At 37.9% G+C, this 72,089-nt stretch overlaps 1 protein-coding gene and 1 pseudogene across 1 annotated transcript; both read left to right on the top strand.

Moving 5' to 3' along the window:
* Positions 1-15,465: 15,465 nt before the first annotated feature.
* Positions 15,466-38,350, top strand: LOC149166417 (phosphatidylinositol 4-kinase beta 1-like). Its single transcript, XM_089430159.1, has 4 exons — positions 15,466-15,681; positions 15,824-15,895; positions 16,011-16,068; positions 37,422-38,350. The coding sequence occupies exons 1-4, from the start codon at positions 15,466-15,468 to the stop codon at positions 38,348-38,350; spliced, it is 1,275 nt and encodes a 424-aa protein (XP_089286285.1).
* Positions 38,351-38,548: 198 nt separating this feature from the next.
* LOC149166416 (diacylglycerol kinase 1 pseudogene) lies at positions 38,549-40,451 on the top strand (annotated as a pseudogene).
* Positions 40,452-72,089: the final 31,638 nt, after the last annotated feature.

The following is a 72,089-nucleotide window of genomic DNA, read 5'->3' as shown; positions in this document are numbered from 1 at the left end:
GGGACAATAGTATTGTTGTTCCTATTGTGGGTTAATTAAAGCCAATTAGGGCTCAGCCTTTGATTTTCTTGCTATAACTGAGTTATTTGTTCTTATAGGAACTCAGACTCTAAGTCTGATCAGTTTTTTCAGACCCTTTTTTTGCTTTTTCTTGTGAACTGTTATATACGCAGTTTTGCCAGGTTACAAAAGCATATGTACGCAAGTTTCCCCATATGAACCCACATATACGCAGGTTTCTTTGGGTTGAATCGCATATACACGCAGCTATGCATTGACACAGTCACGTATACCCTAATTTTCCAAGATTTTTGCAAACCTTTCTTGTTCAGTAAATTTGTTTGCTGGTTTGAGTGTTTCCTGAGCAGTCAAGTTTGGTTTTCAGTCTCTATTTTTACAGCAAGTTTCCGGTTTCGAATTCTCTTCGTTTGTGGAAAGTTTTGGTATTGTTTTGTTTTGTTGCAAGTGTCATCATTTGTGTTCGAGCACACAAGATTTCTCTCTGAGAATCTTGGTTGTTCTGGTCTTCCAGGGCAGAAAGATTGGTTTCAATCTTTGTGGCGAACTTTATATTTGTGACCTTCTTGCTTTGTGTCAAAACTGCATCTTGTGACCATTTGCTTTTCTTGCTTTTGAAAGTTGTTGTGTGACGATTTTGAGAGTTGTCTTTCTTGATCTTTTGATCATTGTCACCAAGCTTTCTTTGCTGCTTTTTGGTCATTGAGAGCATCTTGAAACACCTATTTTGTTGGGTTTTCGCCCATTTTGGGTTGATAACTTGCAAAATGTTTTTGTTGCCTATTCTTCGGTCTCAAAGTTTTCTATAGTATTTGGAGTGCTTTTGAAAAGTCTTTTTGTTTTTGCTTTTGAAGAAAACTTCTTGAAAACTTGGTTTTTGTTTTCTTTGGCCTTTGTTTTGATTTAGTTTCTTTTTGTGAGTGAAAGTGCATTTTTGTTTGTCTTGAGATTTTCTTTTAGTGTTTGGATGAAAATGAGCATTAGCAACTTATATTCTATCTAAACATCTTAAGTGGTTAATTAGAAGTGATAAGCAAGTTACTTTCATTATTTGATTTAGAGTAGTCTTAAGTTTTTGCAATAGCATACACTCATTGCATTAGGATAGTTTGTGCATCTTTTTAGGGCATCCATAGTTTTGTTAATTTTTGTGAGTGTGAAGCTTATTAAAAGAAAAGAAGAAAAATCTATTGCTTTCTTAGAAGTTCCTTAGAACTTAGTAGAAATTTCTTTCATCGAAGAATGAAACGATTGCATTTGCATATAGTTTGGTTTTTATTAATTTCTTTTGCATCGAAAAACACAAGTTTCATTCTTGCTTAACCCTTGACTTAAGAACATCCCATTAAAAATAAGCACTAATTAAAATATACTAGAACTTTTTTATACTGTCAATTTAGACACACCAACAAGTTTTAGGATATTTTAGGGCCTTGGATTAGGTGTGTGGAGAGAAAACTCTCCAAGGCCATTTCAAACTGTCAAACATAGAAGTCTGAATAGTGAGTGAAAATCCAATAGTGTTAGGGAGACCAAGAAAGCTCTGGATCTGGGAGTTCAACACGAGGGTTTTTGAAGATCAGGAAGAGAGATACCCCTTCTCCTACTTGTTAGATCTTACCTCAAGACTATTCCGCCTGGGTTCTGACACGAGTTAGTAACCTTAGTTGGTTCTCCTAGGGATCTACATAGGTGGCTGCGGAGGGGAATCCCGTGGCACTTGAGGTCGACGTTGTATCACTCTTAATGGTACTTCTGAAGGGCACCCTTGCGAAGCTTGGCCACCGACACAAGTTGTTGTTAGGGGGTTAGCGTAACTTCCTCTGTTACCTTCGCTGGTAGAACTGGGCCGTCATTATCCCAAACTATCTTCGGAAGGTCCCTTACTTCACTTTCTTGTATTTTGGTGTCTGGTCCTCATCACTTGGAGTGGAAATACTTGAAAGTTGTTTGACTAGATGACATCTTTTATGGATTTTTTAGTGTGTGCTTTGTGCTCTTAGTTGGCCTAGCTTTCATTTTTTCTTGAGTCTTTAATTAGATATTAATAAAAAATTCAATGTAGCTGATTGATCGCCTAGACGTTCTTGAAGACTTTGTGGTCTTTCACCACCAAGTTTAGAGCCTTCTCCTAGAAGGCATAGAGGTAATACTTCCAGTGGATTTCATCCCATGGCAGCCGACGCATTGGGGATTGGTCCTCCCCCCGGGGGCATTAGTGTTGAAGGTAGGCCTCGTACTTCTGCAGAACTAGAGAGGAACACCCCAGTTCTTTCTCGAGTTCTCTTTCAATCAAAAGATAACATTGAGGTAGAAGAACTCCTAGAGTCGTTAGCGGCTCCAAATTCTCCTCTACCTTCTAGTCATCCAGATGTATTACAATATGTTGGGACTCCGACGCATAGACCGTCAAGTCCAGGTCATATTACGTGCTTACCTTCGATGACCACCACTGGAAGCATGGCTTCTACCACAAGTGCTACAACCATGCAGACTCCAACATCAGTACAAGGGGGAGGAACTATTTCCATCCCCTCTACATCTTTATTTGGGTATTTTGCTAGCACATCCTTAGTTGGGTCTACCTCCATTCCTTCTATGAGTGGAAATTCCCAAGCCAATGCATCTAGTTCTGGATTTTTCCCATTTGGCACCCATTCATAGGGTATTTCGTCAGTTCCATTTAGTGCCTCCACATCCATGATGGGTGGGTCGGCTTCATTTCAAGGTTTTCCTTTTGGAAGTGGTCATATACCACATTCCAACCCAATGATAGGATCTATGCCTTTTTCTTCTATAGGACAAGGCAACAATCCCTTTCAAGGTTGGACTAACCCTGCGATTAGTGGCATAGGAACTGGGAATCCATTTTTCGGCCAATAAGGGAATAGGTCGTACTCCACAGTTAGTTTGTTTCGAAGTATTCCTCCCTTAGCTTCTACTTGGAATCCTTATCAGGGGTTATCGACTCCTTATAATCCTTTAGGATGGAGCTTCGTCGATTATGGAGGTTTTTCGGCCGGATTTGGTCAAACTATGAGTTTTGTTGGATCACAAGGTTCACCTTTTGGTTCAGCTGGTTCTACTAGTTACTTTGGGCAACTTGGTGCCTTAAAAAATACCGGCCAATCTTTTCAGAACTTTGGGAACTCTACCCAATCTGGGTGGATTCCCCAAGGTCCTCCTAGGCTTCCTTCTCTAGCAATGTTGAATTTGCTAGATCTTACGAAATTGACAAATGATCCAATCAAATACAATCCGGCTTGGCCTCCAGTCCCAACCAAACTCCCATCGGACATTCCAAAGTTTGAGGGGAAGGGTGGTGAAGACCCAGGCGACCATGTAACCACATTCCATTTGTGGTGCTCATCAAACTCCCTCATCAATGATTCGGTTAGGTTGAGACTCTTTCAACGCACCTTAACTGACAATGCGGCCAAGTGGTATATAGAGTTGCCAGGGGGTAGCTTTACATCTTTCGTCGATTTGGCTAACATTTTCCTAAATCATTTCTATTTGCCCGTCCGTTATGATGCCAGAACTGAACTTCTAGCCAATTTTCGTCAGGATACGGCAACTCACATTTCTGATCATATTCAGGAATGGAGACGAAGAAAGAGGCTCATTAAAGCTGAAATTCCTTCGGAATACTGTCTCGAATGGTTTTTGAAATCCTTACAACCTGAGATCTCTAAGGATGTCTCTCTGTCCGGAGTCTATTCTAAAGAGCAAGCTATTTTTAGGGCCCAGCAGTTAGAATTAATTTACTCTCAGTTTGGGATTCTACAAAAAATCTTGTCTGATGCTCCAGGGACTAAGGTTGATATAGCCAAGTCGAAGCCAGGTCCCCATTTGAATGATATCGTTGGATCCATAGACACAAATGCAGTGGACCTGTTAAGCCAATTACAACGGTTGTCTTTACAGACTGCTCCTACCAATCAGGTCACATCATCTAACCCTTCGTCTTCTCAACCCTCTTCTGTTAATGTCATCCAGTCTTCTAACCCCAAAGGAAATCAAAATTCCAATGGGAAAAAGAAAGGACTAGGTAAGAAAAATAGTCAAGATGGGAAAGCTGATGCAAATAAACCTGGTAATAATGTTGGTGGTGGTGGAAATGAGTCTAGAAAGAAAGTCAAGTTTCCATGCAAGCTATGCAGTGGGGACCATTTAACTCATCTCTGCCCAAAAATTTAAGACACTCAGTGCTTGTTAGGGCAACAAGGGACTTCTAGCTCTCAAGCTGTGTTAACCAACCCTTTTCCCCAAGGGTAGCAGATGCCTGCTAGCACGAATTTAAATCCTGGTACCTCTGCAGGGGGCAACCAGTAAGGGGATAAATCGTCAAATGTTTTCATGATGGGTTCTAACATTAACGTGGCCACACGGTCGCGTGATTATGGTGAAGGTGAAACATCCAAGGATAAATCAGTTCCCGAAACTACCAACCCACTTCATATTGAGCGTCCCTCTGTAGAGACTATACCTCGGATACCGAAAGGTTCCACTAAACACGCAACTATCAACCCTAATGTTAGGGCAGCCCAGAATTACTCCATTGCTGAGGATCTGGCTCAGATTCCATGTGCTATGTCCGTTTTAGAGGTGCTCCAGTCATGTCCTACTCAAAGAAGTGCCTTGCTTTCGGCAATGGGGGCAGTAGATCCAAATACTTCTTTAGCTCTCACTTTTGATATGCATAATGTCAAAAATATACTTCCTCATCATATGGCTTTCCAAATAAAGTATACTTACCAGAAAACTAATATTTTTCAGATGGTTATAGATGAGGGAGCTTCCATGTGTGTCATGTCTATGTCATATTGGAAGGCCATTGGATCGCCCTCGGTTTTTCCTTCACCTACCCTCTTGACAGCATTTGATGGTCATTCTCGTAGGCCATACGGGAGTATCCCGGCCTTTCCCATATGTCTTGGAGGAAAGGTCGTTAATATTGAAGTAGAAGTCATCGATGCTAACGTAGATTACAATCTCCTCTTAGGAAGAAACTAGATATACGAAATGGATGCCGTTGCTTTGACTCTGTTTCGTGTCATTTTCTTTCCTCATGAGGGGAAAATTGTTAAGGTTGATCAATTGGATTATTCTCCAGTCAATCCTCGAGCAACTTCAGACTCTACTGTTCCCTTAGTGGATAACCCCCGTCTGCCTACTGAGAATCTAGGAGTCGAGATGTACTCTTCATTGATGGGTACTTTTGATCTTCCCCCTCCTATAGCTATAATAGATACAATTTCATCCTCTAAGGAGCCTTTACGGAAAGAGTTTGTTCAAACTCACTATTTTTCATATCTTGGGACCTTACCTTCTTCCACAACCACATCAGATGAAGGGAAGGTGGGTGGAATAGAATCTCCTATGTCTGTAGCAGAGCTTAGATATGAATTTATCAATAACTCTACAGACGACCATCTCGCTCCTTCTTCAGAAAAAGAGTTAGATGGTGATGTGGCTCATACTCGGACCCTTGATTCCACTTCTGTGTTGGATTGCTTGGATATTGTTTTTCCATCTGATGAAGCGATATTCAAAGCAATGATGGTTGTAGATCGACCTTTGGAAGATTTACATCATCGTTTATATTTTCGTCCTCCTTTGCATGAAGTCAAGTCTAGGTCCTCCAATTTGCCTACTAGCGATGTTTGTGCGGTTCCTTTAGCTCCAACACAATTTTTTGCTGAAGGTAATATATTGATTGGTTCGATGACTGTACCTATAAATATCTCTGGGAGCAAGTCGGCGGAGCCCCCTGACGGAATCTACCTTAAGAAGTACTTTGCTTAGCAGTTAGGCAATGGATTCTTTGTACATTTTATATTTTTGTACATATCTCATCGAGAGTTTTTTGATATCAACACTTTTTGGTCTACTATGGCAGGGATTGATGGATGACTTGGTATATTTTGGATTCGCCGATGGTGCTAGTCAACACACTCGGAACCTTGCTTCCGTAGCTTGGGTAATCTACTATCCAACTAGTCAGTTGATGGTGTCAAGGGGAGTATGCATTAGTCCCGCTTCAAATAATTTGGTTGAGTATACTGCCATTATTAATTTACTATCCGAAGCAATTTCTTATGGAATTGATTCATTGGTAGTCTATCTTGATTCACAACTGATAGTGTCACAATTGAATAACATTTATTGGGTAATGGATCCATGTTTATATCGCCAGTATTTAAGGGTGAGGTTGTTGCAAAGATCATTTACTTACATTAATTATTTGCACATTCCAAGATCTCATAATTGGTTAGCTGATTCTATCGCTAATCAAGCATTAGATTGGCACATGATTCATTCATCACAATAAAATCAAGCATCAAAAAGTCAGAACTGTACATAAGTGTGTCCAAAATAATATACAAAAATTGGGACTCAAATTCCAATAATCATGTCCAGTACATCTAATGCCCCAGCTCAGGATGAGTGGCTAAGTATGCGACTACTGCTTTGGCCACACGCCTAAGAGTTTGAACCCAGTCTGTGGCATCCCAACCACATGACGCTGCATATCTATAGGGAGATCCTCTACAGCCTCCATTGGCACTCGGTGAGTTAATCTCACCAAGTGTCACTGAACTATGTGTAGGAGTCGCTCTATATCGGTAGCCGCCTCTTCGGCACCTCGGTCGCGACGTCCATGCCGTGGGAATCCATCTGGTCGTACTGGCCCAATATCTAGAACATGATCATCATATTAGTCATTTGAATCCTATCAAAAATATTTTTCAAAGTTCATTTTTATATTTGAAAAATCATAAAAATCATAAAAATCGTAAAATCATAAAATCAAAAACATTTGTTACCTATGTTGCCCCATGCCGCAACTAGTGGTAAAGCTAGATCAGGATCTCCTCGGAAGTCCAAGCCGGCATAGGGGTAACCATCCACTGAGAAGAATTCATCATCGAAAGCAATCTGTGGAACGTCCCCACCTCCTAGTTGTTTCATCAAGTCAGCCCACCTGCCCATCCGTGGATCTCGTGGGGTGTTGATCGAAACTGATACTCTAGGGCGAAGTGTTGGGACCCTCTTCAAGAAGAAAGAGCACAAAATAGTACCATACCTGAAGTTTTTGGTCTAGCCATTTTTGATAGATGTAAGATGGCTCTTCAAGTTGGCAAGAAGAGGAGTACACCAATCAAATACTGTGGTGAGATAGTCTACCGCCATGCTCATGGCAAGCTGTGAAGCCTTGTGTAAGGAAGTTGATCCGTTCACTAAGACTATAGTGAACAAGATGATCCTCAATCATAAACTCTCCACATGCTTGATTGGAATTTGGCTTCCAACCTTTTCTGGATGACCCGGGCAATATATATGCACTAGTCCTCGATAGAGAGACTACCTCGTGATCTGCCTATGGAATGTACTACCTCTCCCCTCCGGGAAGGGCCTGTGATGATATAAATATCCTCAATCTCTATCTTGAGTGGAATTTGATCAATCAGGAATGAGTCATCATCGATGCTCCAGTAGTGAATGAGAAAAGCAAGCGAGTGTTTTCTTTCATGTTTGGCATTTTGAATAAATTTAGAAAACCTCATCCTCTTAAGGTATCCAGGGCCTAAGGGTCGTTCATAACCTCATCATCCACTATGGAATCCTCTCTTTCACTCCATGTGACTGGCATCCTGAGGAAAAAACAAGTTTCAACCGTTAGTTTTTTGTTTTGAAGTTTTCACGGTGCCATTTCATACACAATTGCGTCTAGGGCCTGCATATACACCGTGACAAATTTTTTGACATAAATTCAATGGTGAAACTTGAATTAAAATTTTTAAAACCAATCACAAATGAATGCAAGATGGGTTTAAGGGTTACCTGGTGATTTTGGGAAGATTTGAATGGTCGAATTTGGTGAATGGAAAAGCTTGCTTCTTTTTCTTCACTCCTTGTGCTATCAACTCAAACGGTAATAATGGTGAGTCAAAAAACTATTTTATAAGCTTTGAAAATATCAAATTTTTTCAAAACTTGATTTTGTTTTGTCTCATGTAACTTTTAACTTGGGAGCTTGGAATGTCGAGAATGGTTTGATTTTCAGGACATTTTGGACACTTTTTCGACAGTTTCGAGGCGGTTCCATGACTATTGACCCATCATGGCAGGTATCGTTTTCTTACTGGCATATAAGTTAGGGAAGCCATTTTTCCGTTGCATTATGCATACTAGCCTCCATTTGTCGATACACTCGCCATAGGGTCAATCCCATCGTGTTATGGTTCGTAAACCATCTTCACTCGTCGATTTTTAAATCATGACGCGATGGTAGAGCCATCCTTTTCATGGGCATCATAGTTAGCACCTCACTGACATTTTTTGCCCATGTTGCTTCGATTTGAGTAGGCTCGGGAGTCCTCTGTAGTCACGCCATGACTTATGCGATGAAGACTCATTCCTCTTTACTTCTTCGCTTCGTTCTGGCCTTATACCTTAGAGGCTCCTTTGTGTTGAGTTGTACTACTGCATTGCATTTTGACCATTTGCACCTTTTGGCCTTGAGCCGGCTTCACTTGGACTCGTGTTTAAGCCAACTTTTGACCATGACATCTGCAAAATCAAACTTGCATCCCCTTGACTTCTGCAACTTGACACACCCTAACTCATGGAAGGAACACACCTTTGAGTGTCTTTGACCAGTTTTCGCCTCCCTGCATTGAGCATAGGATTGTTCCAATCCCAGAAACTAGATCATCTGTTTCACCAACACTTGTTCTTTCCACTATACTATAGCATTATTTTATTCTTTTTCTAGCTTAAAGAAAAAGACAAAAAAAATTATATATTCCAAAAAAGGGTGGGAACGGGACAACATTTCCACTTATCGTTGGCAGCTAGAGTCAGTCGTGTCGCCCTTGAACAAAGCACTCAAAACAAAGTCTCCTCCATTTGGGCGGGATTTAGCTTGACTTAGGTACGCCTTAACCTTGTTATTGAGTCGATTCTCCCCCGATTGGTTATCTATTCCAATCATATGGAGGGTTCGTTCATGCCTCCTGCATGACAAACTTATACAGAGTCATCATATGATGCCACATAGTCACATTGAGTCGTGCTTTTGTTCAAGGGAAGTTAGCCTGAGTTGGCCTCTCTGCGGTGTCTCTTGACTCATTTTTAATCGGCCATCCCTCGTTGTCAGTGTCTTGTCTATCATCACATCAGTTATATTGGTCCTTTACTTGTTTCGGTTTGAGAAGGTTTCCATTGACTTCTTGTTGGTGGGTCTTGTCCTTATCGACGACGACATCTTACTCTGAGGACAGGCCTAGAGCCGCACCCTGGCCCTATTTTCATTATTCATAGGTCACCTTGTGCTCAACATTGATCAGTATCATGGGTCATTGACTGAGTGGTTTCCCTTATGTTCGACATCAGCTTACACTATCATACATTGGGATTCGTGCAGTACCTTGGTTTCTATTTGAGCCTATTGGTGGATACCTCGCCTCTGTGTCAACTTTCATTATTGCTTGGTTCAAAGGGTTTCTGTCGTGCGCTAGCCACATCTTGTGTACGTTGGAAACGTGCTTCAATTGGGTTACTACATATTTTCCGTCTGATTCCTTCCACATTATTGGCCTACGGGTTACACTCATGCTAGATTGATGAAGGATGCCTTAATGCCTTTCTTCTAGTGGATATTTCCCTATCGACTATGACTCATTGCTCTGGGGCAAAGGTGTAGAGTCCATTTAGTAGTACCTTTGGGTTTGGAGTCATTAGTGGCAAATCCTTCATTATCGACAATGGGAAACCATCATTGTCTCCTGATTGATAAATTCTTATAGGTGTTCGACTCCGGCTCATCTATTCACACTTGTTAGATTGTATTGGGTACCTTGACGCTCATTATCATTATTGGTGAGTGGTCTTGCATTTGTTAACAGTATACATCAATGACTGGTAATCAAACAATTTCTCATGTGGTCAACTTTAGATCATTTATTCCCATGGTGTAGAAATGTACCACAGCGGTCGATGAAGACCTTGGGTTACATCATCATTCATTGGTTCACTTGACAGTTGCTCCTGTTGCTGCTAGTTGATACCACTCCATCTTATATATTGCAGTCATTCATGGCGACATTCTATATGCTGACACCTGAGTTTGCGATGTAGTACCATCTTACTCCATCATATTCATTTGGTACTTTTGAGATCAGTCCTTGATATCAGTGATCAGCTTCATCCTTCAGCATCATTGACATTCTTATATGTGATATTCAGACATCTACCTGTTCGATCGTGATCAGATGATCCATTATTTATTTTCCAGTCTTCTATACTTGTATACTTAGTGGATATGCTTGTACTTGACATGCGGACATGCTTTACTTTCTTTGAGCATGGGTATGCCCGCCTCAGATAGTGTTTCTTTTTGATCTCCTATTGTGTCTTGGTAGGTTTAACTCTGGTGAAGTCCTTCTCCGTTTTTGACAGGTTCCTTTCCATGTACTTACTTAATACATTTCAGCCATCATGTACCCCTTCTGACCTCATATATTAGGGGGCATCTGTTATAGCTCCAAATCTCACTCTTGATGTTTGTGATGTTGCACTCATGGCCTAGGGCAACCCCTCCTTCTAGACCTAGTCCAAATACTTAAAAAACAGTGTTTTACTCCCTATACGCGACATTGCCCTCAGCTAAATGCATGTGTACATGGGTTTGTGTATACCCAACCCGCGTATATGTCTTAAAACTCTTAAAAAAATTGAATCTCCTTAATTTCGGGCGGAGATCATAGGTTTTACATGTTGATTACCTATTATTGCCCGTGGCCCAACTGTTCCCAACGAATTCCCAACTAAAAAAATACTTTGGGAGAAGTATAAAAAGGCTTTAATGGGAAGGCCTAATGGAGGAGAGAATAGAGAGAAAAATCACTCTGCTGAGATTATCCCTGATCAGGTCTAAAGATCCTTGTGCTTCTAGCACTTCCCCCATTACAGGAAACCCTTGTTTCTTTGAGTTATGATGTCTTTTCATTAGTTGAGATATCCTTGTGTGAGTCATGGAAGGAGATTTTTGAAGACTTGGGATTAGACGAATCCGGAGGACGGTTCTGCTTGGAGCCCGCGAGAAGAAGATTCAGGTGATATCATTCCTTGTTTTACTTTAGTTATTTTCAATAAAGAAACATTTGTCTTGTTCTCGAAATCAATCTTCTTCATGCTTATGATGTTGTTATTATGGTTTGCATATGAACAGTTGTTTCAATTATATAACTAACTACCTTTCAATATGCTATGAAGTTGATTTTGGTATGATGCTTGGTCCATATACTGCTATGCTCCTTTGAATTGGTTATTTTGCAGGCTAAAGGATCGAAAGGAACTCCAAGAGGGTTTGGACTCTGGCTGGATCTACCCGAACGAAGGACCCCCAGGTGGACCTCTCTTCGCGTAGTTTGCTTATATTAGTATCATGGCTGTGTGGAATGCTTGTTTTCAATTGTAGATAACCCCTGCTCTGCTAGGGTATTGACCCAAAACTCTAGGAGACTTTGTCCCTCAACAGAGGATTAATAGGATCCTTGAGGATCTATTGAGGATGTATGTCACACATTAGCAGAGGAAGTGGGAGGAGTATTTTCCACTAGTGGAGTTTTCTTATAACAATGGGTATCAGGAATCCCTGAAAATGAATCCATTTGAGGCTCTCTACGGGAGGAGTTATAATACTCCTATCAGCTGGAGTGGTCCAGTGAACATGGTATTAATTAGACCAGATATGTTGGTAGAAATGGAGCATGAGATGCAGGATATCAAAAGGAACTCAAAGGCAGCATAGGATAGGGAGAAGAGACATGCAGATCAACATAGATTATTCAAGGAGTTTCAGGTTGGGGAGCATTTGTGTTAATCCCAAGATGAGATCCTTGAGAATTGGGTCATGTGCCAAGTTGGCACATCGTTATTGCATGTCTTTTGAGATCCTTGAGAGGATTGGACCAGTGTCATATAGACTTGCATTGCCACCAACAATGAAATTCGATGATGTTCTCCATGTTTCATTGCTTAATATATATGTATAGAATATTGATCATGTGATTGATTGGTTTGTATTTCAGGTGTAGCTAGAGGGAGAGTTCCATCTAGAGCCACAATGCATATTGCAATGGAAACAACCAATGCTCTGAAACCGAGCAATAAAGCAGGTTAAAGTGCAATGAAAGCACTTTGGACCTGATGAAGCTACATGAGAGATGGTTGATTAGATGTGAGAATTATATCCTTCTTTGTTGGTTAAATAAAATGAGTTTTTAATATATATATATATATATATATATATATATATATATACTGCATCGAGTTGTATTTATAAAGCTTCAATAAGAAGTATGTTTTCCATGTTTTTAATAGTTGGTCATTGTAAATACTGCATCGATTTGTGTTATAAATCACCATAAGCAGCATGTTTTTTCGATCATAAGTGTCATAGAACACCGAGGACGGTGTTCTCCCAAGGAGAAGGGGTTTGTAACAACCCTGGGTTGGTTTTCCATGTAAATAAATTAAACCAAGGTCATGGGATACATATTCCAAGATGAATGGAGGGGAAAACACTATAGTGGGCATCATTTTTTGTTTATTATTGGCTATGGAAATTGGCATTGGCATTGAAAAAGGCAATAAATGGCAATTTAATATGAAAAATAAAGTAAAATAGGAGATAAGGGAGATGAAGAGACACAAATATGCTTGCAAGGGAAAATGAAGGAAACATAAAAGGAAAAGGAGACAAAAGGAGAAGGAAAACATTATATGCCTCTCTTAGTCACTTTTACACTCTTATGCACTTAGAGTGTTCTTGGAGCATTCTATAATTTACTTGAACATAGAGGCATTCTCACTTGGAATTGGAGAGAGAAAGCACTTGGACAGAAGCAAGAAAGCAAAGGAATTTGTGGGTAGTGAAAGAGAAGGTTGGAAAAGCAGCTACAACAGGAGACCATTGCAGGTAAAAGGTTTCATGTGTGATTTCATTGTTGAGATTTGGATGTATGGTACATGAATTTGGTTATTGGGTTGCTTTATTGTCATTGGCATGGGATTTGCCTAGATTGACAGTGGTTTCAACCTTGCCTTGCCATTTCCTGGATAACTATGGTGTAGTGGGTTTTATGTTATGATTAAGCTTTGGATGGCCAGTAGACTTTGGATCCTAGTGAGGTGGTCTCAGAAAAATTCCCAAGGGTCAAGGGTGGAAACGGGCTTTCTTCTGAAACTCTTGATGAATGGGTGGAGAAAGGAAAATTCCTCTAGGGTATGGTGAAGATATTCGAACACATCCATGCTTGTTTGGTGTTAATGATTTCTAGACTGATTTAGGTGAAATCATTAAGGTTGAGGGTTGAGGTGGTTTGGCCTCTAGAAGCCCTAGTTGGTTCTAATTTGGTTTAACCTATTGTATCTTTGAAGACAGTTCTAGGCTTAGGAACTATGCCAAAGCATCTAAGTGAGGGAATTAATTTAAATCGATGACCAATGATTCAAACCATTTACACTTGTACATTCCAAAACTTCTGGAACTCTTGATGAATGGGTGGAGAAAGGAAATTTCCTCTAGGTATGGTGAATATATTCGAAGACATCCATTCTTGTTTGGTGTTAATGATTTCTAGACTGATTTAGGTGAAATCACTGTGGTTTAGGGTTGAGGTGGTTTGGCCTCTAGAAGCCCTGGTTTGTTCTATTTTGGTTTAACCTGTTGTATCTTTGAAGACAGTTCTAGGCTTGGGAACTATGCCAAAAAATTTAAGTGAGGGATTTAATTTAAATCGATGACCAATGATTCAAATCATTACACTTGTACATTCCAAGACTTCTGAGATTTTCAAAGTGTTAATTTTCACTACTAAGAATATTTAATCCTTCAATTGATTTTGATAGAGGAAAGAAGAATTAATATGATAATTAAACATTCATCCTGAATAATTAATTTATCAAATATAGTAGAAGCGTGTAGAGAAATTTCTACTTCCAACACATATACATTCAAGATATGACAAAAGAAAAAAATTAAATGATGAAGATTTGTTAATTTAACCAATCTGCCTAATTAGCTATTCTTTTTTATGATTATAATTTTACAGTGGGCTATTAGGGAAGTTGATACTTAACTTATCCTTACCCTAACTCCTATGTTACCTTGAACATATGATGAAAAAATAAAAGAATATACTATAACAACTCACATGGACACAATTGATGCTAAAACTAAAGTTAGAATCCTTTGATTTATCTTCAAAAACTTTCATAAAGTACAATGATGTTGCTTGGATCTACTCAAAGGTTCAACCATATTTACTTCGAATTATAAAGTATATATAGAGTGAAATTCAAAAATATCTAATTTAATACAATCCTTTACAAAAATAAATTTTTATCCAAATTGATTTGGATATATCTAATTAATTCAATTCAAAATATGGAATTATGAAATTGATTATGTAGAAACATCACATTATTTGAGGATGTCATTTGCACCTATTGCCTTGAAATTTGTTTCTTATCTTTGTTCTCCTATATTTGTTGCACTAACACTTGGAAAACTGCATTTTTTTGTGCTACTAACTTAAATTTTGCATTTAGTTTAGTCAAGAAGTTCGAGGAATTTATCCCATTTTTCATAATCTCGACATGAAAATGTAATTATCTTCTTGTCATGGCAATAAATAAATCATAGACCTCATGCAATATGAATAAATCATTCACCCGAATGCGGGTGTTACTGCTGCGCATTTATGAGGAGTTATTCCTCGCAAGCAGTTGTCCCTGCACCTGGGTCGCGGACGAGGATTGCACATTTCCATGGCATGCGATATCAATTGGACAGAGTATAGAATTATGGTCGTACAGTTTGTCTTCAATGCGCGCTTGGTTCGAGAGACTATGCTCGATGTTTTATCCATGGCCTGGTGTCTGGTTTATGCCATTTCCCTCGGCTCTTTCCACCTCCGCCTGATTTTCTTCCCGCACCCCTGTTTCGTTCAGGCAGTTTGGAAGCTCGCTTGGATTCTAAGTCTTTCCTGGTTCGTCTGCGCTCAGTCCTTCCCCTTTCGGCTCTACCATTTTCCCTTACCTGGTTTCTCTGATAATTCGAAGATGCCTTGCCGTCGTGGAGTCTCTCGCTGTGGAGGCAATGCTAGTAATCGAGGCATGGCTTCTCATTCTGCTCCTCAGAACATTGTCCCTGTTGCTTCTGCCTCCCCGTCCTCTCCGCCCTCTGGCCATGCTAGACCTCTCCCGCACAACTCCTTTCAAACAACCCACTTCACCTTCCATATCAGGCTCAATAGGCCAGTGTTGTTAGCCAACATCACTGTAATTCTTGCTAAGGAGGAGGATAAGCCCAACAGTTTGGCCCACACCACCACCTCTCAGTCTTAGGATGACAGTGTCCTTCAGGGGGAGATGGCTGGGGTTGTGTTCAATGACGACAACATGCAAGAAGGCAGTGTTGTTCCTGAGGCTCCTCAGCCTCCGGCAGAATCCAGTCAGCGCGAGGTGCTTGCTTGTGAGCCGGTTCATCATCCAGGTAGCATCCTGAATCTGGGAATTCCTCCAGATGGTGGTATCGAGGGGAATGCAGATAATGAATTCATCACATGGATTGCCTCTTCCAGCCAGGTGGAAAAGGATGCGCCCGACTCTCCGCAACATGTCTAATGATTCTGGTCCAATGCCTACGGGTGGCACTCTTGCCTTTGCTCTGTTTTATTTTATGTTATGCGTCTATGTTTTGGGTCTCTGGTTACTGTTCTTGTCTCAGTTCTTGTTTTTGTATCGGTGCAAGCCAATATTATCTGATGAGCAGCAACAAATCATGGCTCAGCAAGCCTTGGTTTTGCTTTAGTTTTGTTTATGGCGGGAATGACAGAATGATTATTAGCAAAGCCATAGTAGGCGATAGTACTGTTGTGCTAGACACAGAACTGGATTATTTTCTTGTATGTCAGGGTCTTACAAATCATGTTTCGAAGTCTCTCAATCCTGAAAGGGCGGATAGAAGGATCTGTATGTCTCAGAATCTCTGGTTGAGGGCTGGCTTCTGCCCCCTCTGAGGTCTCAACCTCCTTGTACACATTTTTTCTCTTTTTTAATAGAAATAGTCTTTACATAGAATATATATATATATATATATATATATATATATATATATAGATATATATATATATATATATATATATATATATATATATATATATATATATATATATATATATATATATATATATATATATATATATATATATATATATATGAATAAATCATTCTCTAAACCTTCCAAAAAAGCTTTATCGCTAATTTTACCTTAGCAAATTTTGACTTATCTGTTGCTATGTCATGTAATTTGTATTGGTAATTTTCTAGTGGAATCAATTGGCCACCAGAATCTCTTAAGGAAGAAAGTCCATTTTGTTGGAGAATAGAAAACATTCTATGGAACTTCTTGATTTGAGCTTCTATGTTTTGATATTTATTTTCTAGCTACAACATTAAGTTTCTTTTTATTAATACCTTCCTAACTTCTAGGATTGTTTCTGTGCTATCTTCAATTCCCAAATCTTCAAGCTCATCTTTGGCTTTTGAGTTCAACACTTTGATGATCCTTCTTGCTTCTCCTGGTTCATGGTCTAGTTCTTCTTTGATTTATGTTTTGATTTCTTTTTCTCTATGTACCAGTTGTTCTTGTTCAAAAATTATTTCAATAGATGTCCACAACTCTGAAATGGTTGAATTGATATCAATCCAGATTTTTTCTTTTGCTTCAGATAATGTTTGTGCACTGGTTGATTCATCTATGTACTTTTCAAGTTGTTTAGTTAGCTTGAAATTCTTCTGTATTTCTAAGATATATGTGTTATTTGCCTTGCGTTTATTTTCTTCCATCCTTTTTAGTGATGCCTTTAATTTCTCTATTTCAACATTTTGTAAGGACAGATCTCCCATAGGCTTTGATAACTTGTAAGTGGCTTCTTCACTGGTTGACTCTATTTGCACTGAAGAAATTCCTGCACTCATTTGTTGTTCCTTCTCTTTTAAGAGTATTTCCATCTTTGCTTCCATTTTTGGAATGTGAATATTTTGTTCATGAATCATCCGCAACACATTTTCCTTTTCCTTTTCCAATTTCCCCACCTCCTGAGTTTGAGAATGTTTTGTTGTTGGTAATTTTAGCTGCTTTCTTAATGCTTGAATATTTGCATTCCTGCTCTTAATGATTTATTTAGCATCATTAACATCATTAGGATCTAATTCTAATTTAATTATGATATCTTCTAATCCTTTTATCTTTTTATCTTTAGCTAATGAGGACAAATCTTCTAGCTTAAGATGAGAATGGATATTTTTTAGAGAAGCTTGCAACTTTGAAGTTGTCATGGAAGAGCTTGTCAAAGAGGAATAAATCATCTCACCTGCCTATTTATGTAGACCAATTTGTTCTATTAGATGAATCTTCTATGAATAAAAAAAAATTACAGAATTCTTGTAATATTCTGCACTCTTCGGAACTGGAACCTTTCACTCAAGAAATACCAATTGAAATTTCCCACTGTCATGGCCTAATGCAAACAACAGCCTTGTTTGAGTGGTAGAAGGCTGTTGCCAAAATTCAGAATAAGTATAAGTCTTCAGTGCTTCATTATTTTTCTCCATTTCTCTGAATCTTGCAAAAATACTTTGCTATCCTAAAGGAGAAGCAGGGGATTCAGGAATTGTTTCTTCAGGTTGTTGTAGAGAATACATTGGCTCGCTTGATAGTACAATTATAGTAGATTCTTTTGGATCTCTTACCTTTGATTATTATTCTTCTAGATTCATTGTTTTTCTCATTTTAAAAACTTTGAATTTCATTGGTTTGAAACCTAAACCTGTAGGAGACATGCTCTTAGCTAGTCTTTTCAATTATTTTTCCTTTAACCTTGGAGTCTCTAGAGTTGTTTGGCTAGAAATTTGCTACTTAACTTCTTGCAATGTGTTTTCGTCCCACACCTCTTGATTTTCATATTGCTCAATTTATTGTTTTGATATATGAGTATAGGGAGTTGACATCTGTTTAGTTCTCATGAATAAAAATACTCCCAGAGGATCATAAGGTCAGCTGAAACTTAGCTTGAATTTCATTTGTCTCAATAAATAACCAACTTCCTTTTCTGTTGCTCTAGTTTTAACTATAAATTGGAAATTTATATGGGGGCAATTCACAACCATAAACTTTGATTTTTGTAAAATTTTGATAAATATACCAAACCCCTACTTTTGTTTGCTCACTAAGATGCAAGATTCTTTTAATTTCTGTGGATATCCTTGGAACTACATCACTGCTAAGGAGAAACAATGACATATATAAAAATTGATTCACAAAATCACTGAAAGAATATTCCTCTAAATTTTTCCCGATCAAAGAAGTCCAGTGGATAATAGACTATGGTCTTTTGTGTGAATCCATCTTTTTTTGTGGGATTTTGAATCCTTTTTATTGGTGATACAAGAATAGATATACCAATATTAATTGATGTTTAAAAGACCCTTCAACACTAAATTTTAGAAACTTTTCATGGATAACATCTGACAAAAACTGACTAAAATTAAAATGGGTTGAAGGTTTTTTTCCAAATGAAAACACTGACTAGACTCCTAAGATTACTTCATAAACCCACTGATATTTTTGGTAACCTAACATACAAGAAGCCATGGAAACAAATATCTGGACATGTATGGAAATATAACAGAGGAATATGGCAGATTAGTTCGAGGTAATTATGAATTTTCAGATAGAAAAGACTCCAAAATATGAGATCGCTGCTAAAAGTTAAGTTTTTGATAAATTTCCATCAATGAGTCAACTAAAAATGGATGAAAAGAACTTTGAGGGTTTATCTGCAAATCTTGGCAAATTGACTCTAAGGTTATGGAAAACAAAATCTCATTATTTTGGGAAACTATGCATCTTTGGCTTGGAAGGTAGTGACTTTCACACCAGGTAACGAACTCGGGAAAATGATGAGTTTGGGGGAAAATAAATTGGGGTAATAGAGGCTCCCAGAAACATAATTCATCACTAGCATCCTCGAATTTCTGAAATGTGCAATTATGCATCTCATAGAAATCAAATTCACACTGGATTTCTATGATTTTAAATTGGGTATTGACCAGAGGGAATTCGTCCAAATTGGGTACAGGAGGTAGAATTGGGCTTTCAATGGTTAACTTAGATTTACCCTTTTCACTAACCATTTGAAAGATAAAAAGAACAAAGAATTCTTGAAAGAGAATACCCGTTGTACTAGCGATTGATAGCACTAGTTATTTGCTGCAATTCGATGATTGGGTGTCACTGAGTACTATGGAAAACAATGGCATAATACAAAATAATGTGCTTGATAGAAGTCAACTTGGATTTACAAATGAGTTTTAAATGAATGTAGTTTGAATAGTCATTATTGGCATGTCCATAAATGATAATCGGGACATTGGCAGGAAATAATTAATAACTTAACAGTCAAATTGTTAAATTATTGAGCAATGTAATGGAGGTCATTTTGGGAGAAATGGTGGCAGTGTGCGAAAATGGCGGAGGGCAGAGGCAGTTTGTGGGGGCGGGGGCCGCAGGGGGGGTGGGGGGGAAGGGTAGCATTGATAAGCGGTTTATGGAGGTGGGGGGGGGGTGGTGGCAGGCTCATAATCGCTGAAAGGTTGACATGTACAGTAAAAGCAAGACCATTTTGCAGAACCCCCTCCCTTCACCCCACACCCCTCCCCTTCATTAACTATTGGGAGTGCGAGGGGTCCCACAATCGTTCATTGACCTTTAATGTGAGCAGAGGTGATATGGAGCATCCAAAGCTGCTCGTGCGATAATTTCTTAAGTGGCATTTTATTTTTAAATGAAGAAAAATAAATATTTAAATAAAACATTCACACCAAAATCACTCTAAAGTGACATTTAACATAATTCGCTTTTATTACAAAGTGTATGAACGAATTAACTTATTTTTTTGAAAACTATACAATTTAAAAGGATTGCATAGGTAAAATTAAGTTACAACATCTACTCCATTTGGGGATTGCTTCCCCCTACGGGATTTAGAAAATGTGCAAATCCATGTGCCTTCTCCTTGGGCTATGGAATCACTGTCATAGAAAAACCATACTTGTATGGAAAATATAAATGAAACCGGATATATACAATGTTTATGAGAGAAACACACTGAGTACTAGATATAGTGCTTTAAATATTGTTCACTGAATGGCAATGGGAAATATTCTCCCTCCATGTAACATGCCTAGGAAAAAATCCATGTAAAAAAAGATAAGACCAAGGTCATGGGACAATTATTTTAAGCTAAATTGTCGGAAAAACATTTTAATGGGTGTTCATTTTAGTTATCAAAATGGAAATTTTGGCAATTTATTTATGAAAATAATGGAAATTATGAGAAAAGGAAGGTGAAAGGTCACAGGTTGCATGTGAGGAGGAAAATGAAAGAAAAATAATGGAAATTGAAGAAATTAGAGGTCTCACTGATAAAAATATTTCTAAGAAGTAGTTGGCAAAATTTTATGAGCGGAACCTTTGGTCAGTTCAGTTTTGGAGCTCTCATTTTCTACTCTCTCATACTTTTGGAAACTTTAGAGTTTTCTTGGAGCACTCTTGGAGGAATCTGGCATACTTGAGATTTGGAGAAAGAAGGAAAATGAAAGCAAGAAAGCGCAAGAGGACATCGAGATCAACAACTACAACAGGTTTGCTTGAAGGCACTGAGTTTCATGTATGATTTCTTTGCTAGTTTTGGCATGCATGGTATATGCATGTGGTTTATTGGTTATGATTTGTCATTGGGATGGAGGAATGCCTTGATTGACAATAGTTTTTCCTAACCTTACCATTTCCTGTATAGCCATGGCGTTGTGGGTTTCATCTCTGTTTTCTAGTTGGTTCTCATGTCCCTTTAGTTGTGGGTTGAGTTATTAGTTCCTTGAGCCTTAGTTGGAAAAACACTTTGGAAGCCCTATAACAACTTGGATTGAGTTACTCGTCTTGGAGCCTTGGTAGGAAAAACACTCTGGAGCCCTAGTGGGTTATGTTACTAGTCCTGGAGCCTTGGTTAGACAAATGCTCAAGAGCTCCATAGTAGTTGTGGGTTGAGTTACTAGTCCTGGAAGCCTTGGTTGGAACAACTACTCTAGAGCCTTGGACAACTGGGGTATAGACCGATATGGTGATGGTTAGTGATGTCCAACCATGAAGTGGAATCACTGGTTGAGGGTTGAGGTGGTTTGGCCTATGGAAGCCCTAGTTTTGTTTTATTTGGATTGCTCCATGAGATCCCACATTCATGGTTGGAATATGGCATGAGGATGACTGGATGAAAGAGAGATTTGGTTCAGCCTAGTCTATGGTCAGGTGGTTCATGGAAGTCACAAACTTGGTTTCATTTTGCATATGTTAATAAGAGCTCCTTCTCCTTAGTATTTTATGTGTAAATGTATTGGTCCATATGTGGTTTTTATAGATGTCATATCCTTGTTATTTATGTTGGCTATATGTTGGTTATGAGTATGTAACAATGTAAACTTTGAAACGGGAATTGATACGATTACCCGTTTCATGGATGTAGAAAAGAATGACCCGATTTTGAAAAGTGGAAATGCAGAATATACTTCTTCTTTTTTTCAGAGCATATTTTTGACACTTTAAATTTTTTTAATGTATCAAGTGTGGATATTTTTTTAAATGTTACATTTTTTTATATTTTAAATTTTTTATGTCAATTTTATTTGACATTAAAAAAGTAAATATAAAAATATATATAGAAAAGGACAAAAAAAGATTAAAAAAATGTAAAAAGAAAATAAAAATAAAAATTATCTCATAAACCATAAAAAAAACTTGGAAAAAAAAGATAAAAATACTATAAAATTAAGTAACTAAAAATTAAAAAATTAAAAAATTAAAAAAAAACATTAACAACAAGCTAAAAATAAATAAAAACAAACTAAATTAAAAAAAATAGAAAATTAAAAGGAAAAACAAAAAAAAATTAAAAACTATTAACATTAATATTAAAAAAAAAACCAAAATATACTCAAATTAAAAAAAAAAAAAACACACCAAAAATCAATTAAAATTAAAAAAATATATTTTTGAAAAAAAAATTCGAAAAACATTTTATCTATCTATCTATCTATCTATCTATCTATCTATCTATCTATCTATCTATCTATCTATCTATCTATATATATATATATATATATATATATATATATATATATATATATATATATATATATATATATATATATAGATAGATATTGGATTTAAAGGAAAAAAGCCATTTGAAAAAAAACATACATTTTTATTGTTAAAAAAAAAAAATTAAGATTTTAAAAATATTTATGTTATCGATTTAAAAAAAAAAAAAAAAAATTTAAAATGCATTTTAAAATAAAAGAAAAACATATATTTTTTTGATTTAAACCAAAAAAAACATTTAAAATTAAAAAAACGAAATATACTTTTGATTAAAAAAAAAAACATTTAAAATATTTTAAAATTTAAAAGATTTAAAATATATATATATATATATATATATATAATTAATTAATTAATTAAAAAAAACATTTAACATTTAGTTTTTTCGTTTTTAAAAAATACATTTAACATTTATAAGAAGAAATTTTGGCGTAAATCACATTCAGAAAATCATTGTCGACGCGTTTCGAACCAACTAGTGTGGTTCATCGTCAGGACAAGTTGAAGAAACAGATCCAGCTTTGCATGTTAAATAGTCTGAGCAGAGCCTCCAACAGCTAACTTGACCAACGGCTAATTTTGACTTAAGGATCAAAGCCATAAAATTAATTTTATAATTTAAAGGAAGTTAGCTAGTTCAGTGACCATACCTTTAAAAAAACAATATATATATATATATATATATATATATATATATATATATATATATATATATATATATATATATATATATATATATATATATAATTTTAATCAATGTTTAAGTTAATAGTTAGCTAAAAAGGTATCTTTTAATAATTAAAAAATTATAGGTTATTTGTAACTTAAATGGGATTTAGTTATATGTAAGTAATTTAAGATAATAGTTAGTTAGAATACATATATAATAGAACGAGAAAATTAATAATAATAATAATAATCTATATATATATATAATAAATAAATTTAACTAAGAGCATAGCTGGTAAAGGTTAAAGTTAGTTGAAAAAAATAATAAAAAATAAATAAATAAATAAAAATAAAAAATAAAAAATCAAACATAAAAATAAAAATAAAATAAAATAAAATAAAATAAATAATGATAATAATACAAATATATATATAAGAATACCTGAAAAAAAGGCGGGGTTATTTAATAAAAAGAATATTAGTTAAGATTTTATTTATTAATATCTATCAGGAAAAATAAATAGAAAGAGCGACACAAAATAAAAAGAAGGAGAAGGATAGGAAAAAGACCATTAGAAAACCACAGAGCAAGAAGGATAAACCCTACAAGGAAGGAAAAGACAAGGCACTAGGGGGGACAATGAAAGCTCGAAAGGAAAAAAAAAAAAAAAAAAGAAGGGAGGTGGGGGGAAGGAAAAGAAAGACTAGGAAGAAAGGGCATGGATCCAACAACTACTGATCTTTCAACCGTCATTTCTATTGAGATTGTTAGGCCTTCTTTCAATCTCAATAGCCTCCCTAAATTTATGATGATGGAAATGAACAACTTTGGCAATAACCTTGGCCTTCTCTATACAAACCAGATGCTTGGTCTTTTCCGCATGCTCCGCTAACGCGGAAGACTTGGTTCTCCCATGTCTTAGGTCAGCTGCATGTTCGCTGATCCTCTAATGGATGGAGTGCCCTGTTTCCCCGATATAGGGGGTCCCACAAGAACAAGGGATCAAGTAGACACCCTTCATGTCCTTAGGGTCAACAGGATCTTTCACCAGTCGGAGGGATTTATGAATGGTGTTGAGGGAATATCATACGTCCTAAGGATCCAAGCAATCTTGTCCGTGGTTCCTTGGACATAGGGAAGATGGACACCTAGTCGGTTCTCCTTCGGTTCTTTTTTAATTAATGCATTTTTAGAGGCCTTAAGGAAAGCCTTCTGACCTAGGCCCCTACTATAGCCATTCTCCATAAAGACATTAAGGAGATGGGATCTTTCCTTGTCAAAGCTCTCATTATCAGAAATCCTAAGGGCACGAGTAGCGAGGGTGTTAAGAACACCCATCTTTTGAGCAGGGAAATGATGGGAATCAGCATGAAGATACTGCTCAGTATGCGTTTTCTTCCAGAATACTGAGTGGGAGAGAGAGTCGTCCTTATTCTTAGATATAAGAATATCCAGGAAAGGGAGGTAAACATTGACCTCTTTTTCCATGGTGAACTTAATGGAAGAGGACTGACAGTTGAGGTGATTGAAGAAGAGATCCAGTTCCTATTGGCCATGGGACCAGATGACATTAGTGTCATCTACATACCTTTTCCACAGCTTGGGAAGGATACGAGTCGAGGCTAAAGCTTTGGCTTCGAAATCTTCCATAAAAAGATTCGCAACAATAGGGGAAAGGGGGGAGCCCATGGCAACACCGCAGGTCTGTTCAAACAACTCACCCTCGAAACAGAAGAAAGTGGAAGTGAGAAAAATCTCAACCAGATGCGCGGTATCGGGATCTGTTAGGCGATAGATCACTTCCAAGGCCTCCTTTATAGGGATGCAAGTATAAAGGGAGACCACATCAAAGCTGACGAGAATGTCATCGGAGCCAAGCTTAATGTCCTTAAGCTCTTTAATGAAGGATGTAGAGTCTTTCACGAAGGACTCCGTACAACCAACCAGGGGCTTAAGCTTAAGGGCAAGGAACTTAGCAAGAAGGTAGGTCGAACCACCAATGGTGTTGACGATAGGCCTTAGAAGGATTCCTTCTTTGTGAATCTTCGGCAACCCATAGATCCTAGGAGTAATGGGACTACTCTCAATGATTTTATGGCAAAGGGAACTCACCGAGCTATCGACATTAAGCTTGGCTCCGATGACATTCTCGTCAGCTTCGATGTGGTCTCCCTTTATACTTGCATCCCTATAAAGGAGGCCTTCGAAGTGATCTATCGCCTAACAGATTCCGATACCGCGTATCTGGTTGAGATTTGTCTCACTTTCACTTTCTTCTGTTTCGAGGGTGAGTTCTTTCAACAGACCTGCGGTGTTGCCATGGGCTCCCCCCTTTCCCCTATTGTTGCGAATCTTTTTATGGAAGATTTCGAAGGCAAAGATTTAGCCTCGGCTCATCTCCTTCCCAAGCTGTGGAAAAGGTATGTAGATGACACTAATGTCATCTGGTCCCATGGCCAAGAGGAACTGGATCTCTTCTTCAATCACCTCAACTGTCAGTCCTCTGCCATTAAGTTCACCATGGAAAAAGAGGTCAATGGTTGCCTCCCTTTCCTAGATATTCTTATATCTAAGAATAAGGATGGCTCTCTCTCCCACTCGGTGTTCCGGAAGAAAATGCATACTAAGCAGTATCTTCATGCCGATTCCCATCATTTCCCTGCTCAAAAGATGGGTGTTCTTAACACCCTCGCTACTCGTGCCCTTAGGATTTCTGATAATGAGAGCTTTGATAAGGAAAGATCCCATCTCCTTAATGTCTTTATGGAGAATGGCTATAGTAGGCGCCTAGGTCAGAAGGCTTTCCTTAAAGCCTCTAAAAATGCGTTAATTAAAAAAGAACCGAAGGAGCGCCGACTAGGTGTCCATCTTCCCTATGTCCAAGGAACCACGGACAAGATTGCTTGGATCCTTAGGAGGTATGATATTCCCTCAACACCATTCGTAAATCCCTCTGATCGGTGAAAGATCCCGTTGACCCTAAGGACATGAAGGGTGTCTACTTGATCCCTTGTTCTTGTGGGACCCCCTATATCGGGGAAACATGGTGCTCCATCCATCAGAGGATCAGCGAACATGCAGCTGACCTAAGACATGGGAGAACCAAGTCTTCTGCGTTAGCGGAGTATGCGGAAAAGACCAAGCATCTGGTTTGTATAGAGGAGGCCAAGGTTATTGCCAAAGTTTCTCATTTCCATCATCATAAATTCAAGGAAGCTATTGAGATTAAAAGAAGGTCTAACAATCTCAATAGAGATGACGGCTGGAAGATCAGTAGTTGTTTGATCCTTGCCCTTTCTTCCTAGTCTTTCTTTTCCTCCCCCCCCCCCTTTTTTTGTCCTTTCGAGCTTTCGTTGTTCCCCCTGGTGCCCTGTCTTTTCCTTCCTTCTAGGGTTTATCCTTCTTGCTCTCTGGTTTTCTAATGGTCTTTTTCTTGTCCTTCTCCTTCTTTTTATTTTGTGTCGCTCTTTCTATTTATTTTTCTTGATAGATATTAATAAATAAAATCTTAACTCATATTCTTTTGATTAAATAACCCCCTGCCTTTTTTTCAGGTATTCTTATATATATATTTGTATTATTATCATTATTTATTTTATTTTTATTTTTTAATTTATTTATTATTTTCTCGTTCTATTATATATGTATTCTAACTAACTATTAACTTAAACACCAATTAAAATTATTATATATATATATATATATATATATATATATATATATATATATATATATTTTAAAGGTATGGTCACCGAATTAACTAACTTCCTTTAAATTATAAAAATGATTTTATGACTTTGATCCCTAAGTCAAAATTAGCCGTTGGTCAAGTTAGCCGTTGGAGGCTCTGCGCAGACTATTTAACATGCAAAGCTGGATCTGTTTCTTCAACTTGTCCTGACGATGAACCACACTGGTTGGTTCGAAATGTGTCGACAATGATTTTTTGAATGTGATTTACGCCGAAATGTCTTCTTATAATTGTTATGGATCACAGAAGCCTCAATTCATTACATTTAACATGTTTTAAAAAATATATATATTTTTTTAATTTAAAAAAAATAAAATAAAAAAAAAAATTGGCCGTCGTCCATCCACCTGTGGGGCTCGCAGCCCTAGACATGCAGCTCCGCCGCCCAAGGCCACGCCCCCACGAGAAGTCGAGCAGCTGTCAACCCCACCCTAGAAGATCAAAAGTATCTCTCTGTTTTAACTAGCTCAAAGAAGAAAATTAATATAGCCAAGATTAGAACGAACTCTCATGAGCTCCATAGTGAAATAGGTCGTTGGGCAGTTCCTAAAACACCATGGATAGAAAGGTTCTGCCATCTCTGGGAGAATACAAACATCGAGGATGAAAATCACTTCCTCTTAGAGTGCCCCGTGTACAAACACATTAGATCTTAGTTTCAAAATCTTTGTTGCAACACTGACCTTCCTAGCCTTTTACATTGTCAAAATTACAGTGAGCTCAGGAGGCTTCTCTCCAAGTTTTTTGAGCATAGGAATAAAATCTTAAATCAAACTAAATAATTTCCATTTCTTTAGGTCCGATAGACCAAAGTTTGGTCTCAGACGTTAACCATAATCATCATCAAATAAAATATATTTTTAAATTTTAAATGTGTTTTTTTTTTGTAAATCGAAATTTTAAATTTTAAATTTTTTAATATAAAATTTTAAATGTTTTATTTTTTATTTTTAATAAATAATATAATATTTTTTTTTTGTTAATTTAAAATGTTTTTTAACTATAGAGTTAGGTAAAGTGTGTTTCTTTACCATTGTACATTTTGTAACTTACAATCCGACGGTCACAATATGTAGTGATCCGACGATTCATTCTCTCCTCGGTATTACCGACACTTGATCCGTGGCTTGACACCCGATTGGTCCATGATTTCTATTTAAATCGCATGGAGGGTCATTTGTAGGGTAATCTGTGCATGAGAGAAACATATGTAAATTTTCATTCTTTTATTAATAAATTGCCTGAAGTGGCCGCGTTGGCTCAGGCCGTGGACTGTTTCCCTCTTTGAGGGTTTTAACCACGTCAAAATACTAGCGTATTGATCTATGATCTGGTTGTGAGCGGTGTCCTTTGGTGTTCTGTCTGAGGAACTTACCCTGTAAATTCCTACATGGTATCAGAGCTATTTGAGGGCCATGTTCGTTGGTGATCCAAATCTGAAGCCGGTAGAACTGCATCCGACTGCCGTTTCCTAGATCTGCTTTTTTTTACTGCTTTCGGGCCAAGAGGACTGCTCCGTTGTGTTGGGAGCATCTATTCTAGTGAGGAACCCCTTTCGTTTCACGCGAAAAGGTTTCCGGTAGCCCTAGCTGTGTCTTTTTTAAGATCTGGAGGTATACAGTGTTTACTTGCAGTTTACAGTTATTTTCTCTCTGTTTATTTCGATTTCGGTTTATTTAGCTTTTTTATTACCGGATCTATACCTTTCATTTCTGCGTATGCTCTTTGCTCTACGACTCTGTGCGATCTGGGCAAATCAGAAACAGAAAGGAAGGATTTTTCTCATGTGTATGCTCTTTTCCTTGCGCCTTAGGGTGATCTCGGAAAATCAGAAACATTGAGGAAAATATTTATTTTTTCGGCTAAAGCTAACTTCGAGCTGTAAGGTTCGTTTTCTTTACATGTCCGTGTTGGGTTTTGTGTTTTTTGTTTTGTAGGGAAAAATAGTTTTCTCAAAGCAAGCACGCAACCCAAAGCCCCCCCCCCCCCCCCCCCTCTCTCTCTCTCTCAAATTTTTTGTATAGATCAATTGGCTCAAAGCTATTTTAAGAGAGTAGAGTTCTTGGGTTCAAGTCTCCATTTTGTGGGGGTGGACTTTTTCATTTCCGCACATTCCCACACTTCGTCGGCAACTTCAACAACTTTTTTTCAAAAAGCCATAACTTCTTCATCCGGAAGCCGTTTTCAGAGCCGTTTTTTTTAAACCAGCCTAATTTTTCGAGACCTATCCATTGGAACACTTATTTTCAACATCTTTAGCTTCAGTTTCCATTGAAATGGAAATTCAATACCAAGTTACCCTTGACAGCACCAACTACTTCCAATGGTTGTCCTACATTGAGGATTTACTTAGAAGTAAAGGTCTCTACAGAATATCCTCAGGCCAAGAAAAGAAACCGAATGATGAAGATAAGGCTGCTAAATGGGAAAATAGGCAAGATCAAGCACGTAGATTGATAGGGATGTCTATTTCTCCAGATCTTAGATTCCATATTGCAGAACTTGATACTCTTGATGAAGCCATGAAACAAATCAATAAAGTTTTTGGGATTAAAAATGAACTTAGAGCCCATCAACTTGAAAATGAGTTGCTTACATTGAACCCTAATAATTTTTCTTGTATTAAAGATTTCTTGTCCAAGTTCAAGACCCTTAGATATCTCTTGGAAGGTGTTAAGGTTAAGAAAGAAGATAGTAACCTTATCTATTCCATTCTTACTAAGTTGGGACCAGCCTACTCTGTGTTTGTTTCCACCTTCCATTCTACAAGAGAAGCCTTCATTTCTCAAGGAACAGACTACAAGTCCCCTTCCTTTGACTCTTTTTGTGATTCTTTAATAAGAGAACAAGAAAAAATCTTACACCTTGGTCTTCCTAATCTTGGAAACTCTTCCAAGAAAGCGTTAGCCGCCCAGCAGCAACCAAATTCAAAGAATCCTAAGAAGTCATATCCTAAAGAATGGTCCTAAACCAAACAAGGGTCCTAAGAAATTTCAGCCCCAAAATGAAAAATCATTTCAACAAAATGATAAGACAAATAAAAACAAAAGGAAGAAGACTGATAGACATTGCAATTTTTGTAATCGAGATGGCCACTTAGAATCAAAATGCTTTAAGAAGATGGAAACCTTGGAAGCAGCAATGAAGAAGCATAACATCCATTTGGGGCAATCTTCAACTTCAACTTCATCTTCAGGAATGGAACTTTCTGCATGTGGTTGTCAAGCATCTCGGTCTGGCTGTGCATTAAATGTATCTTCTTCTTCTCATTCTCATGAGTGGCTCATTGATTCTGGAGCTTCTTATCACATGGCCAAAAACAAAGCCATGTTTTCTTCTTTAAATGATTGTAACACCAAAAATATATATGTTGGTGATGATATATCTCTTAGTGTTGTAGGGACTGGAACTGTTCATCTAGACAATGGTCAGTTTAATGATATATTATGTGTTCCAACCTTATCCTGCAACCTTCTATCTGTATATCAGATAACTCATTCAGGTGAAGGTAAAATCATTGAATTTTCACCTCATGATGTTGTAATCAAGGACTTAAAAGATCCTAAACAGGTTTTGGCTACTGGCATTGTTGATGATTCTACAAGGTTGTATAAGTTTCACAACTTTGGGTCATCAAATCTTCCCTCAGTATTTGTTGCTCATAACGATGAAGTGAGCAAACTTTGGCATGAGCGATTTGGTCACTTAAACTATTGCTCCCTTCAGCATCTATGTAAAGAAAATATGGTGACAGATCTTCCTACTGTATCTTGCAGAGATGGTGTTTGTTCCGGATGTGTACTCGGAAAACATCATCGAGACAGTTTTGAAAAACATGCCTCTTGGCACGCCTCAGCCCCTTTACAGCTTGTGCATAGTGATTTATGTGGTCCACTTCCTGTTGCTTCATTCTCTGGCTGCAAGTATTTCTTAACTTTCATTGATGATTTCTCCAGATGCACTTGGGTATACTTCTTAAAACTCAAGAGTGAAGTATTTAACACATTTTTGGCCTTCAAGGCCTTTGTTGAAAAACAATCTGGACATCAAATTCTTAAGCTAAGATCTGATAATGGCAGAGAATATGTTAAAAACACATTCATCAACTTTTGCACTAAGAATGGAATTCAAATGCAACATACTGTTCCATATACTCCACAACAAAATGGTGTAGCTGAAAGGAAGAATCACACCTTAAAGGAAATGGCTAATTGTATGCTACAATCTAAAGGACTTGGTCTTAGTTTTTGGGCAGAAGCAATTAACTATGCAAATTACATAATAAATCGCACTCCTACTAAGGCTTTAAAGAATATCACTCCAGAAGAAGCATGGAGCTCAATCAAACCAGATGTAAGTCACTTTCGTGTTTTTGGAAGTGAAGCGTGGGTCCATATTCCAGATGAAAAGCACAAATCTTTAGAACCTAAGAGTGAAAAATGTACTTTTGTTGGATATTCTGAAGATGTCAAAGGCTATAGACTTATTCCATTTAAGTCCAAAAATGTTATCATTAGAAGAGATGTAAAATTTGATGAAAATATATCGGCCTGCGAGCCTAGTCCGGCGGATGTGCCACCTCTCCCTATCTCTTCTACTTTTGAAAACATTTCTTCTTCAGATGATGAAAGTGAGGATGACAATCCTTCCCCACCATCTCAGGATCCTCCTTCAACTCCTCAGCTTCCAAAATGGGTTCGTGCTACTCGAGATGCAGCAGGTGATCTTGCCGATGATCCTACAGATCAGCGATGCACACGTTCTCAGTTTGACAGAGCCTCTTCTTTACTGGCTCAAGCTCCAGTAAATTATGATCCTGACACCTTTGCAGAAGCTTCAGGCCATCCAGATTGGGAAGAAGCTATGAATGAAGAATATCATTCATTATTGGCAAATGATACATGGGATCTTGTTCCTCTACCAAAGGGACGAAAACTTGTTAGATGCAAATGGGGTTACAGAACCAAGTATGGACCAGATGGGAAAGTTGATAAACATAAAGCTCGTCTTGTTGCTAAAGGTTTTTCACAGGTTGAAGGCATTGACTACACTGAAACCTTCTCCCCTGTTGCCAAAATGAACTCTATCCGCCTTGTTCTTTCCCTTGCTGTCTTGCTCAAATGGGAAGTCCATCAGATGGATGTTAAATCTGCCTTCTTGCATGGGGACTTGCATGAAGAAATCTACATGGAACAACCCATTGGCTTCATAAAAATAGACTCCAGCCTTGTATGTCGGCTTAAGAAATCCCTTTATGGTCTCATGAAAGCTCCTCAAGCTTGGTATGCCAAAATGGATAGCTTTCTTTTAGAATCTGGCTTTTCTAGGTGTCATTCTGACAATACTGTCTACACCAAGAAAGTGGGCAAGTCTCTTATCATTCTTGTTCTTTACGTTGATGATCTTATCCTTACCGGTAGTGATCCCAACCTTATCAACCATGTGAAGTCTAGCCTTAAAAGGAAGTTTGAAATGACAGACTTAGGACACTTACATTATTTTATCAGTCTTCAAGTCTTGCAATCCAAGGAAGGTATTTCCCTTTCTCAGTCCAAGTATGCCTGTGATATTCTATGTCACTTTCACATGGAAGACTGTAAGCCAGCCCCTTCTCCCTTTCAGTTTGGAGTCAAACTTTCAGTCACTTGTACTTCTCCTGAAGTTGATGCTACCTTATACTCTCAACTTGTAGGAAAACTTTTGTATCTAACCCATACTCGTCCTGACCTTTCCTTTGCTGTTGGCCTTGTTGCTTGGTTCATGCAAAACCCCCGTGAAAGTCATTGGAAAGCAGCTTAAAGAATACTTCGTTATGTTCGAGGTACAATTCAGTTTGGGATTCATTACAGTGCCGAAGCATCTCCTCTATTGGTTGGTTTCACTGATTCCGATTGGGTTGGTGACCCTGATGATCGTAAGTCTACTGTCGGTTATGTGTTCACTCTTGGTTCAGGACCTATTACATGGGCTTGCAAGAAACAAGGTGCCATTTCTCTTTCATCAGCAGAAGCAGAGTATCGTGGTGTCATAGAAGCTAGTAAGGAAGCCTTGTGGCTTCGTCAGATCCTGTCAGAGTTTGGCTTTGAGCATTAGCATCCGACTACACTTTGGTGTGATAATCAAAGTGCCATTCAGCTATGCAAAGATCCAGTCCAGCATTAGCGCAGCAAACACATTGAACTGCACATGCACTTCATCAGAAAGCTCATTCACGACCATGTTCTTGAAGTGCAATATTGTTCAACAGATGATCAAGTTGCAGACATCTTCACAAAGGCTCTCACAGAGGCGAAGTTCACTAAACTTCGATTTATGGTTGGAGTTCAGGAAGTTGTCACTAAGGGGGGATAGACTCTAGTGCCTTCTTCCTTCTCCTATTGTGTCATATTTGTAAATCCTTCAATCCTATCCCAAGTTGTTCTTAAGGGGGGATGTTAGGATATTCCGACAAATAGGAGATAGTTAAGTACAACTTGGTCTAGTATAGAGTTAGGTAAAGTGTGTTTCTTTACCGTTGTACATTTTGTAACTTACAATCCGACGGTCACGATATGTAGTGATCCGACGGTTCATTCTCTCCTCGGTATTACCGACACTTGATCCGTGGCTTGACACCCGATTGGTCCATGATTTCTATTTAAAGCGCATGGAGGGTCATTTGTAGGGTAATCTGTGCATGAGAGAAACATATGTAAATTTTCATTCTTTTATTAATAAATTGCCTGAAGTGGTCGCGTTGGCTCAGGCCGTGGACTGTTTCCCTCTTTCAGGGTTTTAACCACGTCAAAATACTGGTGTATTGATTTGCGATCTGGTTGTGAGCGGTGTCCTTTGGTGTTCTGTCTGAGGAACTTACCCTGTAAATTCCTACATTGTTTTTTTTTTTTTGTATTTTTATTTTTATTTTAGTTATTTATTTATTTATTTTTAATTTGAAAATATGTATATTTTAAAAAAATTTAATTGTTTTTTGGTTTTTGGTTTTTTTTTTTTTTTTTGATATCTTTTTTTTTTTTTTTTTTTAGGTTTTGTTTTAAATGTTTTTAATCTTAATTTTAGTAGTTTTTTTTGTGAATTTTCTATTTTTTTTTTAGTCTAGTTGCTTTTTAAAAAAATTATATTTTTACTTAATTTTATAGTTTTTTTTAATTCTTTAATTTTATTTTTTTCAATTTTTTTTTATTTTATGTTATTTTTTATGGTATACCAGACTAAAAAAAATAAAATGTAATTCTTTTTGTATTTTAATTCTTATATTTTATAGGTTAATTTTGTTTTTTTTGTTTGTTTGTTTGTTTGTTTTTTCACATTTTTATGATTGATTTTATTTTTTTTAATGTTGGATTTTATTTTTTTTTGTGTTTTTTTGTATATTTGTTTTTTTAATTTTATGTTTTGTTTTTAATATATATTTTTATTTACATTTTGCATTTTTTTTTTTATTCTTTTTCATTGTTTGAATTTTTGTTTTTATTTTTAGCTTTATGTTTTCATTATTCTTTTGAAATTTTAATGTTTTTCAGAGTCATGATAAAATCTTTTACACCATTATTTCAAAATGTTGAAAATTTACTCTAGAAAAAAAAATGTTATTCTAGCATAAACACTTTTCGTTTTGATTGTGTTTTTTGTACAATTTTTGCACAAAAATTTGGTTTTCATTGCCATTTTTAAAACATGTTAAAAATTTACCCTAGAAAAAAAATTGTTATTCTAACATGAACACTTTTCGTTTTGAGGGTGTTTTTTGCACAAAAAATTTGTTTGCACTGCCATTTTTAAAACATATTGAAAATTTACCCTAGAAAAAAAAAGTGTTATTCCATCATCAACACTTTTTGTTTTGAGGGTGTTTTTTTCACAAAAAATTGGTTTTCATTGTCATTTTTTAAAACATGTTGAAAATTTACCCTAGAAAAAAAGTGTTATTCTAGTGTTAACACTTTTAATTTTTAGCACTATTTTTCATGTTTTTTTGAGGGTTTTTTGGCTAGAGCTCCCATTTTGAGTTTATAATTCTTGTTTCAAAGTTTACATTGTTATGTTTTATGACAAAGATGAGGTACGGATCTCATCATGTTTCAATTAGTAAATGAATGAACAATGAATATGTGACTTAATATATGATAATGCAACTAATGTGATAAGACATCAATCTTATTTACGATTCTTAGATAAGTATGAGATCCCTATGCTCAGATCTATTGATATGACCTGTAGATTGCATATTTGTGACATGTTTGACGAAATTTTTGTCATGGCTAGGAGGGGCCAGATCAAGTCTTTGTTCAAGTATTTGTATTAGTATCATTGTTTTGATGTTATTTTTCATTTCTAAAAGTTTCATAAAGTTCTTGGCAGTGGTCTGAGTCTTGGCTCTGAAAAAGTGGCACAAAATTTGGGGTTGCAGGTTCAAAACTAGCTGAAAAATTCTCCAGTCACTGGCATGCCCTTGCTATGGGAGTGAATGTAGGGTCTCAGTTGCATGCATGCCCATTTCATGGGAGCGGCTAAGGCTCTAGGTTAGTAAAATGCTAAGTTGTCTCAAGGGTTGATCACCTAGAAGGGTTGGTTGGCTCCTGAGGGTTCTGTAGCATGTGTAGAAGGTCATATTAGTTGTTTTTTGTCGATTCCACTTCCTTAACTGTACATGGGGAGTTGAATTAGATCATAGTAGCCTCTCATCACATGTTTACTCCAACAAATTGGTTAAATTGTGTAAATGTGGGAGGAGGGTGTTATATAGTGGTATCAGAGCATGATTCAACTCTTGGACTGGATGAGCGGTGTGTCGGTCATGCATACATGTTGATTGCATATGTGTCCTTCTGCTTGGGGTCTATGTTCTTGTTGTGTACGTACGGTGTGTTTTGGGAAAATTTAGTGTTTCTTCAAACGCCTAGCCCTCTAGACCTAGTAGCTAGTCTAGAAACAACAAACAAAGTAATTCATTGTTTTTCCTATAGTTAATAGATAAGAGAAAGAAGAACAAAGGTACTAACTTGTAACTTTCTCTCGATCCCTCTCTCTTTCAACTGATTACGCCACTCCTTTCCGTACTTAACTCGCTTGGAAAGTACCTGCACACAAGCCGAGACAGAAACCCATCAAAGCATACAATAATGATGATCTGTTAACTAAACATATCATAGAATCAAGAATACGATATACATCATATAAACACACGAATGGAAAAAGCTTAGAATTCTTTATTAATAAAAGGAAATATTACAACCCATGTAGATGCATGCTCGATTCAGTGTCATCCTTCCAGCTTCAAACCCTTCTCTCCTCATGAAGCAACATTTCGACATCATTACAATACTCTTACTAATCTCATTCAAACAACATTTCCTTAACTCAAGAAATTCCAACCTAGACCAGCCTTTGAATGCTTGGTCAATTTATAGCTGAATGGAGGAGGTTAAGCCATAAATGGTCTTCATGAATTCTTTGCCAAAATTAGAAAGTGGTTCCATGGAGGAAGGGATAATGGATTAAGGTTCATTCATCCTCTTCCTCATCCAAAAGCGAGCTCAATCCATCTGGAAACTTCCAGAAGCATCCATTGGATGAGGAATCCAATGGATTCATTTCAAAAATTCGATGAATCTCACTCAGCGTAGGTGAAACAAAGGTCAATTGCGCTGCAGTGCACCCAGACAGTGCAATTCCTGCATTACAATGTAGCCTGATAAAGGGCCACCTATGCTGATCTCCTTAGGGACATTTTTTGGATGAATGGTGACATGGAAACTCTTGGGAGGCAAGCATGATGTAGGTTAACTTCATTAGGGAATGAAAACAACTGAATTAGGGATTGATGGACCCTAATAATACAGATCTGGAAGTCGGGGTTGATGTGCCCAAATTGTCCTGTAACAGTTGCCCCCTAAAGCATGAAGTCGAAAATAAACATGTCGAGTGAGATGCTTTACCACTTGGAGAGAAGGTTTCGAAATGGAAGGAGACCTGCATCAGTTACAATACAAATATCATGATACTTTTATTTTTCTCACGAACTAGCTGAGGGAAGGCATACCCATGCTCAGCTTATAAACTTTCATTACATGTACAAATATAGTTGTCTATAGATATAGACCCATGAATGGATGACCATGAATGTAAGGCCATTTGTACATTTGATATAGTACTCCTGAAAATATATCGTAGCTCAGATGGATGAAACTAGATCCGAGGTCTTCAATCTCGTCCAATTTTTCACTCAATGTACAAGTCTAACCATGTGAATAGATGATCTGAGGTCAAACATGGAGAGACATCATTTGATTACCAGCCAATGATGTAAGCCGTTAACAGTTACGAGAGGAATCACCGGTAATGATTGTTATCACTTAAGAATTCTAATTTCAAAACCGCTCACATTAGTATGACGGTGTCAAATTTGTTCAAAGGTTATTATGTGCCACAAAGCTCTTTAGGTGATTTCGTAGCGCATAAGTCAGTTTTAGGTGTTTTCGCAGCGCAACATGTTCTGGTGATTTCGTAGTGAAACACAGCCTAAGTGATTTTGTGCTGATCCATAGCAAATCTCACCCAGCTGTCATACTTATCAGAATCCATTGTGTTTTAGATCGTTAGGTGTCGTGGTACTGGCACATGTTGCAGTTGTTGCTGAGAAGGAGACAAAGGGTTCTGTTTATAATCTGCATGCATTTAATGGAAAGTTGCTTGCTGGCATCAATCAAAAGACTCTGGTGGCCAGCCAAAGGCAACAGATGCATTAGCAGGGGAGCTATGGGAGGTGAAAAAGGAAAGGATCAGAAAGGCTTCTATCTATGGGAAATTACCTGGCTGGGATCTCCGCTCTATTATTGTGAAAAGTGGTGATGATTGCAGGCAGGAGCATCTTGCTGTGCAGCTTATTTCTCATTTCTATGATATTTTCCAGGAGGCAGGGCTACCGCTTTGGTTGCGTCCTTATGAAGTTCTTGTTACTTCTTCGTATACTGCTTTGATCGAAACGATTCCAGACACAACATCATTACATGCTATTAAAAGCAGGCATCCAAACATCACAAGCTTGCGGGAGTTCTTTACAGACAAATACAAGGAAAACTCACCTTCTTTCAAGCTTGCTCAGAGAAACTTTGTTGAGAGCATGGCTGGATATTCCATATTGTGCTACCTACTTCAGGTGAAAGATCGACATAATGGAAACTTGTTGATGGATGAGGAAGGACATATCATATATATTGATTTTGGTTTTATGCTATCCAATTCTCCTGGTGGTGTGAATTTTGAAAGTGCTCCCTTCAAGTTGACTCGAGAACTTCTAGAGGTAATGGATTCTGATGCAGAGGGTAGTCCGAGCGAGTTCTTCGACTATTTCAAAGTCCTATGCATTCAGGGATTTTTGACATGTAGAAAACATGCAGAACGGATCATATTGCTGGTTGAAATGTTGCAGGACTCCGGTTTCCCATGTTTTAAAGGTGGACCAAAAACAATACAAAATTTGCGAAAGCGCTTTCATTTAAGTTTGACAGAAGAGCAATGTGTTTCTTTGGTTCTATCTCTCATCAACAACAGTTTAGATGCCTGGAGGACAAGGCAGTATGATTATTACCAACGTGTGCTGAATGGTATCTTGTGAGAATTTATATTGCTCGGGCGCATTTCATTCTCAGGTTTCTGTTTTCCGTTAGCCATCTCTGTTGAGGAGCTTTTGCTTCACCTTCAGGAGGATACAGATATCTTGACACGAAACAGCCTTCACATAAAGAACGGTTATTTCCTAGCATTGCTCGAAATCAAGGCACAGGACTTCGCAACCGACAAAGCGAAACAAGTTTTGAATGGATAGCTTCAAGGCGTTTGTCGGAGTCCCTGAGTTCTCACGATCAAGTTTTTATGACTCCAGTTTATTTGTGTCGGCGTTGCTACTCTCTGCGTTGGTGGGGGTTGTAGCTATTGCCTATGTTATTTTACAATGGAAAAGAAATATTTCTCTTCGTTGGATGTCAATGAAAGCTGCAGCTAGAGCAACGCGAAAGTCAAAAACAAAGTTGAGAACCCCGGAGGCTCACCATTCGTGGAACCAAGAGTTTGGTTATCGCGGACAACCTTCCACCTGTTGTGTGTGTTTGAAGTCATTTCTGCCACCGCAGTCCCTTGGTCCCGTGGCAATTTCGAATTCTTCAATTCAATGCTGTATTGTTTGTGGCATGGCGGCACATCTGTCCTGTTCTAAGATTGCATCCAGAGATTGTAAATGTGTTGCGCAGGCTGATTCTCAGCAGCTGCTGCATCACTGGACTGAAGTATGGAATGAAATAGAGGACATTCCTGAAACATCTTTTTACTGTACTTTTTGTAAAGAGCCATGCTGTGCTTCGTATCTGGCGGTTTCTCCTATCTGGCGCTGTCTGTGGTGTCAACGTCTGGTTCATATTGAATGTCATACAAAAATGTTAGAAAAATTGGACGTTGTTTGTGATTTGGGTTTTTACAAAAGGCTTGTTATATCACCACTGTGTGTTAAAGATTTAGGTAATAAGACTATTACTGGTGGGCTTTTGTGTTCTATTACCCAGGGAGCAAATGAATTGGCATCCTCTGTTCAGGGCCGTATCAGAAAAAGGCGGCGGAAGAGTAAACGAGGGAATGATTCTTCACTTCAGAATGCTATGAGCAATGGCATATTGGACATTTGTGGAGACAGTACCAAAGATTCACAGCAAGAACTTAATGGAATTACAGGAGGAGACAAAAGGACCAATGATTGTGGAAATGGAAGAGATTCATATCAGGACGATGAAAATAGCAGAGGAGCAGGAGTCAAAGAGGGCCAGACAAAGTGTGCATCAGTAAAGCCCAGCAGTGGTTTGCAGGAGATGAAACAGCAATATGAATTAGTCAATTTACCTCCTGATTGTAGGCCTCTTTTGGTTTTCGTCAACAAAAAGAGCGGTGCTCAACATGGCCTTTCTCTTACAAGGCGCTTAAATATTCTTCTAAACCCTATCCAGGTGTTTGAGCTGAGCTCTAAACAGGGGCCTGAGATGGGTTTGGCCTTGTTTGACCAAGTGCTACACTTCAGAGTTCTTGTTTGTGATGGTGATGGTACAGTCGGTTGGGTGCTTGATGCTATTGAGAAGCACAATTATGAATTCCCCCCACCTGTTGCCATACTCCCTATTGGGACAGGAAATGATTTAGCTAGAGTTTTGTCATGGGGAGGAGGCCTTGGTGCAGTAGAGAGACAAGGGGGGTTAAGTATGGTTCTGCACCATATCGATCATGCAGCAGTTACGATGCTTGATCGCTGGCGAGTCACAATAAGTGGGAAAATATCACAGCAGATTCAGAATGGTGATGGCGATCAATCATTAAAATCCACGAAAGAATATCAGAACAGTGACCAAACGGTGAAATTCTTGAACAATTATCTTGGAATTGGATGTGATGCAAAGGTTGCATTAGACATTCATATCCTAAGAGAAGAAAACCCTGAGAAGTTTTATAACCAGTTTCTGAATAAGCTTTTGTATGCAAGAGAAGGTGCCAAGGACATTATGGATAGAACATGTGCTGATTTGCCTTGGCATATTCGACTAGAAGTGGATGGTGTGGACATTGAAGTTCCTGAGGATGCAGAAGGTGTCCTTGTAACGAACATTGGCAGGTACATGGGAAAAGCTTACAGCACATCAAGGACGTGGCAGTCTGCTCCATTTTGGGTAATTAAAGGATAAAGAACATGGCTAATTACTTCCGAATATCTTTGAGGAAAACAAAGGCATAAAAACAGGGACAGTTTCCTGTTTCTCAGCAGAGGTAAAGGGATACGACATTAAGGACCAGTAAGAAGCTTCAAGCATCCATCACAGCTAAACTAAAAAAGACCAATTGTCAGAGAATGAGCCTGTTTTCTCCTTTTTCTCGTAGGAGCACCATCTTGATTGTAATAAATGCTATGTTCAGCATGATGACGAATTAGAATCCTAATTGTTTTAGGATTCTAGAGCTGTCAATTAGTAGTCAGTTGTATTTATTAGTTAGTTAAAAGGGTTAATAGGTATCATTAGAAGTAGTTTTCGAATTCCCCTCATGCTTGAGGAGGAATATTGATCAGTTAGAATAAGAACTCTATATATAGTTGAAACAGCAATGTAATCAGGGTTGGAAAATTTTATGATACAGCTTGTATTTGGCTTATGTAAAGACTCATTTTCAGTAATATAACTTTGACTTTACTTCTCAGGATTCATGAAGGATTTCTTATGTTCAGAATAGGTGATCTTGTCCTTTCCATAATTTTTACAGTGGTATAGATGTATAATCACTCAGAATTCACTGAATGTGCTCTGATTTCCTGTATGCATTTATAAATTGTGGTCCCATATGAGATATGTTCTGAATGTCTAAATGCTAAGTGCCCTGACTTCTATGTAAGGTTGAGTTCACTATTATATTGAGGTGCTGATGACTCCATAAGCCCAATGGATAGTTGTTTAATGTGTTTCCAGCATTCATATTTGTCATATTTGTTCTATAAGAGTTAGCCATCTAAATCTTTATCAAAATAATTAACCTTTTGAGAGAGCCCTCTCAGGTTGAGGAGGCTAAGCCTCAACCAAAAGTTGGTTTGAAATAGTTACTTAGAGTCAACCTGACCAGCAGCCTATCAGGGTCTGATTTTGAGATAACAATGATAATGCTCAAGGTACTGCAGTACATTTCGCAAGGTGTGAATAAATGATTTGATATCGAAAAATATATGAAATCTTTCGGTCAAAGGCTAGTGATGTCAACCTATCACCGGAAGCGAGAAACCTGCCATTGATGTATGCAAGCATCAAGGTACTGAAGGGGTGTTTCTAAGTCAACTTCTTCGATGATGTGTTGATGCCAACAAGAAGCAACTCGTCGTAGGAGGGCCTTGATGTATCCCACATCAACGACACGAAACGAGGTAAATGATTTTGGAGATGAAACATCGACTGACAACACAAGGTTCAGGAATGGCAGTCATGAAAATGAAGGTTTACTGTATTGTAAAGGATGAAGTTTTGAACTGAATGACTTCTCTTGAACATATCAACAACATTGAAGTGAATTGGTAGCATTGACCCAATACAAAGTGATGGATGGTATGATAGACCAACAGTGTGATAACCATCAAGCTAAATGACCCAACCAACATAGTCATGGTGATGAGGTGAAAGTGTCATGTTCAAGAGCGACCTGCTTCCATAAAGTTTTCTCAACTTTTTCCCATTTTCCCCATTCATTTCTGACTAGTACCTCTTTATTTTTATCCAGCTTTACGAGGATAACACATGTTTGTTGTATAATTCCACTCTTCGAGTGAATCCATCGCTATTTGATGTTTTGATGAGTCTAGCGAAGGTGAAACTTAATCTTGTCTAGATGGACAAATTTGTCGCTATTTAATGTTTTTAATGAGTTTAATGACAAAGATAACTTGGTCCTTTTCACATTTAGAGAGTCTAAAAAGGGACTAAAAGGAAACTCCACAAGTTCTTTTTTGTACATTTGTCTCTCAAACCAGAAAAAGCATAAAACAATACAAGAGAGAACCTATTGATCATGTTTGACCAATGAGTACCTTTTTCGTAGTTAATCTATCTCAGCCTGAATAAGGGGTAAAACTATACTGAGTACAAATCAATTCTAATCCATTAACAAGCTAGAAGAGACAAGCGCTCGACAATATTTTCATGTTTAGAGAGTCTGAAAAGAGCTTAAAGAGGACTCCGCTTTGAGGAATGAGTGGTGTCTAGGGTAGCAACTAGTTTCAGTGATGTTGGAACTTCTCAAAACATGTTGATTTATGTGAAGAGACTGGCTAATAAGACCACTCATTGCAATTGTTCCTCAAAAAGGGTAAGACAACCAAGTGAAAGCATATGATGGACCAAAGAGATGGTGGAGATGGAATGAAACAACCAAGGCTCATCTGATGCAAGAGGCTGATAGAATGGAAATCACAAGGGTTAAACTGGAAATGGGTTCATTTTTAGACAAGCTTGAACCATAGGAAACTGTGCTTGGATTCAGTTTCATGTTTACACAAGCTTGAAATGAAAAAAAACTATGCTTGGATTCAGTTTCATTTTTACACAAGCTTGAAATGAAAAACTATGCTTGGAATTGGTTTACATGCCCCCAGCATGAAGAAAGGGAGAGTCTCATGTAACTAGATGGAAGTCACTGCGGTGAAGCAGGACGGTTATCCAACATCTCTTTGGCTTCATCTAGATAGACAAAGATGAATGGGGTGATTCCCTTCACATAACCTACAGGGAAACTAAACTTTACCATTAGGTGCATGCCCTCCAAGCTTCATTACATTCACCTACGTAGATTACTCATGGCTATTAGGTGGATGGAATGAAGGTTCTTTTATGAGATCAAGTGAAAGACTCAACTGGGATTTTACGAGATCTAATCAGAGACTCGACTTGGAACTTGGGACCTTGTTTCATTTTTAAATGAGCAGGAAACTTTGCTCAAATTCCTTGTTTCATTTTTTAATGAGCTTAACACAAGACAAGGAACTATGCTCGTGCGACATGTTTCATTTTTTAACGAGGTTGACACAGGACAACGAACTATCCTCGGCGACCCTTATTTCATTTTTTAATGAGGTTGGCACAAGACAACAAACTATCCTCGGTCCTATTCGATCACAACTCATAAGTGGTCATGAAGGAGAGATTTGATTCCAATGCCCCTAGTACATGATGTACAATATCACTGAATTGATCGTCAGTTGATGTAGGTATGGAACAGGTTGCCACATAATTAACCCATGGTGGGGAAGATACCATTGGTACAAATGGACCATTTAGGGAAGATGGTTGACTAGGAGCCATATTTGGACAGGAAAATGAAAGCTGGTCAACGGTGACAATTCTGCCTTCATGAGGGAAACAAATCACTCGAATAGGTAACTGAGGGAGGATCCCTAATGGTTTACTACTTCCTTTGTTAAAAGCCAACATATTCTGGGTAACAGGCACAAGCGGCGATGAACCGAGTGCTTGCCAAGTAGTTGAGGAAAGGATACTCACTGATGCACCTTCATCTATAATAGTGCCTGATACAATCATATTACAAACTTGTACTATGATTTGGAAAGACACATAAGAATGAAGTCAAAATCCAGCTAGTCGATTCCAATCAAAGGAAGTGACTAGACTACTTGGAGGGGGTATCGTAGAAATGGGAGGATTAACCCCTTGAGTTAAGAGAGTTGGAGGATTTTCCTCCTATCCTGATGGAACATGAAGACTGCCCCCAAGCTCATTAGAATTTGAAGAAACAAAAAGAACCTGAGTGGTATCATGTTCACTCTCTTCAGGAAAGGTATGATTTATTGAAGGTGAAATTGTGTTAGCTGTTACCTCGACCTGTTGATTTGGGTCAGGTATAGACTCATGAGATTCACTTCAGAGAGAGTGGATTTGACCAACAGTGGATTTTGGTTAGTCGATTCATCAACTAGTGAAGGATTTAGGGAGAGTTTCTTGTAACCAGATGGAAGTCACTGCAGTGAAGTAGGATGGTTATCCAAAATTTTTTTGGCTTCATCTAGATAGGGACAAAGGTGAATGGGATGATTCCCTTCACATAACCTACATGGAAACTTGACTCTACCCTTCTTTCCATGAACTTTACTACCACTAGTTGATGGTGTGTCACCAACATGATCTCCAGAAGTTGATGATGCAGGATGGTGTGAACAAGAAGACCATTCTTCTAAGATAAGAGGAATATCAGGACAATTCCGAAGAAGATGGTCTCCCAAACAAAGTTTGCATGGATATCGAACTTTGTGAGGCTTGACGGATGATTTCTCATCAGTTGTTGCATTTAAAGAAATGGTTGCTTTGTTGCCCCTCTGCTAAATTTTCTTCTTCTTCTTCTTCTTCCATTTCTTCTTCTTCTTAGCCACCTGGTTACTAGTACCAATACTTTCACCAGGCAAAGAGGAAGAAGGGGAGGAAGAAATAACCAAGGAAGAAGGCAAAGGGTCAACTTTAGGATCAATTGGAGGTTGATTTTGTCCAGTTGGAGGAGTACTTGTTTTTGGAGAAATCATGACATTTTGAACCAAGGAGGTTGAAAACAACCATGCTGGCAAGCCAATGGTAAATCCTGGAAGGGACAATGTAGCCATATATGGAGCACCAATATTTCCAAATGGAGGAGAAGGACTAGGATTCCCATCAAAAGGAATTCCTTGATTGGTGGACTCCGGATTTTTCGCCATATGTTTCAACCTAAGATCAACTAAGGAGCGAGCGTGGAGGATGTTATCCATGGTCAATTAATTTTTACGACACTAGAACACAACTTTGTTTTTCCAGTTTTAAAGAGTCCAGAAAAAGAAAAAGATGACTCTAGTCGCCTTCAATGTTTAATGAGCCTGAAAGGACAAGTGCTCAGATGATCCTTCTACTTTTAAAGAGTTGAAAAAGAACAAAAGTGACTTCTCTGGAGATTCTAGACAAGAGGGTTTACCAGACAAATCGCAAAACTGCAATATACACCTTGGTGATAAATGAAAGAGAAATTACCAAGGACTTTACATATGGCAGTCAATCTTCCTGAATGCTATGTTCGGTGCATTGCGATCAGTAAGGCGGCAGACTCAACTTCCTAGGGATAAAGGATTTCAACCTATTGGGGTCTCCCACTATATACGTGATGGTACAGGGAGCACAAGTCCGTACTAGCACTTATCAAATCAAAGAGGAGGAATCACCCAACCTTCAGTGAAGATGACAGCCACTAGGTTTAAAGACGCCAGAACACATCTCTAGCCTAGACCTCTAGATGTTTTTTGTTAAGTTCCAAAGCATTGTTAGATTAATTGATGTTTATTTTAAGTTGATCTTGCTTAAAATTTGCCTTTGAAGGTTCACCGTGAAATGTGTTCTGAAATTCCTAAGAATGCAACTAGAATGAGAAGCACTCTTTTCGTTTAATTTCAACAATGAAAATCCTAAACTATGAGGGATAGAGCATAGAATTACTTTTTGAACAAATAGCAGAGAGCACAAACTAATGCAATTCCCTAAACCATTCCTTTTAGCACACAAACTCAAGCTCTAAAATGAAAATTGCATGTATTTCTTTTCATTTTTTCTTAATGTGAATGATGCAATAAAGAAAACTAGTGCACAAACGATTCAGAGTTCTTTTCACACAAAAATAATGATTGCGACAATTTCTTTCAAAGAGAAAGGAAGACCCTGACTTGTATGACACTTTCAATTTTGAAGAAATGAAGCTTTTCGACACTTTGAATGAAAATCAAATCAAATGCACAAAATAGATCAATAGATTAGCTATGAAGGAGGACTTTATGACAATTCACTTTTCGAAGAAAATGAGGACTTTATGAAACTTTTTTATCGACACGACAATCGATCAAAACTACTTTTCGACAATAGATTACGAAAGATAAAACAAATACACAAAAAACATTCAATAATCCAGTTTATGTGAGGCCAAACTAAGGAGATGAGAGGCTGATTTCAAAGATGAGACATCATTCATATTCAAAAAGCATTTCAAAAATAATGAAAATTGACAAAAACTTCAACTCCTAGATGGGAAACTGATCCTCAAGAGATCAGCACAGGCTGTAATGATAGACAGTGCACTGAATCACTCTATACCAATGCGGGAAATGCAATGCATCACAAGTCTCAGTTAAGGATAGTGCAATGATTACAGTGAGAAATTTTGAAGGTGTTTTTGGCTCAAATTTGATTCAATTTTTAGTGGATTAGACTTGAATTTAATAAATGACAGAAAGTACAGTGTATTGGAATGTTCTAAGAGGCTACTAAAATACCAAAAATGGAACAAGTTCCCTAGTGGAGTCACCATTTTGTTTTGGGAAAATTTAGTGTTTCGTCAAATGCCTAACCCTCTAAACCTAGTAGCTAGTCTAGAAACAATAGACAAAGTAATTTGTCGCTTTTCCTATAGTTAACAGATAAGAGAAAGAAGAACAAAGGTACTAACCTATAACTTTCGCTTGATCCCTCTCTCCTTCGACCAATTTTTCCACTCCTTTCTGTACTTAATTCGCTTGGAAAGTACCTGCACACAAGCCGAGACAAAAACCCGTCAAAGCATACAATAATGACGATCTGTTAACTAAACATATCATAGAATCAAGAATACGATATACATCATATAAACACACGAATGGAAAAATATTAGAATTCTTTATTAATAGAAGGAAAGATTACAACCCATGTAGATGCATGCTCGTTTCAGTGTCATCCTTCCAACTTCAAACCCTTCTCTCCTCATGAAGCAACATTTCGACATCATTACAATACTCTTACTAATCTCATTCAAACAACATTTCCTTAACTCAAGGAATTCCAACCTAGACCAGCCTTTGAATGCTTGGTCAATCTATAACTGAATGGAGGAGGTTAAGCCATAAATGGCCTTCATGAATGCTTTGCCAAAATTGGAAATTGGTTCCATGGAGGAAGGGATAATGGATTAAGGTTCATTCATGCTCTTCCTCATCCAAAAGCGAGCTCAATCCATCTGGAAACTTCCAAAAGCATCCATTGGATGAGGAATCCAATGGATTCATTTCAAAAATTCAATGAATCTCGCTCAACCAAGTGAAACAAAGGCCAACTACATTGCAGTGCACCCAGACAGTGCAATTCCTACATTGCAATGTAGCTTGACAAAGGGCCACCTGTGCTGATCTCCTTAGGGGATTTTTTTGGATGAATGGTGACATGGAAACTCTTGGGAGGAAAGCATGATGTAGGTTAACTTCATTAGGGAATGAAAACAACTAAATTAGGGATTGATGGACCCTAATAATATAGATCTAGAAATTGGGGTTGATGTGCCCAAATTGTCCTGTAACACGGTGGTCATTGTTGTTGTTGTGATGTCATGCAGAAGTTAATGGCGTTAATGTCGAAATGTGTTCGTCATGAATGCATGATGGTTGTATATGCAATTTTTATGCATGTCAACGTCCATATGTTTTTATGTATGCATTTTGTCTATTTGATGTTGTATTTTGTGTCATCATGATGTTGGTATGCTATGATGTTGATATGTTGGTTGAGATAGAGCAGGAGATGAAAATAATCAAAGTGAGGTTGCAGCACTAGACCTTGGCATAAGAGCATATTTTTGTACATGTTTGTATGTTGGGTATGCAGGGATGTTGGTTAATGTCTGTTATACACATTAGGCTTATGTACATGTATGTCATTCTATTGTTGTTATGGTTGCATACATGATAGATGCTAGTTGATTAGTGTAGTCATGTGCACATGTGTCAGATAGTTATGAATGATAGTAACATGTTGTTGTATGTGTTGTAGTCATATGCCTAATGATTAGGTTCATTACAGCTGAGGTCTTGATGATATTATGTTTTGTGCCAATTTGGATTGACCTATGCAGATAATTATGGTTATGACATTCACGTATGAGTTAATATATTGTGATATTATGTCATATTAATCTAGATTGAATGTGCAGATGTGATTGTTATGCGTGAATGTCGATTGTTTATGCGTTTATGATGTGAACATGTTAGCTACTTGCTATTATGGAAATCATGACCTTATTTATGTTTGTGTTGATGCATTACAAAGTTATATCATACTAATCTAGATTGATTGTGAAGAAAAAATAGCCTCCCCTAAGATACATTAAGGTATGAGTTTTCTTATGTCGTATATTTGGTGTTTAAATGTTTGATTATGTATTTTACTTGGTGATTAAGTGTTTGGTTTCTATTATGTCGTCTATCTGTTACTTGAATGTTTGATTAATTGCCTGATATGAATATGTGTCTATAAGATTGCATGAATGAATGATTTTGTTTCAAGATGGTTGTACTAACACATTATGTGTTGAGACAACTGATATGTACTTAAGTGTAAGTGAGTGGTAGTTTTAATATTATGATTAATGAATATAGTTGATTATGACATGGTTGTTAGTCTTGGAAAATTTTGATTTCAATTAATAGATATGATGTTTTTATCCTTGGAACATGTGGCTGACATGTGTAAACAGTTGCAGGGCAACATGATTGGTATTAACATGATAAAGTAATAGTTGAATTGTTTGTATAACTAATAGTTGAGTGATGTGACAATACATAGTAAGACTCGATTGCAACAAGGTTAAAAGGTAAAGTGAAGGAACCGGTTGAGAATTCCTTTGGGCTATGTTGGCAACCTCAATTCCAAGCGAATGATCCTTTTGCTTACAGGAAATCTTATTAACCATAATTTGTAAATCATGTGGATATGTGCTTTATTCATGGACATGTATTTGACAAGTATAATAGTTGGTGTCTAGTTATCACTAGGGAATTGGAGTCCCTTGAGAGATGACACATGTGTTTAGTTACAAGGCGATGTGCTTGGCACAGGAAGGTAAAATAACTAGTATATTGTATATTTATTTATGAGCTGACAGCTATGTGTTTATGGCAGTATGATGTCGGGAATTTAATGGCAAAGAGACTGCCATGAAATCTTGAAGAAGGTTCATGTTGAACTTTCCTTTGGAAGCAATGGGAACCCATGGGGATTGAGTCATGGTGTTTGTTTCTAGTCTTGTGCTTTTGGTATTTTGTGATTTTATGCGCTCGATTTGCGGTCTTGATTATTTCTAGTGCTTGATCATGCCACTTTGTTTGTGATGTCATATTTCTATTGGTTTTCATGGTTTTCTTCTTGTTGGCTTTCTTTCTATTTCCTTTTGTGTTTTGAGGGTGTTTGGAATTGGTTGGGAAAGAGGAAAGTTGAGGGAGCTTGGGAGAGCTGTTTGGTATCCTACAGGTAATGTAAGACTCAGATGAAGCTCAATACATATATAAGGGCAGTTGAAGGCAAGAGTATGTTAGTCGGTTGGATTGGTTGGGTCCATTAGGATAAATGGATGATGGTAGGACAATCATGAGAATGGTAATAAAAATGTGAAGTAAATGGATTTGAGGCATCAGAGGCCTTGGCTATGTTGGGGACTGTCATTCTCAATGTTGTGCATGCGTTGCATGGATAAAGGGAGTTCTCTTAACCTTGATCTCATGATGTCTGACAATTATGTTGTGATCATGATTATGTTGATGTCTCTATATGTATATATGCATGTATGTCATTGTCGGACAAGGTCATCATAGATCATCATTGTTTTATGCTAATATTTATATGTATGTGTATATATATTTATCTATGTCACTTTCTGACAAGGTTTTCAGGGATCATTCTTGTGGAGAAATGATTGCTTATGTAGGTGAATGGCATGAAGAGGTTCCTGGCCATGAGGAATCAAGTGGGCAGAGTAGTCTTGACAAATATACAAGGTCAATATCATGTAGTTACGAATTTATATTATGTGATTATACTATGTTTATGTTATGGACAAGCTATGGTGAGGGATACATCAGTGGAATGAAAGTAGTGTGATTTGTGACATGCTGGTACAAGCACGAATAGTGGAAAGACAATAGAAGAAGGCTCGTTTGGTAAGGAAAATGTGGTCTTAGGATGTGCAGTACTGGTGTTGTGTACATGTAGCATATGTAGTAGTGTGTATATATGATGTTGTATCCCTGTTGTATATATGGTGTTGTGTGTATATTGCATATGCAATGTTGGGTATAGATGGTGCTATGTACATGTTGGATATGCAGTGTTGTGTACATATCGCACTATGCGTATGTTGGATATGTGGTGTTGTGTGCATATGGTGTTGTGCACATGTTGGATATGTGGTGTTGTGTGCATATGATGTTGTGCACATGTTGGATATGTGGTGTTGTGTACATATGGTTCTATGCACATGTTGTATATGCAATTCTATATACATATAGTGTTGTATTCGTGTTGTACATGTGGTGATATGTACATATGTTTTGTGCATGATTGTACAAGTGGTGTTGTGTACATGTTGTACACGTTGTGTTGTGTGCAGGTGGTGTTGTGTACATGTCGTGCATGTAGTGTTGTGTACATGTGATGTCATTTACATCTTGTGCATGTGATATTGGGTACACATTATAAAAGTGGTATGATGTACATGTGGCATTGTATACACATTGTGAGGGGGGTGCTATGTACATGTGATTTTGTGTACATGTTGTACATGTGGTATTGTGTGGATGTTGTACATGTTGTTTTGTGTATGAATGGTACTGTGTATGTGCATTGCGTAGTTGTGGTATCATGAAATGTGTATTTGTGGTATTGTACTATATGCGTATGTATGTATTATGTTGTACACCGGGTGTAGGTGTATGTATTAATTTTCATTGTACACTGGATGTAGGTGTGTGTATTGTGTTTTTTTGTACGTTGGGTGTTGGTGTATGTGTTTTTTCATACACTGGATGCAGGTGTATGTATTATGTTGTACGACGGGTGTAGTTATATGAGTTTGTATGTCAAGTGTATGTGCATGTATTTTATGGTGTTGTATGTCATGTGTGGTTGCATGCATGTGGTGTACACTATGTGAATGTGTATGTGGTTGAAGAGGAGGAGCTTAGTGTTTTTCGGGTGTGGCAACCGATCTGGTGTGTGTACGAAAAGCACAAAGGACAAAGGTAGAAGTAAGAATCCATCAAATGATAAGTATTAGTATTTCATTTCAATTTTATTATGTATGTGATCTATGATTATGACTTATGATTATTACATGTGATCTATGAATCTGGTTTATGATGGTTATATGTGATTTATGATTTTGATTATGATGGTTGTGTTTTGAGCTAAGAGGGTGTGATATGTTTATACATGATGATTTGATCAAAATCTAGTTTGACTTGTTGTGACAGGAAGAAAATAGATTTGCAGGTGTACCTTATTAACGGACCACCAATGAGGTATGATTTGGATTTATTTCAATTCATTTTGAGTCTAATGGAATTTATGTGCTTGGTACAGGAAAGCATGAAAATTCTTGGTTGGGTGGTGGAACTGGCTACAAGAATTAGTGGTGTCAATGAAAGGAATTGAGAAATGTAACAGTATGTTGGTAAAGCACTTTAGGAGCACGGCCATTGTGGGACACTGGTATCCAATAGTGTCCATTGATTTCCATGAGCATGCTATGATTGGTATGATGGTTTTGAGGTAGGGATATGCCTTGGTGTTTAGACATTCTGATGTAAGGAAACCTTGCCAAGGGAGGGGTCACTCGAGGGACTTTGTAGCAGAGAAGGGGATGCCCACGAAACTTGGAAGGTGTGTGTATGTATGAAAGGGGGTGACCAGATTGCATGAGGGACTGTGTAGCAGGGAAGGGAAGGTTGGGGATGGATTTGTTTTGGTCATTATCATTTCCAGATGGAATCAGATGCACATTGGGAGTGTACCTTGGAACAATGATTCGGTAATTGTTCACTGAGATTACAAGTGGCACAGGATTGTAGTGCTGGACATTGGATGCAACTTTCACTATGGCAGTGGATTCTGGACTTCTTGGGAAGGAAGTGAATCATGGTACCACCTTGAGGGTGCAGGTGTGAGCCTCTGGATTCCCTTGTTGTTGATATGAGCATTGTATCCTTTTATTTGCTGGTTGAGAAAATGTGCATGTGTATGTGTATATTATTGTAAATATTGTATCAAGTTGGATTTATAAAGATCCATAGATAGTATGATTATTCGTTGGTTAAAGAAAATATGTACACGTGTATATGTGGTTGTTATTGTAAATATCGTAATGAGCTGTGTTATAAAGCTCTAATAAACAGTATGCTTGTTATGGTCATTGTAAATACTACAACGAGTTGTGTTATAAAACTCCATACGCAATACGTTTTTTTGAACGGTCTCACCGGTTATAGGTGTCATTGAACACCGAGGATAGTGTTCCCCCAAGGGGAGGGTTTTATAGCATCCCTAGTAAAAAAATTCATCTAAAAAAAATATAGGACTAGGGTCATGGGACACGTATTTCAAGATGAATGGTGGGAAAAACATACTAGCGGGTGTTCATTTCGGTTACTATGGTTAAAAGAAATTGAAAAAGGAAATGACAAAGGCTTTGGAAAGGAAAAATGATAATTTTGGCAATTTATTTATGAAAATAATGAAAATTATGAGAAAATGAAGATGAAAGCTCATAGGTTACATGTGAGGAGTAAAATGAAGGAAAACTAATGGAAAATGAAGAAATTAGAGACCTCATTGATAAAAAGGCTTTTGAGGAGCAGTTGACAAGCTTTTGTCAATGGAACCTTTGGTCAATTCAGTTTTGGAGCTCTCATTTTCTACTCTCACATACTCTTGGACACTTAGATTTTTCTTGGAGAACTCTTGGAGGAGTGTGGCATACTTGGGTTTTGGAGCAAGAAGGCAAAGGAAAAGTAGGAAATCACAAGAGGACATCGAGATCAGCAGCTACAACAAGTTTTTCTTGCAAGTACCGAGTTGCATGTATGATTTCCTTGCTAGTTTTAGCATGCATGATATATGCACATGGTTTATTGGTTATGATATATCATTGACATGGAGGATTGCCTGGATTGATAGTGGTTTTTCATAGACTTGCCATTTTATATATAGCCATGGTGTTGTGGGTTTTCTTTTATATTTTTTGGTTGGCTCTCATGTTCCTTTGGATGTGGGTTGACTTATTAGTTCCTGGAGCCTTGGTTGGACAAATGCTCTAGAATCCCTGTAACAACTTGCGTTGAGTTACTAGTCTTAGAGCCTTGGTTGAAAAAACGCCTTGGATCCCTTTAGGAGTTGAGTTATTAGTCTTGAAGCATTGGTTGGACAAACACTTTGGAGCCCTAAAGCAGTTGTGGGTTGAGTTACTAGTCCTAGAATCCTTGGTTGGAACAAATGCTCTCGAGCCCTAGACAGCTAGGGTAGAGACCAGTATGGTGATGGTTAGTGATGTCTAACCGTGAGGTGAAAATCATTGGTTGAGAGGGGAGGTGGTTTGGCATCTAGAAGCCCTGGTTTGGTTTTATTTGGATTGTTCCATGAGATCCCACATTCATGCTTGGAATATGGCACGTGGGTGATTGGATGAAAGAGAGATTTAGTTCATCCTAGTCTATGGTCGGGTGGTTCATGGAAGTCCCAGACCTGGTTGCATTTTTCATATGTTCATAATAGCTCCTTCTCCTTGATATTTTATGTGTAAATGTATTAGTTTATATGCAGTTTTTATGGTTGTCATATCCTTGTTATTTCTGTTCGTTATATGCTGGTTATGAGTATATTTTATGACAGAGATGAGGTATGGATCTCATCATGTTTTGATTAGTAAATGAAAGAAAAATGAATATGTGACCTAACATATGATAATGCAGCTAATATGATAAGGCATCAATGCTTCTTTAAGATTCTCAGATAAGTATGAGACCTCTATGCTCAGATCTATTGATATGACCTGTAGATTGCATATTTGTGACATGATTGATGAAATGTCTGTCATGAATAGTATGGTTCATATCAAGTATTGGCATTAGTATCATTGTTATTTTTAATTTCTATAAGTTTCATGAAGTTCTGGGCAGTGGCTTGAGTCGTGGCCCTGAAAAATTTGCACATAATCTAGGGTCACAGGCTCAAAACTAGTTGAAAACGTCCCCAGTCGCTAGCATGCCCTTACTGTGGGATAGACTAGAGGGTCCCAGTTGCATGCATTCACATGTCATGGGAGTGATTGAGGCTCTAGGTCAGTAAATGGTAAGTTGTTGGATGATGACCTGGAAGGGTTGGTTGGCTCCTGAAAGTTTTGTAGCATGTGTAGAAGGTCATATTGGTTGTGTTTTATCAAATCGTCTTCCTTAAATATACATGGGGAGTTGAATAGGATCATATTAGCCTTTCGTCACATGTTTACCCCAACAAACTGGTTAACTTGGGCACATGTGGGAGGATGGTGTTACACTTCAAATTATGAAGAATAAAGGTATTATTACCTTTGACTTCTGCAATACTGACAGGTCCTAACCACAGATTGTCAAATTTTCTATGTTATCTTTTTTCTTCTCTTCTTTCATCCCATCTTAGGATAAAGTCTCCCTGTCTGAAATTATTTTCTCTAGATTTTCTATTAAACAAACTCTTCATATTGCCTTGATATTGTAGGAGTTTGTGTTGTACTTATTCTCTATCATGATTTAGCTAGATAATTTTGTTTATCCTTTTTGAGAAATCATTAGTATCTACATATAAATTCTTGCAAAAGCTTCATGATTGGAAATTCTAATTGAGTAGGAAACATATCTTGTGTTCCATAAACCAGTTGAAAAGGATATTTACCAGTAGACCTCTTAGGTGAAACTCTGTTAGCCCATACTGAATATTTCAAATGACTATCCCTGTTTCTTTTATGATCTGCTAACACCTTCCTTGATGACTTTAATCACGCTTTTGTTTGATGATTCTAATAGCCCATTCATTCTCTTATGGATAATAAGGTGTAGAGTGATGTAATGAAATTTGATATTATTGACAAAACTCAATCATTTAATTAAATTAAAAGCTTGAGCATTATCTGTAACTATTTTCCTTAGACAACCAAATCTAGATATAATTTTTTCCTTAATAAATTCCATGACCAAAGAACCAGTGGAATTTCTCACAGGAATAGACTCTACCCATTTTGTGAGGTAATCAGTTGTTGTAAGTATCCACTTGTTTTTATTACTTGAAGAATGAACTATTTCACTAATAAAGTCTAGTCCCTAGTGTAAGAAGGGAGATTCAACTAAAACTAGAATTAGAGGGAGGGAATTTAATCTTTGTTTTCCTACAAAAATATGACAAGGAATACAACTTTGAATCTTTGAACCAACTTGTGCAACAACTTTCACCAATAGAATCTTGCTCTGAGTATTTTGTGTGTTGTTTCTTTCCAAGCATAGTGGCCTCCACACACTCCTTCATGAAATTGTTCAATCATCCCTTCTACTTTAGTTTTAGTTAAATACAATAAAATAATGTTAATGGGTCCTTCCCATATAAATTTCCATTTACTATATAGTATTTCATTGCTCTGAGATTAAGAGATATGCATTGATTCCTTGTGAATTCAAGAGGATATTCAAAATCTCGTAGCAAATGTACAATGTTTTTATATCAATCTAGTAGTTAAAAAATTTCATCAATATGAAAAGGAAGTGGTATAGGTACTAAGTTGGAAGAAGGCTCTTGTGTATTCTTCTTGTCTATAGAAGGAGAAGGTTCTTGTGGATTCTTCTCCTTTGAAGGATCTGAAACCTTCATGATTGAATTGATACCCAAAATTTTACATTTTGATTCTGCTAATGGCTTAGCTATACCTTGTCCGTTAACCATATTTGTTAGTTTGAAATCCAAATTAAACTCTGGGAACTTAGGAATCCATCTCCCCCTTTTCCTATATCTATCAGTCTGAGTCAAAATTATTTTCACTGCATTGTTAGGTACAAAAGCAATTATAGGAGAATGCAACACATATTCAATGCTTGAACTAAAGAATAAGCCTATTTTTCAATTATTTCATACTTCAATTATGCATCCCTCATTGCTTTACTAAATAAGACAATGGGTTTCTCATGTTGGTCTTCATTTTTCTGCAATAAAACTACTACTATTGTGGTGTCTGAAACATAAGAGAAAATACTAAAGAGTTTTGAAAAATTGGGATTGGAAAGCATTGGTGCTTCAGAAATTGATTTCTTAATTCGAGAAAAATAAAATGTAGCTTGTGCATGTATCATTTTTCTTAATCATATTAGTAATATCTTTAACAATCTCAACATAATTCGGTATGAACCTTCTTAAAAAATGTAGTTTCCCTAAAAATGATTGAATTTCCTTCTTTGTTCAAGGTAGGTTGATTAACTAAATTTCTAAGACTCTTTTAGGATGAATTCTAGCTCCTTCCTTTGAAATAATATGTCCTAACAACTTCCCTTCTATCATGGCAAATACTAATTTTTTGGGATTAAGAGAAATCTGAAATTTCCTCTGAAAAATTTTCTTCAAACATTTGATGTGTTTTGCATTACATTATGAAAATACAATTAAATAATCAAGGTAAATTACTATTAATTTATTTAACTTTCCAACAAATGCCAAATACATGGCTCTTTTAAATGTTGCAGCAACATTGATTAGACCAAAAAACATTTTTGCATACGTGAAGGTACCCTATGGTGTTATGAAAGTTGTCTTTTCTCTATCTTCTTGACTGACTAGAATTTGATTGTATCCAGAGAAACCATCTAACATTGAAATCTTGTCATAACCTATTACTCCTTGAAGCAACTCATCCATCTTTGGTAGTGGATAATTATCTTTCAATGACAATTTGTTCAGGTTTCTAAAGTTAACACACAATCTTATTTCTCCATTCTTTTTCCTAAAAGGAACTAGGTTAGTTGTGCATTCAAAATATCTTAAAGGAACAATGGTTTTTTCATCTAGTAACTTTTTTACTTCTTTCTCAATAATTGGCAACTAGATGGGATTAATTCTTCTTATTTTTTACCGAAATGGCTTACCTCTTGTTTTCAAAGGTATTTTGTGCTCAATAATAGTTGTATATCAAGTCTTCAAATCTTCATATGACCATGCAAATACATCTTTATATTATTTGAACAAATTGATATATTTTTCTATGATATCCTGTGGGAAAGCTACTGATATTTTGATATTTCTTACTTATTTTGTAGTACCAATATTGCAATCATGTACATTTTCTTCTTGTGAATTTGATAATGAAGATCTTGGTAGATCATTTGATCAAACACTTTTTCAAGAGGCTCTACTCCTTTAGGAATGTAATTATTAGGCAATTGTATAATATCATGATCAACTATTTTATGTTTCAACTTTATATCTGAATCACCACTTTTTCTTTTATCACATCATTATTTTCTTCTTCAATATGTGAGCAAGAAAACTCCTCAACAATTTGAAAAAAAAATTTCAATTTATCATCATCAAAAACTTGCCAATGTATTAAGTTATCAAGGATTTAAGGGTTATACTTTACTTCAATTTGATACTGCAGTTGTAGGGAATCTGGAATTTTGAAAGTTCTTGCAGAAGCTGCCAAATGTTACCCTATCTTGGAATAATTGAAATGTTAAAAGCTTGAAATTAATTCTCGACACTATCCCATACTTCATTCCTGTAATATTTAATCTAGGATGTTTTGTTTGACAATGATTTCTAACATGTTTCACTATGAATTCTGAATCACCAAATACTGTCAAATTTGTACCTTCATTTTCTTAGCTAACTCTAATCCCAACATTAAAGCTTCATATTCTACCATATTGTTAGTGAATTCAAAATATAACTTATAAATATTGAGTGATATTTTTCTTATCAAGTGATATAAAAAGAATCCCACCTCTAGCCCCATCTTTAGAAAAGGCTCCATCAAAATACATTTTCCATACATCATTCTTTGAAGACGGAGGAACATTTATAGGATCTTCAATTTTTTTATTTTTTTTTTTTCCCTTGGAAAAAGTTGTAATTTTCATTAATGAGGAAAATTACATTTTGCAGATGCCAGTGGCATATACTGTACTATGGGCTAGAAGCCTATCCTATTGAGTATTCAAAATAAAGAGAGGTGTACTCCACACAGGGAGACACTGCTCTGAGCTATGATTTTCAATATGATTTATGTACTTACTCTATGCAGAGAGTATCAAAAAATAACTGTCATGTGTAGAACTGCTTGATAAAAACCTTCATATAATATTTATTTAAAGACAACAAAATATATTACAAAAACTCTATGTCCAATCCCATTGAGCTTTACTATTATGTTATTTCTATAAAAGGTCTATGATAATACTGATGGAAGTTTCCATCAGTTTGCTCCAGTATGCTCCAAGTTCCTATAGGCCTGTGCACTGCTTCCTTGGATAGTAGATCGATAGCTGTGTTCCGCTCCCTGTATATATGTTGACAAGTAAATGTGTCAAATAAATTTATGAGTCTGAATATTTCTTCCATGATGTGTCTCAGAGAAAAAGAATGACAATTTGTAGCTTTATTTATCCAATTGCATATAATTTTTGAATATCCAAATAGCTGTAAGTTTCTGCACTATTTTTCCAAAGCAAAATGAATGGTGTATTTTGCTGCTGAAAGCTCAGCAAAATTGTTCATCCCTCTGCCCAAACCCATTTGGATTTTATAAATATGATTTATTGTAATATGGAGGATAGCTCCTCCTCCACATCCAATGTCTTGAGCTGAGCCATCAAAGTATGCCCAAGGGTGAGATTGGTTTATGCTCTCGGGTATGATATGCCTGGGATTGGGATTTGTTTCCTCCTCTGGAATTTGTTGGTAGTTTTCTAGGATTTGTGCAATGATGGCTGGCCAATGGGGGGGGGGGGGGGGATTTTGAAAGATAATTCTGTTCCGGGAAATCCATATGGCCCAGCAAGTAAGTAAAGGGATGTTTCTTATTTTTTCCGAGGATACAGTGGACCACCAACCCTCCCAGGCTTCCTGAATAGTTGTTCCCTACCACCTAGGGAGCGAGGGTATATGAGAATGAATAGTGTTCCATAGCTCCTTTTTTCATGGGCAAGGAAGAAAGAGATGATTCCCAGATTCATTGTCGGCTTTGCAAAGGCTGCACCAAAAGGGTCCATGAAAAGATCTCTTGATCAAATTTTCTCCTGTTGGGATTTTGTGATGCAGAATGGTCTACATGAGGAGCCTGGACTTGGGGGGTGCTTTTAGTTTCCATATACTTCTCCACCACGATTCACATTGAGGAGGTTTTAGTGAGTTCATAAGAGTTATGTATCCCTCCTTAGGTGAGTATCTTCCATGCTTCGCATGTGCCCAGATTAGGTCATCCTCCCCTTCTTGTATCCTGATATGGGATTTCGTGAGTGCCTCCGTGTATTCTTTCCAATGCTACTGCCATTGTTGAGGGATCTGTAATGTCCTCCTAGATTTCCATGCTTGTTGCAAAAATGTATAGCGTTCATTGTCTGTTATTTGGTTAAGGTGAGAGATCCCTCTAGAAGTGAGGTATGCTCTGAGCTCCTGTGGGAGTCTGTGGGCATTCCCACATCTAATCCAGGGGTCCATCCCTATTTTAGCAACTTCTCCTGACTTTATTCTCCATGTGAGTCCATCCCTGATAAGGGGTATAGCTTGTAGGACTGCTTTCCATATGTTTGATTTTCCATCTTGTGTCCTCTGAGGTTGTCAAATATAGTCCATAAGATTTAAAGGAGCTATGTATTTAGATGTTGCCACCTTAATCCACAAGCTATGTGATGTGACTAGATGCCACCCTAGTTTAGCCGCCATGGCTGTGGAGAAAGATTCTAGTCTTTTGATACCCCATCCTCCCCACTTCTTTGGGAGTGCCAAAGAGCCCCAATTTGACTAGGCAAAAATCCTTCCACATTGATTCCCTCTCCACAAGAATCTGCAACATAAGTTTTTAATTCTAGCCAATATTCCTTCAGGAATCCATGCTAAAGACATCCAATATACTGGAGTTGCTTCCAACACTGCTTTTATGAGTATCAGTCTTCCTGCTCTTGATAAATATTTTAGATACCAGATGTTTAGCCTTTTCTCCAATTTGGTTATGAGCCAGATCCAATCAGCATTCTTATAACCATGTGGTTTTAATCTATAACCCAAATATTTTAGTCCCTCGTCCAGTTGCAGTAGGTTATAGGGGAATCTTCTCAGGGCATACTGAATCTCGTATGGTGTGCATCCTATAGCCGTTATAGAGGATTTTTCATTATTAACCAACATGCCAGTGGCTGCTAGGAATATAGTGAAGGAATTGAGAAGTGCAGTCACATCTCCTATACTCCCATTTAGGAAAAGTAGCACATCGTCCACAAAGAGCAAGTGTGTTAATGTGCATCCTTCAATGATGCGGATCCCCCTTAGTCTACCTCTTCGATGTTCCTCCTTTATCAAACGACTGAGACCTTCCATGATGAGTAAGAAGAGGAGTGGGGACAATGGGCATCCTTGCCTGAGGCCTCTTTCAGAGTGGAAGAAAGGAGAGGCCACACCATTTATGAGAATGTTGAATGTTACATTAGTGTTACATCTGATAATCCATCTTATGAATTCATATGGGAAACGAGGTGCGTTAAGAGCATTCTGAAGTATAGCCAGTTGACCATATCAAAGGCTTTCGAGAGGTCAACTTTCAGGACCATACCCTTTAGCTTGTGGGTCTGGATAGAATGTAGAATCTCTTGTGTTGTTCTGACTGCTTCATGTATTTGTCTATTCTGTAAAAATGCAAATTGTTCAGCTGAGATATGGTTTGATAAGATTGGTCAGAGTCGATTTGCTATAATCTTGGAGATGATCTTGTAGATACAGTTACATAAGGAGATGGGCCGAAAATCATTGAAGGATGTGGGATTGTCCGATTTGGGAATAAGGGTGATAAAGGTTGAGTTGTAGGCCTCATACATTCTTCCAGAGGGTTTGCATTCCTCTATAACTTGTAATAGGTCCCCCCTCAGAGTATCAAAGAAGGCCAGGTAGAATTCCACATTCCAGCCATCCGGACCAGGGCTTTTATCTCGCTTAAACCATTTGAGAGTGTCCTCCAGTTCTCTCAAGGAGACCTCCTTTATCAATTCCCTACTTTCTTCTTGTTCTACAAACCTTGGGAATAGTTGGGTTGTCCTCATTATGTCTCCCAGGGTGGCATTTGGTGGTGACTTATAGATGTTTCTGAAGTGGGTAGAGGCCATAGCTGCCAGCCAGGGAAGGTGTTCACTAGTTCTCCTTGTTCATCTGATAGCTGCCAAATAGTATTGATAGCTTTTCGCCCATTTGCAAATTTATGGTAGAACTTGGTATTGTCATCCCCTTCCTTAATCCAGATGGCTCTGCTTCTCAATCTCCAGCTCTCTTCTCTGTCCTTAAGAATCTGGTTTCTCTTAGCCAGAAGAGAGGTTATCTGCTCTTTGTGCTCAGGGGAGGAGAAGATCCCCTCATGGTCATTTTCATACTTCTCAATGGCTTCTTCAGTTTGTTTGAGAGTATGGTCTTCCTGCATTCTCTTCTTATGAGCCCATTTCTTTGAGAGGCTCTTGAGTTCTTTTAGGTTTTTTTCAAATCCTTCTGATATAGTCCTTTCTGCCGCTGGGGGATGAGTCCTCTAGTAATTTGTTACTAGTTGGATATATTCAGCGTCCCTCAACCATGCTGCATTAAATTTGAAAGGACCTTTGGTTTGTTCATACCTCCTCTGATTTCCAAATAGATCAGCCTATGGTCGGATATTCCGCCAAAGCCCACCCACTGTCTATATCCCTGCCCTAAGGTTAGCATATGCTCCTTAATGAGATATCTATCTAGTCTTCTAGAGAGACTGTCCGCTCTTGATCTGTTGTTCCTCCAAGTGGGCAATATTTTTGGGGAGGGGATATCTATGAGATTATGATCCTCCATATTGGCCTCGAAAAAATCTAAGAGGATATCCCTTTGGGCATTGTGTCCCCATGATTCCACAAAGCTGATGGAGAATTTTAAATCCCCCCCAGAATGAGATTGTCCTTTTGAAGGATGTGAGAGTCTAGGAGTCTGCTCCAAAATTCCTCCCTGTTGTGACATGGGCCATAAATGTTGATGATCCTGAGCTCAATATCAAGCTCTGAGGAATATATATCAGCTCCTAGGTGGCCCGAACTCCCCCATGCATTACAGATTCTGATAGATCGATTTTTTACCCCCAGCTCAAGACCCCCTGATCGCCCTGATGCATCTAGGGTATGGAAAGTCCATTCAGGTAGCCAGGATTTCAGGAGGTGGGTAATGACACAACCCTGGCCTAGGGTTTCTTGAAGAAAAAGAATATCAATGGGTTATACTGAGAGCAGTCTCCTCATGGCTAATTTTTTTGCAAGGCTAGCCAACCCTCTACAATTGAAAGAGAGAAATTTCATGGAGGAGGGGGCTCTTGGGTATTCACTACCCTAAGTAGCCAATCGATGGCATGTTGTTTTCCCGCAACAATCTCTTCCCCAGCTTGTAGCTTAGCTTTGGATAGGGAGGAGGGTCTACCTCTAGTCGTCTTTGGAGGAGGGGGAGAGGTGATGAGGCCGATACCTAGAGAGTCAGGGGCCTGAGAGCAAAACTTGGCTCTGGTGGGGTATCTGAAAGGTGGAGGGCTGGAATGAGTGGGAGGAACAAGTAATTGGGAATTTGGGGAGGATTATCAGGGAAAGATGGCTGAGTGTAGGAGATGGTGGGGGAGGGGGGTTTGATAGGGCAATCCATAGCCTTGGGAGGGTTGAAGGTGTGAGAAAAGGACTGAACTGAATAGAACTGTTCATAACTAGTTTCAATGTAGTGCGGAGATACATTAGAGTAAACAGAGGAGGAGTTTGCAGTCGACATACCCATAGAGAAAGCAGCCTCAGCAGCCGCCCTTGCTCTGGTTAGAGGAGGAGAGGGTGCTTCGATGGGTGCCTTTCCCCGCTTCTTTTTGGTCACCTTTGTGGGCACAGGTAATGCTTCAGCGTGTGCCAAATTTGCTACCTCTTCCCCCCCTGGAGGGCTACCCTGAGCTTGTGCGTTGTTTTGCATTGTATCCTTCCCCTTATCTCCAACCCTTTCCTTCTTGTTCAGCGGACAATCTTTGTACAGGTGTCCCACTTTGTGGCAACATCTGCATCAGAAAGGGACACCTTCGTAGTCTAGGGTTTGCTTTCGGGAGAAGGTTTTCCACTGTAAGGTGATGTGCTCCTGAAGACCGCCCCGAGTATCCAGGTGAACGAGAATCCTGGCATATGCCATCATGCCTGAAGCTAGATATGATCTGTCGTGATCGAGGTAGGTTCCCAGAGTGTTGCCGATGTGGCGGAATATATCCTCTGACCAGAATTGTAGGGGCAGTCTTGGTAGCCGAACCCATATAGGGCCGACTCCTATCTGTTCTTTTTCGAGGTCAAAAAGAGGGTTCCATCACTGGAGAAGAACTGGAGCATGCTCGAAATGCCAGAAGGATGATAGGACCCAGTTTGTGTGCTCGGCTCTGGAAAATCACAGAGAAAACCATCCTCTAACAAAGGTTTGAACAGTTGGGAGGTCTTCCAGGTGCTACCCCCATACCTCCGAGGTCCACATCTTAAGCCTAGCTACTGTGTAGCTATGGCCGCAAATTATTCCTACCAGAACCCGGTCCACCGTGTCCATGGTGTCACCCCACTGAATGTCCTCCCCGAGTCTGAGGATGACGTCTTCGCTTCTGACTTTGAAGCACTTCCTTTTTTCCCCTCCGTGTCGACTCTTCAGGGTCCTCCAAATTTTCCACTGGCTGGTTAGGGTTTGGATTAGGTATTTCAGGGCAGGGATGTTCGACTATTGGAATCGATTCTGAGAGAGGGGGTACCACTGCGTAGCTGCCTGATGGAGGTGCCTCAGGTACCGAAACTTGTGGTTTTCCCTGGGCCGGGGTGTGGGTTCTCAGAGGGTTGGTTGAAGATTCACTAGGGTGGGATGAGAGGGGGGTTTGAGAGCTAGCCACCTCAGGATTAGGGTGGAGGCAGGTGGAAACAAAGGTGGTAGTTGAGGGTGACTGCGGCGGCGAGGGAGGAAACGACCAGATCGGAGGAGGCTCCGAGAAAGTTACTGTGGAGCAGGAAGGTCCCAAGATGGAAGGAAGACTCGAAATGGTAGCCGACAGGTCGCAGCAGAAGGGAAGGAGTTCGTTCGCGGCAGAGTGAGGGGTTTGCCAGATATTGACATTCTCCAACGGGTCTTCCAAATAGTCTACTAGGTCAAGATCCATACCTGTTCCAAGGTGATATCCACCAGTTGCCTCTAGGACCATCGTAACCGTTGCCACAGTGAGGGTATCAGAATTCCTTAGGAATGTAGTGAATGTGGAGGAGATAGTAAACAACAATGTTACGGAGTGGCTTAGTGCATTACAGGTGAAGGGAAACCTCTACGGCAGTTGCAACTGGAGGAAGAAAAGGACGTCAACAGCTAGCATGTAGGTAGGGTGAGTAGGGTGCAGTCGTGTCGGTCATCTGCAGAATATCACTAACCCTTTTCAAATAGCCTTCGCAGCGCCATCGTGCCAAAGTTGTGATATTGATCTCTTCAATTTTGTTTTACACATTGCACTCATAATTTATAGTCAAGATAAAACGCCATAAATCTTGATCAATGTCATAAATTGCGGTATTTACTGTTTGATTAGCATCACACAATATTTATAAATCTCACTTCTCTATACAATTGTATATGTTCTCCTCCATAAACAAGGATGGTAGCATAAGGCATATCCATTTGTAAGCTTCCTCTAATCTTAGCACAACAAGATATTCATAATAACATACCAAATTTAGGAGGGATATGTGTCACTACTATATCCATTACTATACTTTTTACAAGAATTTGGGCAAGTGTGACAACTATATCTTTGATTAGCCCCAAGCATGGCACCTTCTTTGAATCAAATGTATATAATTCATGATAGGGCTGAGTGATTTTGAATGGAAGTTGATCCATAATAAATTTAGGCATTAAATTGTGAGAAGCACCATAATCTAGCATACAGTTGTATAAATGAAAATCATGAATTTTTAATGTGACATAGAAAGCTGGAACACTTTCATCAATCATATCTAAACTAGGACCAAAAACCATAGATGCTTTTTCATCTTGTAGGTTGATCACATTTCCTTCAGCATCTACACTTGAAGACTGCATCCATTTGGAAACTTGCTGCTTATAACCTGGATTTCTTGAAAGCTCAAATATAGGATTTGGAATTTTGACCCTTTATAATTCTTTTTCCACATTGAAAACAAGTGACAAAAGTTTCTTTTACAGTTGATTGGTCCTGTGGTTGACTTTGAGGTTTGACAAATACAAGTCTCGGTAGATTTATCTTTTGGGACATCAAAAATAACCTTTTTTATAGGTTTACCTGGGCCTTATCTATGTCTCAATTCATATCTTTTATTTAACTCAACAATAAGATATTCAAAAAAAGAAACTTGATACTTGGAAATTTCATAATATTCTTTATTTTGAATAAAAGGATGAATTTGATTGAGAGAGACAATAACATTTTCAAAAGGTTGATCAGTAAAATAATTGATATCATTGGTCACAACTAGTATTACTTTTTCAAGATCCTAATCATCAATCATTAATGGAGGCTAGATTTGTTGGTCATTGTTTGGTCTTTTGCTCTACAATATTTGTGGCTGAAAAGATCTTTTATATTGTCATGGAGGTCTAACTACATTATGTTGTGCTACTCTCGGTTTAGTTTCCATCCTTTAAATTCGATTAGACAAATTTCTTGATAATGAAGTAATCTCATCAATTTTGTGTTCCTCTTCTTTATTCTTTGATGATGAACCACTATCTTCTTTAGTCTTTAATTTCCTCTCTAATTTTTATGCCTTTTCCCTCAATTTACCTAATGTTTCCCTATTAGATTCTACCTCAATTGCATTGGTTATCATATATGCTAAATTTTCATATTTTCTTTCTCTAAACATTAAAAAAATCATCATCAAATGCTTTAGAAAATCTAACTTTAACTGTAGTAACTGGAGGTTAACAATCTCGTGGCATCTTATTGCAAATCTTATTAAACCTTTTAATATTTTTTGCAACAACTACAACATGATTCCTTTTTAAGTCTTCAAATTTTGTCAGGTATTAAACATGATCATTTTTTATTCCCCATTGGTTTATAAATATATTTGTTAATTATGACTATGAATTTATAGAATTCGGACTTAACTATCTATTGACAGTGCTAGACCTGCCAACATTCAGGGGATATCCCTGATGTGAAGTCCCAACTATACCTCAAACCGTTTGGAGTAGGAGTCCCAGCAATGGGTAGTAGTGTAATGCCTTGACTATGGTAGTGCGCAGAGGTAAGTATGATAACATTGGGTGAGAGCAAGTGTGTGACCCTACAGAGAGTCAAGTGTGATGCATGAAGGCTATAACACATGGAGGGAAAAAGGAAGCGCGCCCCTTACAATCCTGTAATAGTACATAGCTTGAAAGGAACACATGAGTGGAATGATATCACAAGCTAAAATGAAGAATAGTCCACAAATTAAAGTGATGAGTTAATCCAACAACACATGTTCAACATGATTTGTACAATTCCATACAAAGTAGTGCATAAGAAAATGCATAAGTTAAACAACATACAATGCTAAAGCAACTAGAATAGTTCAACTACATTAACAACATATGCATGAAAGCATGTTGGCTCTGATATTATTATTATAAGTGAAAATTTCATCCATACATATGCCATTGACGACCACTAGTCCCAATAGTGGAACATTACAATCAAGAACACCTCCTCCTCCAAAGAAGTATATTTTCTCTACATTATGGAGAAGCCAAGGCTCTTCACAATATTCCCAGGCCTTTCCTAAACCTAATCCTAGCCAAAATATTGATTCCCAAAAGCCCCTTCTATGAATTATGAGGTTCTATTTATAACAAAGGGTGGGGTGACCCTTGACATTCCCCTTTGTGACTCTTTGACTCTCCTCATGACTCTTCAACTTCTTTACAGGTAACTCATTACATAATATGATGACCTTTCACATTCCACTAATGACACTTGGAATTTCACTTACAACATATTTACAAATAATTTTACATTTTCCGCATTTACCCATGTAAGACAAAATAGGTTAAAGACAACCTAACAAGACAAAGCACTATGATTCTAAAGTTTAAGGAAAGACCAACTTGACAACCTCCACTTGGTGATTCTCGGTCACATATCGATGCCAAGCTTGGTACTATATGATGGTGTCCCCAAATTATTTTATGTTGTCTTTCTGAAATCAGTCTCTTGCCTCCATGGCATCTAGGTATATGGTCTTGGAACCTGTATCCAACCCATTCTGAAGCATGTGCAACATGGTGCTGACCATGACAGGACCACTGATGTACTTCTGCATGTTATGTGTGTGCAACTCCAACTATTCCCTGCTAGCCTCTCGCATTAGCTGCTCCATGTGCTCATCAATATCTAGCCAGACTTAGTTCTTGGGTTCAGCATCAACGAAGGAACCGATTGATGGGATCTTGTGCGTTCTGACCATTACATCCAAACTGTTGTACAACTGTCCATATGAGGCCTATATGCTACTGATGAATGGGGTGAGTTGCTCGTAGTTTTGGATCAACAATCAGACCTTTTCTTTCTCCAACTCTACCTGTGGCTTCATCTTCTTTGTTAAGTCAAGTGGGGCCCCTTTGTATCATATTTTCCACTCTTGTACATGGGTGATGGAAGCATGTACGTTCTTGAGATTTTGAAAAACCTTTTTGTTCCGCTACTTTAAGCCATGCACATGGAAAACTTCTTTATGCATGGCGATAAATTTGTCATAGATCTTCTGCATGGTACTCTCAATTTTTGATACTTCAGCAAGTATCACTTTCTTTACCTCCCCAAATGCAGAAACTGCATTTTGCATTGATGCTCAGAATTTTTCTACCTCTTCCCTGCAAGCCTGCAAGTTTTTTAGCATTTTTTCATTCTTGGCTGTCATGTACTTAACATTTGAGATTGTTTCTCCTACATAAGCCAAGCTAGCTTCGGTAAGGGCGGTTGGATGTTTCCTAGTGTCTGATGCTATCACCCTTTCCTTTATGAATGCAGGTGATGGGTGATCATCTAGAAAGTGCTTCCTCCATGCCTCTTCCTTAGCTGTTGGATGTTCACCCTCTTCCTCCGTTGTTGGATGTTCTAACTCATTAACCTATATGGGCACTGTTTGCTCTGTCATGGCGCATTTCCTTTGTTCTTCTTCCTATTTATTCTTCTCTTCTCTTTCTCTCCTCCTCAACTCCTGTTCTTCCTTCAACTTCTTCTACGTCTCTTGCAGCTTTAGTTTTGCTTCTTGAAGCCTCTTCTTTTTTCTCTTCCTTCAATCTACTCTCTTTACCACTACTCCCTCTTTTCTTGCACTGCCAAAGTTGCTTTCTCCAAGATAGGATTTTATCTCATCTTGGAGATCTTCTCTGCCTTTGGGTTCTCAACAATTTTCCTCTTTCCCTTGTCCTACACTGGATTGCTACCTATTGAAGCTATTTTTGTTTCTTTCGGAGCTACTGTTGTCTACAGAGAAACCTTCCAAGTTGTTGCTATACTCACTGGCTCATGGATTTTGGAGGAATTCTAACAGTACCTTCAAGGGTCCTCCTCCAGCCAATGACATGCCTCATGGATCCATGGCAAATAAAATCTCGTAGAGTGGTCCTTGAAAATAATGTGGGGATCATATGGATTAAACGATTTGGTGTTGAACTCGAATTTGACTATATCCTTAGCCTTGGCATCTAATCCTTTAAGCTCTTAATCTCGTATAATCTGATCCAAAAAGTAAGAGCGGACCATGGCGCTTTCTTTTTCCTATGTAGTCCTATTGACAACCCTATGGAGAGGTGATATGAAATCTCCTGCATGATCATCTTATCAGTGACATACCTTGGTAGAACATGCGGAGGCTTCTCTCCACCAAACACTCTGATGAAGGTGCCACCTAGTGATGCATACCAATTTGTAATGTTTATTATAACCTCCATTGCTTCTCAGGACATGCAAGGTGGATCCTACTCAAAGATAACCTTGTACAATGGGATGATAAAATGGTCATTTAGATTTTCCATCACTCCTTGATAGCTGCAATAGGAAAACAACTTACAATAGATGTTGATGACAGTCTCTTTTGGTTTCCATGTCCAGCGCATGATAGGGAAATGTTGTTGGGCACAAATTGCATCAAGTATGTGGACATGTAAAATCTTGCTTTCTCATTCTTAGGTAGATTCCGAGCTTTAGTCACATGAATCTTCAATTGATGAGCCAACAAATCTAGCTAGTTGAATGGCTTCCCATCACTCACCAACTGGTTTAGTACGACTACCCACCCTTCAGGAAAGATATATGTGTTCTTTTGACCATATATTCTATTGTAGCTTACTCTGTCATTTTATTTTTTAATATTATTCAAAATCCAAAAAAGTGAAATATCATGTTTAAGTTTTGAAAAATCAAAAGAAGGTTTGAAATTTTTAAATATTAGTTAAAATTGCACTATCGACAGCCTTTAAGATGTTATGAAAGTGGGCACAATTCATTTGATAAAGCCTAAGTGTTTATGTGAAGCATGATTAAATATCGGCAAAGGAGGCAGGTAAAGTGTTCTGTGACGTAACAACGAGTGCGGGTTATAATTCTCGACTCAACCCTCGCAGTTGACCCTGACGTCAGCACAGTTGACGGAAGTCGATGACCTGTGATCGCTGCAGGGGTTCAACTGAGATCAACATCTCGTATAGCCCCTACCCCCGCTGCAGGCCACCCATCAATGTTTTGCTCCACCTCACCTCCTCCACACCATCCTCCGCTCCCATTCATTTCTGTCTAGCTCACCCTCTGTACCCCGCCACCTCATCTCTGCCACTTCATTAATTCGTTACATGATTCCCTCTTTCCCCCCATTTTACTTACCATTTATAAAAGAAAAAATGAAACCCTATTGTATTAGTCACTTGTTTTTGGTATGAGAAACACCAACATATCAGCTTTCACTTCCAACTCAGCATTTGAATTCAGCGACTATCATTTTCAGTCGTCATGGCCAAACAAGTAAGTTCATCCTCTATTATCCATCACCCGTTAATGGACTTCGAACATGATATTTATGATACCTTCTGCACAATTAAGCATCTCCCCCTATATCAAGACATTATTTTGAACCATAAGAAGTCCCCTGTATTCATGGAAATGGTTAGTTCAGGTGTTTTAACAGCTTCTGTTCCAAAAACCCACTTGTTTCCTTAATACATTTAGTTTTTAGCTTCTTCCATGCAACCTAAGCAATGTTTTGTCATGAATCAGTTAGGAGAAATTGTGTTCCAAGTAACTTCTCAGTTAATCCACCAAGCTTTCAATTACCATGTCTCTAGAAATTATGTCACCTTTATTGAAGAATCTTTAATCTCATATTATGATAACCTATCATCTTAGGAGTCCTCTTATTCTTAATCCTTCTTGGCTCCTAAACCTAGACAGTTCTCCCTGGATGAAAAATTGTTTTTTTTAGATATATTTGCAGCAGATATAAGACCAATTTTGCAAGTCATTTCTAAAATTCTGGGGAGGGAAGACTCTAGACAGGTTGATAAAGCAGTTTTGGGATTTTTCACCATGATGATGAAGCTAGAAGTGGTATTAGATATTCCAACATTTTGGGTGGACACCATTAACACTCAATTCATGACTCTGTCACTTACTGGTTCATTTAAATTTCCTTCAGTTGTCACTTATTTGTTCTTGTACCAAAATGTTGAGCATTTTGCCAATTTGGGGTTAAACATTGTAGACATAAATAAAAAGAAACAACCAGTGGTGTTTTGGACAGACTTGGTGAGGGGTGATCCAGAAGATGGTGTCCTGTTTGAGTTTACCTCTTTATTCCTTCCAGTGGTCTACAAGATTTTGAATGGGACCTTGCCACCAACATTTCTTCCCAAGGCTCAAGAATTTCTTCAATTGAGCAAAGATGTAAGATGTGGAGACTGGTTTATATTTGAAGAGCATGTAGAAATTAGGCTTTATGGGGCCTCAGTCAAACCATATAGACTACCAATTTTTTTGCCAATGAGACTCTTTTCTCTTGAGTTTATTAGACAAAGCTTAAATGTGGATCAGGTTCATTTTGTCCCAATGAAAAAGGGTTTTCTCTTTAAGTTGCCCAGAATAGTGGGACCTTTCATTGTGAACACAAGACAGGATGCCCAAGAAGTTGAAAAATTATTAGGTGATATGTGTCTTTTGCAGGTTCTTGAGTGGGCTTATGACCCTCACAGATTGTTTCTAAGAGAAGGACAAAAAATGGATATTTAGCTTTTGTACATGAAAGCAGGCCAGAGGTTGAGAAAATGGCAAATGGAGGTCCACTGAACATCAAAGGGGCATAGATTGAAACCCCTAGTATTTCAGAAAAAGGTGCAAAAAGGGTCAGAGAGGAAGTCATTGATCTTGATGAAGATGAATCAGAAACAACAAAAATAACCTAACTATTGGATGCAATGTCTTCAGCACAACTTGGTTTAATAATTCAATTGGGAGAAATAGAGGGTGCACCAGATTCTCCATCCTTTATTGAGATTGTTCATGAGCAGGTTCCTCTTATTCAGAGCATGTCTGCCCAGATAGCTAAAAGAAACTAGAAAATAAAGTTGAATATGGAGGCTCAGGCTGAGTCTCAAATCATTTCTAAGCAAACCAGGTTATTGTCTACCATGGATTTAGAAAAAGGCCAA

This window comes from Pinus tabuliformis, chromosome 5_1 (genome assembly GCF_031772625.1).
Source record: "Pinus tabuliformis cultivar Carrire ecotype Pingquan chromosome 5_1, CPIR1, whole genome shotgun sequence".
In the NCBI taxonomy this organism is placed as follows: Eukaryota; Viridiplantae; Streptophyta; class Pinopsida; order Pinales; family Pinaceae; genus Pinus; species Pinus tabuliformis.
This window is presented reverse-complemented; position numbering and strand designations above follow the sequence as displayed.

Bases quoted from the DNA above. Each gene is read 5' to 3' on its own strand.
- LOC149166417 (XM_089430159.1), top strand. From the start codon at position 15,466: ATGGCTGGGGTTGTGTTCAATGACGACAACATGCAAGAAGGCAGTGTT. The intron at 15,682-15,823 runs GTGGAAAAGGAT...TTCTTGTCTCAG, and splicing joins GGATTGCCTCTTCCAGCCAG to TTCTTGTTTTTGTATCGGTG. The intron at 16,069-37,421 runs GTATGTCTCAGA...TTTAATGGAAAG, and splicing joins AAGGGCGGATAGAAGGATCT to TTGCTTGCTGGCATCAATCA.